This window comes from Balearica regulorum, chromosome 4 (assembly GCF_011004875.1).
Source record: "Balearica regulorum gibbericeps isolate bBalReg1 chromosome 4, bBalReg1.pri, whole genome shotgun sequence".
In the NCBI taxonomy this organism is placed as follows: Eukaryota; Metazoa; Chordata; class Aves; order Gruiformes; family Gruidae; genus Balearica; species Balearica regulorum.
The window spans coordinates 72,327,528-72,399,616 of NC_046187.1; the positions used below are offsets into that span (position 1 = coordinate 72,327,528).

General features: G+C 41.5%; 2 protein-coding genes and 1 long non-coding RNA gene across 7 annotated transcripts in view; 1 reads left to right on the forward strand and 2 right to left on the reverse strand.

Moving 5' to 3' along the window:
• The window catches only part of TNIP2 (TNFAIP3 interacting protein 2), an 8,121-nt gene extending 6,755 nt beyond the window's left edge, over positions 1-1,366 (forward strand). Inside the window, exon 6 of one of the 2 annotated variants that reach the window (XM_075752641.1) lies at positions 333-1,366. In XM_075752641.1, coding sequence (XP_075608756.1) covers positions 333-614 — 282 coding nt within the window. In that variant the 3' untranslated portion in view covers positions 615-1,366. The remainder of the gene's footprint in view (positions 1-332) is intronic. The other variant, XM_075752643.1, reaches the window with a different exon arrangement.
• A 2,573-nt stretch (positions 1,367-3,939) lies between these two features.
• On the reverse strand, positions 3,940-40,091 carry LOC142601786 (uncharacterized). 2 transcript variants are annotated; one of them, XR_012835428.1, is made up of 5 exons: positions 40,008-40,091; positions 39,146-39,370; positions 20,573-20,679; positions 13,813-13,906; positions 3,940-13,415 (listed from the first exon to the last, which is right to left on the reverse strand). It is a non-coding gene; the product is annotated as an uncharacterized LOC142601786 (long non-coding RNA). The 2 variants fall into 2 exon arrangements; XR_012835429.1 differs by lacking the exons at positions 39,146-39,370; positions 40,008-40,091 and adding an exon at positions 20,780-20,858.
• Positions 40,092-46,086: 5,995 nt separating this feature from the next.
• The window catches only part of FAM193A (family with sequence similarity 193 member A), an 81,827-nt gene continuing 55,824 nt past the window's right edge, over positions 46,087-72,089 (reverse strand). For all 3 annotated transcript variants that reach the window (XM_075752646.1, XM_075752644.1, XM_075752645.1), the window contains 12 exons: positions 72,026-72,089; positions 69,962-70,115; positions 69,697-69,876; positions 65,718-65,969; positions 63,100-63,298; positions 61,568-61,840; positions 60,901-61,183; positions 58,452-58,638; positions 56,362-56,592; positions 53,679-54,522; positions 50,525-50,606; positions 46,087-46,966 (listed from right to left, as the gene is read on the reverse strand). The exon at positions 72,026-72,089 is cut by the window's right edge and continues 179 nt beyond it. In XM_075752646.1, the coding sequence (XP_075608761.1) occupies positions 46,873-46,966; positions 50,525-50,606; positions 53,679-54,522; positions 56,362-56,592; positions 58,452-58,638; positions 60,901-61,183; positions 61,568-61,840; positions 63,100-63,298; positions 65,718-65,969; positions 69,697-69,876; positions 69,962-70,115; positions 72,026-72,089 (2,843 nt within the window). In that variant the 3' untranslated portion in view covers positions 46,087-46,872. The remainder of the gene's footprint in view (positions 46,967-50,524; positions 50,607-53,678; positions 54,523-56,361; positions 56,593-58,451; positions 58,639-60,900; positions 61,184-61,567; positions 61,841-63,099; positions 63,299-65,717; positions 65,970-69,696; positions 69,877-69,961; positions 70,116-72,025) is intronic.

A 72,089-nucleotide genomic window follows, 5' to 3' on the forward strand; every position in this document is an offset into this window, starting at 1 on the left:
ACTTAGCTTATTTCATAGTCAGTTCTAGTGGAGATGCTTCCCAGTCCATTTTCCTTCTGTTTTGGATCAACATAGTAAGGTTGAATTCTTAGAAGGACGGCCATGACTCTTGTAACAGTGGCATCTTTAAAGTAGCATACCAGCTATATTTTGTGTTTTCTACAAACCTTCTTTACAACTATATTAATAAACCTGCAAAAACTGATGCATATTTTATTTACAAATCTTCTGATAAAAACACGAGCAGTGTTTCAAATAAAGGTGATAAAATATTCTTTTAAAGAATATCTTTTTACTGCGTCTTTTTCAAGAGCTCTTCTTTCTCTTTTTAGGACTTAAAAGACACAAGTAGTCATTTCAGAGTTCACACCGGTAACCAAAATTGTATGTACGTACACACAAATGTTGAACATTTACGAGGCAATAGCCCACACCAGCCAGGCAAGAGAAGAACATCTTCACAATCTGAACAAGCTTCTCCTCCTGCAGACAATGGAAACTCAGGATCCGAGGGCAGGGCACAGGGTGAACTGAGATGCCCTCATTGTATGAGGTTTTTCAATGATGAACTCAGTGATGAATTCCTCAAGCATGTTACTGAATGTTGTCAGTGACCATGTGATGTGAGGCGTATAAGTCAATCACTACTTTATAGACAGTAAAACTTTGCTCTATGCATAACTCCTACAGTCCTAAACCAGAGTAATTCAAATGGACAGCTCTTAGGAATTAGGAGGATGAACAGTATCTACCTCTTACTTGATTTCATCTTCTCTTGGACTGTATGAAAGACTTCAAGATAAAGCAAAGTGTTTTTATGAAGAATTATTTTTGACAACTACAAAGGAGGCAATCATAATGCAAGTTCTGCTGCAAACTAAATTGAAACAGTGTTAGTTAGCTTCAGAGTGCAGCTTGACTCGTATTTGCATCTAATTCTTTACAGCAGTCTGAAGGCTTGTGAAAAAGAATTACTGAACTTGAAATTTTCCTCCTCTTCTGAAAATGTAGGCTGAAGAACGGGGGAGGAGCATTTTGGCAGAAGATAGGGAAAAGTCTAACTGTGCTTTATCTGGATTAAAAGTGAAAGTATTTTCTTGTTTATTGAGGCTGAACTTTCAGACATCTCATCTGAAAATCCTTGTGTTCAACTGAAATCAGGAGAAGAAAATAAAAGGGCTGGTTATTGACTAAAACTAGCCTGTCTTTTTGCACAGAAACAATGTACAGGGATATTTATTTTTTTCTGTGCTGTAAGCAACTATTTACACAGTAGTAAATGTGTATTTTTGTAATTATTGATTGTATTCCTATTTTGCCTAAGGATTATTTTTATAATAAAAGTGATTGTGTAGTTGCTTTACTATATTAGTAAAGTGGTCAAAAAAAAAAATCTCTTTCAGTGCAAGTATTTAAATGTGAAATAGTCCCGGTAACTATACTGAGGGCTAATTAGATGTCATGGTTTCAGATATGAGTTATTTCATTACTTCAGTGATAACCAGTGTCTCAGACTATTTTTCAAATACGTTGAAAAGTCACTCTTCATTTAGGAGAGGAAGACAGACCTTTCAAGATGCACAAGAACACATTTAACGCCCTACCCTACCCTGCCACACATCTGTGATGACACCAGTGCTAACAAATTTCTTCTTATCCCATCTACACTGGAGGTAGCTTCAACAAAGAACAGGGAGCTGTTTTGAGAAGTAGTATCAGAAGTTGAAGTGTACAAATGTAACGGCCCCAGGTTTTTCCAGCCCTGGCTCCAGGTGTTCCTCAGCATGTGAGAGCTGGAGTTAAGGATGGGGTTAAGGCCTAGTACAACCATGACCTTTCATAATTAAAGAAAACTTACATTGTATAACAACGCTCCTGTCTTCTCCTTTGCTTCCTTCCCAGTGCCACACTTGAGGAGGATTGTGGATATTTTCCTTGATAATCTCCTTTTTGTGATCCCATTACAGCCCCAAAGGAAGATGATGGTTTATACCTATGTTGCCTTAGGTGGGCTATTGCCAAAAAAAGATGCATTGCCAAAAAAAGATGCATTGCCAAAAAAAGATGCATTGCCAAAAAAAGATGCATTGCCAAAAAAAGATGCATTGCCAAAAAAAGATGCATTGCCAAAAAAAGATGCATTGCCTGCAGTGTGCAGGGGCAGTGATTCTTATTAATCTAATCTTTAACTGATTACCAACCTGTGATTGATTACTAGCTTGTTTTTACCAACACAACATGCACAGATTTTTATTTTTTCTTTTTTTTTTTTTTGTGTGACCATTTTATACATCGCCTTTTAAGGTCTTAGAGATCAGATGCAGCCCACAGAACATAGGCTGAGAAACATATGATTAAACTTCCTGTGGCATAAGCTAATCTTACTTTTTCTAACTGTTCTCATTAGACAAGCCTTGTTTACAGCTTCGATGTACACCAGTACTATATTGCCAGTGATTGATACAGCAGAATATGGACCATTTTTTAGTGATTCACATTACAAGATAGTTACAAAGACAAACAACAGTAAAGTAAGTTGGATCTTGGCAGTGCATTGTTCTTTACTGCATTGAGATGATCACTGCTTTAATATACATCAGTGAGAAGCTCAAGTCTGCTACAGGTTTCCACTCGTGTTAATCCCTGTGGGTATAGTTGGACAGACTGACCTACAACTGTTAGAAATAGATGCAAGAATTAGCTAAGAGTCTGCATCTGCAGTACACACAAATTATTAGTACATATTCTTGTGGTTTTAAGACCTGTGAATTAGTCCCCTTGCCAGAGCAGAGATTAGAGTCGGAATCCTGGGAAAGGAGGGCACTTCAGTGCTGGAAAACTGGAGGGATCTCCGTAGAGGGCCACACAGGACCAACAGACACGAACAGGTGAAGTTACAGGTCAAGCATGGATTACAGCTACCACCTAAAGCTATGCAATAAATGACTGGAATTTTAATACTTGTGGCAAAAATCTAGGACAGATCTGGTTTTCAGTATGAAAATACTTCACTTCAGAGCTATTTTATTTTACCATTTCCTACTGACTTTTTTTTCTTTCCGGCTGGTAAAAAGCCTTACCTATTTCTTTCTGGTTTTGTCTTAACCAAGAAACCAGTTACACACCATATAAAGAACTACCAGTGTCTTACATGCAAATGTTTGTTTCAGATTGTAGGCCATAACCTATTCCTCCTAAAAAACCTTGTCTACTACCCAGTGCTTTGACTTTTACACCAAAGTACCTGGTAGATCTCTTGAAGAAACAGTATAAATTCTTTTCTTGCCCTCTCCTCACCAGGCAGAGCACACATATCAAGGCATCCCAAGCAATTACCACCTACATTCACAATTGAGGTTCTTCAACCTGTAGACCAGAATGCATTAAAACTGTCAGCTCTGCTGCCCCAAGACTGAAGCGAAGGCAGCCACGAGTTCCCAGCATTTTTTTTGAACTCTCTAAATTAAGGGAAGCTCCTTCTGGCCTCACGCTTGGATGGCCATCCAAGTAGTGCGTGTCTTTGGTTAAATGGTAAAAGCAGCCCAGCTCCTTTCCCAAAAGAAAGCAATAAAGGTATAAGAAAGTAACTCCATGAAATGAGCTTCAGCAGCACAAACTTTATGAATTTGCAATATCCATTTGTACCACACTTGGTCACTGAGACACACAGCATCTGTAAAACTGCAGAAACAGGTCCTCACTCAAGAGACTCTTGAAACCATACAGAAAAACCACGTCACCATACGGGGCTCGGTTCCTTACTGGCTGTATTGGTAACTAAAGGTATCCAAGATAAATAACCAAAGCCTGTTCTCAGGCAAAGTTAACACCCATTTAGGCTTCTGTAAATCTCTCGTTGCTGGGGGGCAATGCCCATGCTGGAGAGGTGTGCCAATACAGGTACCTCTGTATGTCCAGGGAGGCTGGGAGGAGGCAGGATAACTGTCTCTTCCGGGACTTGTAGGAATGTGTCTTACCATATTAAGAGCTGCCAAGGTGTATTTGTCCAATTACCTTCGTGATCCCTTCTCCTAAAATTTCTCCTTCATTAAATTACTTTCCCTTGGTTTTGCTCTCCAAACCAGCCTGAGTTTGGACCCAGGATAAGCTCAGAGCTCCCGAGCAGCTGTCTCACCAACAATGAGGTTCTTGGACCATATATCTTCCAAGTGCTGGCAAGCTGGTTCTTCTTACTCCTGGACCTAATTATAATGTATTTTTACTTGGGATTTTAAAGTAAATGGTGTTTACTAATAACTACGCTGGTTGCCACGCAGAAGTAGGCCCTTAGCACACAATCACGATAGCAGCTGTAGGCAAGACTGACTCACGGAATCTCAGAAAATAGAACTGGGAGAAGCCTCAGAAGTTGGTCCCTACCCCAAAAACCCCAAGGGAGAGAAGCTCAACAACAATGCTGTCTTCTGCAGCAGAGGCTAAAAAGCTTCTCTGCAACTTTTAAGGCAAAGTCTGCTTCCCCCTCCAATGATTTAGGACATCATATCTTTTAAAACAAGCCTCAAATGATGCCTCAAGATTAAGTGCTCACTAATACTAAAACTGACTGAATAAAATTTGTTCGAGAAGCAAATACCTATGGTGTATGGTATTTTTTTTAAACTTCCATTTCCTGTGGCTACGCTGTGTGTGTATATATAGAAAGCAAGGGAAATTCCAAACAAGATGCCACACCGTTGTACTCAGAACAGCAGTGCTTCTCATTCTAAAAAAGGGAAGTCTCAAATTCTTTTTCTACAAAATCTATGTGAATTCAAAGTATGCTGTAGTAATATTTCCTAGTACCATGCTCCAGCAGCTATCAGCTGGGGGGGGGTATGTCAGCTAAAAACCTCAAACATAAGAAATACTTACAAAGTACTAGGTCAACCCAGCAGGACCTCAGCAGAGGGATGGAGTACCAGATTAAGCACTCCTGCCTTCTCACCTGATACCCCAAATTGCTCACTAAGGACCAAGCACAGCCCAGAACCCTCACTGAAGCTTTCCTTGCCAAGGGCCATCCTAGCCAGGGGATCAGAGCTCCAGCAAGGTCGGGTAGGGGTTTACAAGGTGCCGCAGTAACTGCTGAAATGGGGTCCTGAAAGGCACCAACCGTCCCAAGTGGCACAGCCTCCACTCCTGTGGTTGCTCAGTGCTTTCTTCCCCTTTCTCTTTAGTACATCCACTTTTTCCTCCTTTTTTACATTTACTGGTAAGAAGCTGTTGGTGCAGGAACTCTTCCCAACATGCACTAGATGTATGGTGTCTATACTGGCCAACAGCCTCCCTCAGGAGCTTGAGGTATTTTCCATAGCACATGGAGCTCCATTGTGAAGAGCACTGAACCAGGTAGTGGGTTATGAGACAGCTTATTTCTAGAAGACACCAAAAAACCCCAAACTCAACCATTTGAAGCGTGTACTTGGCTTAACCACACTTGTTCCCCTGACTGTCCTTCCCTGGGCCAGCCCTCCAGCACACCTTCTGGAGACCTGGTTGATGGATGGGCTGAGCACTCGTGAGCAGGGCAGCTCTGGCTGCTCGTGCTGATGCCCACCTTCCCGGTGTCATGTGAACTCACCTTGCCCGAGGTTTTCACACTCTCATTTCTCAAGGAGTGGGAGGAAGGAAAGAGCAGTGGGACCTTGTTCTGCAGCGCCTGCAGATCCACCTCCATCCCTTCTCCGTCACCACTGCAACCCCCTCTCCTCCCCGCCCCATACTGCACTCACCCAGTCTCTTTGTCAAATCTGTCTGCATACAAAAAGCATTTGATTTTGGGGGTTTTTTTTGTTTTGTTTTTGTTTTGTTTTTTTTAATCACCAATAGACACCTTCTTGGTTACATGCAAATACCACAGGCAGTTTTTACAGGAGGAGCACGAGCATCACCAGGCAAGCCTGGTGTCTGCCCTGCCAGCTCTAGCACACCCCATGCCTTGCTGAGCTTCTTGGTTCCTGCTGCAGCCAGACTTCCTCCTTCCACATCCCAAACCTCCCCTGCACAGCCCAAAATGGCATGGCTGAATGGGACAATGGGTTTCACCCCCCGATGTCCTGCTCCACAGCGGTCCAGGCTTGGGCGATGCCCAGGGTTCCCCTCTCTGCCAAGACAGGGGCCCATGCCAAGGGAGTAGCGGCTTGCTGGCACAGAGGGCAAGGTGCCAACCTGTGGTCCCCCTCCAGCTGTGCCCCCACAGCCCTCCCTGGGCCGGGCCAGCTGCAGCTCGTGTGAGCCAGCCACCTGCGCCCACCACCTGGGCCCTGGGCTGGGAGGAGAGCCACAGGCACACGTACCAGCTCTGGGAGCAGCCCCACTGTGACTAGTCCCACTCTCAAAGCCCTGGGGCTTTTCCTGCCTGGTGTGAAAGAGGAGGCAGGACTCAGACCATGCTACAGGGCAGGGTCTCCATCTCTCTTGCGACACACAGTGGGGGAGGCGAGAGGAACTCAGATCTCCTTGGACTAAGCAATCCCAGCTCATACAAGGGAGAAAAGGAGTAGAGAAAGGAGCTCAGACGCCCACAGAGGAATCAGCCCTCATTCTGATCATCACCACCACATCTCAAGGAAGCTCAGGTATCCAGAGAGGCAAAGGTCCACAGACATTCAAGGAAGAATATAATCTACCAAAAGAAAGGAGGACTCGGTGGGATGTGAAGTGACTCATGCACACCTCAGCTGAGCACAGTCTAGAAGAGCATCCTACTCCTTCCCACCATCTGAACTTGCCCTCAGTGATGCAGATCTAATTCAGTGGTTTCTCATCTCCTCTTCTGACAGCACTGAGCACCTGCTCCACCTTCTGCAAGGCCTGTTCTTACCTCCCCAGGTGGAAGGACAGAGCTTTCCCATGTGCCACCCCCAACAACAGCTGGCAGATGGGAACCAGACATCTCTGGAGGGAAAGGGGTCTTCCTTTGATCCTGGCTGCTGTGATAAGGGGCCTCTCTGCCCTCCACCAAAACCAGTCCTAATTTGAGACATCTGTCTCCCATGAGACGCACCGACCGGGTGCATTTTAGGAACTGCTCCTTGAGCATTGGCCACTCTGCGCTGCCAGAGCCACTGAGCAAGCTCCGTACCAGACCGGGTGTACGGTCCCATGAAGACAAGAACGAGAGCATTTCCCATCCCTAACGGCATCTGAGACTTGTCCAAGCACTTTGCAAAAGCCTACCTCTACCCCTCGCATGTCACAATGGGACGGTCAAAGCAAACAACCAGAGGAGCAACAGCAGCACAGACAGGCAAGTAGGGCACAACTTCACCAGCATCTTCCAGACCCCTCCTTACTCACAACATGGCATGACCCCCAAAACACACCGTATTTTCCAGGCAGTTAAGTGATGCACTGAAACAGCACCTGTTACACACACACACGTGCGCACACATGTAGTGGGCACAGGAAAGGATGTGTTGTTAAGGGGGACATCCTTCCCCATGTTTGGGCACCTCGGTGCAGGCCCACCTGGATGCAGCAGTGGGGAGGGTCTCCTTCCTAGCGACACCTCTCCAGCAACACACGTCCTCTGCCACGAGACCTTCACCTGGGAGGGACAAGTTGTACCTGTAGTTAAGGATCAAACAGATACCAACCGTGACTGTACATGAGATGATTCTTAGGATGAGGGACATTTCCCTGTCACAGCAGTAATGAAGCAGAGAGGTACAGGAAATCTGTCTGTGCTTCACTGTTGCACAACGCAGAGGAGGAGAATCACATCAAGTGCCTGGAGAGAGTGAGGTCTAAACGTTGTTAAAACTTAGATCTATCAATGGCAGGAGTGGGAAGATATACAAGTCTCTTCATTTACTGCAATTACAAAATTCATTAATGAGGTCCATGGCAATCTACTCTGATGCTCTTAACTGCTCTTAAACGAACAGCCTCCCAGTTACCAGTATTCATTTGTCTGGGATGCTCCTTGCTGGGTGAGCACATTGACAGAGGAAGAGATGCGGGAGTCCAGAGCATGGGAAGATCCTACAGAACGCTGGCTACAGCCTGTGGGAACAGCAAGCGAAATCCCGGAGATGAACCTCGGCACTACAGAGCTGAGTCCTGAGAGCAGCTTTTAAACAGGAAACTGAAGCTCACAGTACCAGGAATGGCAAGGTCAGGCCTACAATTAGCCATGTAAAGCAGCCCTCTGAAGAGGAGCTGAAGGGCTATAGACGAAGGTAACATGGCATCCCTGGGGAGCAATCGAGGAAGGCAGTGGTTTGCAGGGAGTTGGAAGTTTGGGAACAGTAGGCAATAAGCATGAACGTGCAGCTACACGCACTTCTGGTGCTGTAACAAGAAGGGATGTTAGCCTGTATTGGAGGGTGAATGATGCAAAATAAGCTCTGTCTGCCTCCGAGCTTGCACCTCTTGCTTTCTTACAAAGCAAAATTTTGACAGCTCCCCCATGACTCTAAAAGAGCTTTAAAACCACATGTAACAACTTTTACTAGGAGTGAGCAGCCCACTTACGGATCATCAGAGCCCACTTTTGCCCTATTGCAATCACACTCAAACACAAAACCAGTTCTGGGGGCAGGACCCAGGGCCTGTGACACCAAGACACACAGCTTGGCCCCAGAAGCACCATACAATTGCCCTTCTTGCTTCTTTGAGTACCTCTTGTATTATAGAGACGAGTGGTCATCAAAAGGCATTTCAGCTCCAGAGGTGACATCACCACCTTCCTCGTGGCACCCACGAGGTTTTAGACCTTTTCAGGGCCAGTCTTCTTGCAAGAGAGAGACTCTGAAATATACAGGACACAGATCGTGCCCGGTGGTGTGCTGCGACCTACGGGAGGCCTCTGCCAGCCCAGAAGATCTGTGCTACATGCAAGCCAGGAATTCATCTCCCAGCAGAGAGGACACCTCTGCAGCACTCGCCATCGAGCAGAGAGGGTGTGAGAAGGGGAGTAAGGTGGAATTTGTTTTAAAGAGACACTGAGGCAAAGAGGTGGACTAGACCAGGGTGTTTTAGAGACAGTTACGTGTACTAAGTCATCTTTTTAGATGAATCTCTGTGGCGGAGACAAAGAGCCAGTGTCGGGTTCAGGCAGGCTTTCCCCTCCCACACAAGATCCATCCTTTGATAACCAGACACGGAATCCCCTAAACTCTCTGCATAGTGACAACTCCTGGGGAGGGACAATGTACAGTGGAAAAAATTGATGAGCACAACCACTTCACCACCATCGCCCAAAGAACAGGTGACAACTTATTTTGTGAACTGTTTTGAGGCTTCTTTTTTTTGCACCTACACACACGGGTCACACAGCACCGCACCCCCTCCTACAAAATGTCAAAGTCTTCAACTCCTAAGAATAACTATTGGGGGGGAAAAACAGTGTGTGCAGTGGGGATTGCACTGGTCTTGCCTTTCTCCTCAACTCAGGGTTTGCGCTCACCTTGTCCTAAGTTTCCTCCTGGTGGCATCTCCTTTGACAGGTAGTGGGCAAATATTAATTTTTACCTCTGTGGTTTCCAGGTGACTCTCTCAGGGAAAGTTTACTGGAGCTTTATCCTTCCTGAAATGGCAGCAAAGCCGAAGAACCACTTCCTCTTAGCACAGCTGAGGAACTTCAAATGTGCAGCGTTGCAAAACAGTGTGAAGACACTCTCCCTCCTGCCTCTGCTGTACTCTTGCGTGCATTAGTATCAGTTGTTACACACACTGGGCAGTGACAAGGTTGGGAAATACTTGAGTAGTAAAAGCCAAAATGATGCCTCCACTAAACGTACTTGCAAGTATTTCTGTTTAGCTGTAATAATGCAAAAAAAAAATAAAATAGTGAGAACAGATAATAACTCCTACCAGATTTTCACAAAATTGATTCCTCTGGTTGCTTCCTTAACAAGAGGGGCACATGATGTCCCCAGCATCTACAGAAAAGGACCCCAATGTCTATAAGAAGCTGGGCTTGTGTAACTCTTCAGCAACTCTTCTGAATCTTTGAGCAGTTTGTCTAAAGCTGGTGTTAAGACTGTTATAAGGTTTGATATCAAAGTGGCTAATGTTTGACTGGACTTTAAAAGTCAAATTCCAGCTTTCAACTCAGGGAAGACAGAGACTGTGACTCATTTAAACGCTGAGTTTCGTAGCACTCTGCAAAACACAGGGACATCCCTGCAGTTTTTCTAGAGGTGGTGCTAACACAAACCAGAACAAGCATTTTGCAAGCAGTGCAACTGTTTTGACATCAGTTCAATGAGACAATCCTGTGATTTCATGGAGAAAGCCCTGGGCTGAGTACACTAAAAATCTCAGCCTCAGGTCACCTGCACAGCCACTTTGTGTGGTCACAGCTACAGGCTCCACCGAGGCTCTTCTTTCCATAGTTTTCCACATTATTTAAATGTTTTTCCTCCCCGTGGCTCACAAAGAACGAGGAAACAGGAAGGCCTGGTTTTGTACCCGAGTTGTCTCGGCTGGTTTTTGCCAGGATCAGCAAGTTGCATCAACCTTCACTTTTAGGCAGTCACCAATCCGACACGCCAGAGTTGAAGAGGCTAACCCCAAGGCCTGGTGCACTGCTACGGTTTAAGGCTGTGCCCACGTTTAGGGGTTATGTACTTAATTACAACAATCATGCAAATTTTTAAGTGCATTAAAAAACCCCCACAACTTTGAAAGCTATACGGACTAAAAATCCCAGCTATAGAACAAGTGAGTCTCCAGCACAGCCGCCCCATTCCATCACTTGATGTCCATGAACAGGCTGTGGTTCCAAACCTGCCTTACCCAATACACCAACATGTCATTAACACCTACTTCCAAACAGGCATGGTTTGAATAGTGAAAGTTTAGGGAGCACCTGCAGGAGCAACACAACCTGCCACAGCCTTTCAGGCCTTCAGTGTACCAAACCAGTACAACCTGTAGCTACACAGTTGTTTATAGTGGTGCAATTACTGCAATCACTGATGTAATTGCTCATGAGTCACTATGAGTCTGATCTACACAAGAGGCTGACAGCTGAGGCACGTAACAAACTCAGACCCCAGTGTAAGCCAGAATCTCTTGGAAGCAAGAGCTGTGGACCACAGGTTCAGGAAATGTCAGCTTGTGTTTCTGTGTCTGGAGTTGGGGACCTTCACTCCAGCTCTTTGCAAGTGAGTGGTCAAATATGAAAGAGGAGAATATAAACACATCAAAACCCCCTAAAAGCTTACTGATTTGGAAGCCAAGACTGACCAGGAAGCAAGGTATTTTTAGGAAATAAACAGTAGAATACCTTTTAAACATGTATTAAATAAAAAAATGGAAAATTCTGTATGCATGCAAGAGTACTGATAGGAATTAAGCTTCACAGAAAAGGACACAGGCACAGAGCCAGTACCTAAAGGAAATACAGAAAGAAACTTACTGGAACTTCTGAATGAAGACAGCGGGTCTAGGCATGAATTATTTTTGTCTATATCAAATTTATGACTGTCACAATCAATGGCAAGTTTGCAAAAATCACTGAATAGTTGAGCTTGTGGAGAGGAAGGTCTGAATATCATCTAGTCCAACCTCCTCCCGCTCAAAGCGGGGTCAGCTAGGGCAGGCTGCCTAGGGCTGTGGCCAGTCAGGTTTTGAACATCTCCAAGGATGAAGAGTCCACAACCTCCCTACACAACCTGCTCCTGGGCTCAATCACACTTGAAAAGTTTTTTATTATGTTGAAATGGAACTTCATTTATTTCAACTTGTGCCCATTGCCTCTTGTCCTGCCACTGGGCACCACTAAGAAAAGTCTGGATCAGTCTTCTGTACTGCCCCACATCAGGTGTTCATACACATTGGGAAGACCCCTCCGAGCCTTCTCTTCTCCAGGTTGGACAGTCCCAGCTCTCACCTCTCCTTGTTTGACGGATGCTCCAAGGTCTGAATCATCCTCGTGGCCCATTGCTGCACTCTCTCCAGTAAGTCCATGTCTCTCTTGTACTGGGGAGCCCAGAACTGAACTTGTCGCTCCAGATGTGTCTCACCGGTGCTGAGCAGAGGGGAAGGATCACCTCCCTCGACCTAACAGCAGCCACCTTTAGTACAAGGGACACACTGATGGCTTCCGTTCAACTTGCCTACCAGGATGCCCAGGTTAAACTCAGCTTGAGCTATTTGACACCAGTCAAGCAAAAAAACCCCAAACAAAAACAAAAACACTTGTTGATTTTGATGAATTATTATTGTTAAAAAATAGACCTGTTTCTCCCTTTCTCCTGCCTCCTCCTCACCCCCAATCCTGAGAGGGATTATATATATTTATTTATTAACTGTCACATTTGAAGTATTCAAGGTCTACAGGTAAATAAATACCCTATGGAAATACAGAGGAGACATCTAAAACACTAGACAAAGAAGTGACACACTTATCTCAGGAACCAGTGCTGGATATTCAGAAAAACGACGTATTTGGCATGGTCTCTAAAACAAACATTTCTTGAAGTGTTTATAAGAAAGATGACACAGTCCGTTGTTGGCAGGGATGGAAGGTGAAGAGGAAGGAAAGAAATCTTCAACATTTTTTTGGCAGACTCTAGAAATTCCTCAATTCAAACGCACAGGCTGGTTTTGAAAACTCGGCTAACAGCCTGATAGAAAGTGAGAGAGCCTTGAAAACCCAGGAGGTCTAATGCAGGTACCTCTTTTATAACTCTGTCCTCTAAATCACAGCAAGTTAAAATCCTGACAGTATGCGTTCACTATACGTACATTAGACCCTCTCCTGGCTGGCTATTGATCAGTTATCCCTTCTTTCCTGACTTCACAGTCCCTGACATTTGTATTTTTTTGCAACTTGTGAAGGTTTTACAGTAAGCCTGGGGTACAGCAACTGTTTCCGTTCTTTTGTTATGTCTGATTTCCTCACAGCTCAGTTGGATGAGATTTCTAAATTGCTTTCTTTGTAGCTGCTCTCCTGTTTTGTGAATACGATGAATCACATCAGGCCATCTGCAAACTAGTGGGTGATAACATAAAAATCCCTCTCACTTATTTTCAGCGCTTGTAGCATTCCCTCATCTGTATTACAACACTGATGCGGCTCCATTGCTCACAGAGGTGAGGAAACAGCAGCACTGACTAAAACCGGGCAGTCATTTTGGAAACTCTCCCATGAGTTTATGAGTGCATCACATATGTGACCTGCAACCTCTGCGCTTTCCTAGGCTGCACAAAAGCGGCCCGGAGATGTTGATCTACATCAGTGAAGAACTAGGAGCAAGACCAAGCACAAAACAGTTCTGTTTTCTAAGCCAGGACCTGAATTGCTGGTACTTACAGTGAAGGAGGGCGTTACTCACCACCAATGTTACTGAGTTTCTGATCTTTGTATGACAGTGCATCTATATATGATTACACCGACTCCAGCATGTCCATCTGAATCTCACTTGTGTGCATACCACATTCAGGACCCTGATATTAAACTGAAAGAGGAAGACGAAGGAAGGAGTTGGACTCTGACCAAAAGAAAAGGACTGAAATCTGACAGAAGCGCACAGCTCCTGCCGTCTGTACGAAAGTCAGCTATAATAGGGCAGTTAACACAACAAACATGAGTGATAACAAGGGAGCATGAACTTAAACTAGGGGTTTGTTGGATACATTACATTTTTCAAAGTGCATGGGCTGATGCTAATCATCACAAAGTTTATAATAAAAATAATTGGTTGAATTTTTTTAATTCCCAGAGATACTCAGTATCATTTGGGAAGTCACAGATGAAACTCCAGAAGCCCAGAAAGGATAAATGTCTTTAAAATGAAAACAAACTAACTTCAATCCCTCCTCAAAGGAACAAGCAGATAATTTTTAAGTGCCTACCTGACAACAAGGAGGTGATTTATTCTTGACAAATCCACGTTGGCTGCTACTCATGGTCAAACTGTTTGTTTCCTCCTTTTTCAGGATAACAGCTCTTGTGGACAGAAGAAAAACAGTAGCTGTCATGAGAGAGACAGAGTTTCAATGCCATTTTCACACGACATTTCAGTAAGCCAACTCTGAAAAACTATTTCAAGGGATGCAAAAATCAGTCTGGAGGGGAGAATCTATCAAAAAGGCTCCTCAAAGGTTGGTCCTGGACCTAATGGTCAAGTATTTTCATTACCACTTGGGGGTGGGACAGAACAGATGTATTAAATAGGCACGCAGATGCCAAACAAAAAGAAGGTGCCAGTGCATTGGTGAAAGAAATCAGAACAGATTTGGCAAATTGGGTAGGTGGTTTGGAAAACGCTGGCAATTCAGCATGGACAAACACAAAGTTCAGTAGTTTCAGGACTAACGAATTGCACAAATGCATGACAAGGAATCACTAACAGGGCAATTCCTCAAAAGGAGGCTGCATTGAATCACAGGCTGCTGTGAATCAGCCAGACACCAAAGTGCAGAGGATAAACAGGAGAGCTGTCAGCTGGATGTGAAGAAATCCCGCTGCTCTGCGTGGCGTCAGCATTAAGTGCAGCTGAAGTACTGCACCATGCTTTGTAAACTGTACATCACGAAAAACACAGGGGAAAAACAAAACGGACAAAAGACCTCAGGACTTTAACAAAAGATGATAAAATATGGTAACAGAGCAGAAGATTGAGGGAAGTCCTGCTGCATCCTTTGTCCTGGTTTTGGCTGATACAGAGTTAATTTTCTTTCTAGTAGCTGGTATAGTGCTCTGTTTTGGATTTAGTATGAGAATAAAGTTGATAACACACTGATGTTTTAGTTGTTGCTAGGCAGTTGCAATGTCTACACTAAGTCAGGGACTTTCCAGTTTCCCAGGCCGTGCCGGGTGCACAAAAAGCTGGGAGAGCACAGCCAGGACAGCTGACCCAGGCTGGCCAGAGGGATGTTCCATACCATAGCACGTCATGCTCTGTATGTAACTGGGGAAGCTAGCTGGCATTGCTGTGTGCAAACAGGCTGGGCATCGGGTTGGTTTTTTTCTGCATGTGGTGAACAACTGCATTTATGCATCACTTGTTTATTATTATTATTACTGTTACTACTGTTATTCTCTCCCTTTGTTATCCTATTAAATTGTCTTTCCCTCAGCCCATGAGTTTTTCTCCATTCTCCTCCCCATCCCCTTGTGGGGGTGGGCGAGCAGCTGCATGGTGCTGAGTTAGCAGCAGAAGGCAAGGAAACCATGCAGCCTGCCTTCCAGTCTTTCCAGTACAGCAAATTTCATTAGTTTCCCTGATTGGAAAACTCCATGCAGTGTCCACTTGGTCCCTACAAGAAGTTTACCCCCTTTTTCTACCACTGTGCTGTGTACTTCCCTCCTACAAGGAGATTTTGCAGCCTGCGTGAGTCTGCGGAGCAGGCTGCAGCTCTCTGCCAGCCAGCAGCCCTACCCTGCTCTGTGGGAGCATCTCCAGTCCCAGCACAGGCACTCCCAGGGATGGAGCAATCCCTCCCTCTACACCACTTCACTTGACCCCAAGCAGCCTCTCCTGCCATCCTACCCATTTCAGTCACATGCAGTATTTCTGCAACACCACGTACCACCTCCCACAGCTGCTCACTACGTTACCTGAAAAAAAAAAAAATCACCAAAATCCACGTATGCATATAAGAGAACAGTTTATATTTGATAAAATCACACACACACACGTGTGCGTCTGTGTCTGATGGCATGGCAGGAACCTTTCCTGTCACGGGGCAGTGCTCTAAGCAACAGGTTGTTCCGGGATGCCTCTTCCATTCTGTCCTGGTGAAGTTTTCCCACTACACGTGCAAATGCTGATGGGGCAGACAGACCGACTGGAAGGAGACTTGAACCTGACTTTCTCAACCTGCAGATGGGCTGACTCTTCACCTTGGCCTTCTGGTTCATAGGGCTTGCTCTTTCTGCATCTCCCTTGGAAGAGTTAACAGTTCAACTGAGGTTAAGTTTCAATAAAAGTTTTGACTCTGCTAAGGTAGCTTTCTCCAAAAATAGCTTTTCAAAACCTCCCAAGTATCTCCATACCTAGTATTTTCAATTCTTTCAAATATCTCACCCTGTTTTAATTGATTCCTCAAATACTGCAATTTGGAAATGACTTGGTTCCGTGCTCTGCAAAGTGCATGTCTGGAGCTGCATCACTTACATGCTTCCTCCAATCCAAGGACACCAAATAGAGACAAAAACTTTGCATCCCCATTGCACTAGTCAGGATTACAGAAATTATAAAAGAGATTTTTTTTTCTTCCAGCCTCCAAAAAACCTTCAGCTATGCAGACCCAAGTCTTCGTGAAGCTGCATGTTTACAAGAAGCTGAATCCCCTTTGCCAGGTCTTCAGTTCCTCCTTGCGCCCACCTCTTCCATTCTCCACTGTGGTGGGTTGACCCTGGCTGGGGGTCAGGTGCCCCCACAGCCCATCTACCACTCCTCCTCCTTAACATGACAGGGGAGAGAAAACGTAACGAAAGGCTCCTGGGTCAAGATAAGGACAGGGAGAGATCACTCACCAGTTACTGTCAGGGGCTAAACAGACTCAACTTGGGAAAATTAATTTATCACCAAGCAAAACAGAGTAGGATAATAAGAAATAAAACCAAATCTTAAAACATCTCCCTCCACCCCTCCCTTCTTCCCAGGCTCAACTTCAGTCCCAATTTCTCTCCCTCCTCCCTCCAGTGGCACAGGGGGACGGGAAATGGGGGTTGTGGGTCAGTTCATCACATGTCGTCTCTGCCTCTCCTTCCTCCTCAGGGGGAGGACTCCTCACACTCTTCCCCTGCTCCAGTGTGGGGTCCCTCCCACGGGAGACAGTCCTCCACCAACTTCTCCGACACGACTCCTCCCCACAGGCTGCAGTTCTTCATGAATTGTTCCAGTGTGGGTCTCTCCCACGGGGCGCAGACCTTCAGGAGCAGACTGCTCCAGCGTGGGTCCCCCACAGGGTCACAAGTCCTGCCAGCAAACCTGCTCTGGCGTGGGCTCCTCTCTCCATGGGGCCACAGGTCCTGCCAGGAGCTTGCTCCAGCGCGGGCTTCCCATGGGGTCACAGCCTCCTTTGGAGCATCCACCTGCTCCAGCATGGGGTCCTCCACAGGCTGCAGGTGGAATCTCTACACCCCCTCATCCTTCCTCCATGGGCTGCAGGGGGACAGCTTGCTTCACCATGGTCTTCACCACGGGCTGCAGGGGGATCTCTGCTCCGGCACCTGGAGCACCTCCTCCCCCTCCTTCTGCACTGACCTTGGTGTCTGCAGAGTTGTTCCTCTCAGATTCTCACTCCTCTCTCTGGCTGCAGTTGCTGTTGGTTTTTTTCCCCCTTCTTAACTCTCTTATCCCAGAGGCGCTACCACTGTCACTGATGGACTCAGCCTTGGCCAGCAGCAGGTCTATCTTGGAGCCGGCTGGCATTGGCTCTGTCAGATATGGGGGAAGCTTCTGGCACCCCCATAGCACCACCGCTACCAAAACCTTGCCACATAAACCCAATACATCCACCCTTCCAGGCTTAACCTTTTGTTCCTTTTTTCTTGGCTCTCCCACAAGCCTTTCTACTAACCACCACCACCTCAGGTGACTGACATAGAGACACCTATTGTATACGAACAATCGGACTCAGTGATTGCGTCTCTCTATCAGTTTATACCTTCCTGTTCCTTGACAGAGTGGAAATGGAGTCACCTTAATGTATTTAATCTGGGCTGGGCTTTAATCAGAACCGGTGACTAATGCAAAACAATTGGAGACTAGGAGGCAAAAAAAAGAAAAAAAAGAGTAAGTACACTCCCTGTGCCACCCCCTATCTCTAACAAAAAATCCCTGATCCCAGTAAACAGAGTTCCTGGATTTTTAATGCCTCACTCCAGTTTCTCAGGGTCCTCTTTCTAGATCTCACCCTCACAGCAGTGGGGCAGTCCTGCTCCTATTGACAGAAACTTGTGGTTAAAACTCCTACAGTTGCCTTAACACACAGCTGAGAGTGGAGTGACTTAACACCCAAGTGACTCCGAGAAGCCCTCACTGCCAGGGACTGCCCAGTGCCTGCGATGGGTAAGGAAGGCGCAGCAGAACGTAGGCCAGCTTCAGAGCTTCCCAGTAACCTTGACTTGTCCAGTTTGGTGCTGCTAAAGAAGTGCCCGGCATTGCTAAAAAAAAAAAAAATAAATAAATTTATGGACAAGATGATGATGAGTGGAAGGGCTGACATGGAAGAAATGCCAAGAAAGCAATCCTGTCTTCAGCAGCGCTGGTGAGAACTGCACATCTGGCTTCGCCTCCTGCTTCCCTGCAATGTCCCTGCACAGGTGGAGGGTGGCTGTCAGAGCAGGGAAGAGACAGGGTGCTGTGTGCACCCTGCTACAGCCGCCTCCCAGCTAAGGGGAGGTGTCTCTGGCTGCAGCTGGGTGCTCTGGCTTCGTAAGCAGAGGTACCTTGTATCCGAAACCGAGACACATCTGCCTCAAGGCTGTCTCTTTGGCTAGAAAGAAGAATGCTTGAGAGGGCTGAGAAAAGTAAATAAAAGGGGGCTGGGGATCAAAATAAAAGGCAGGAAAGCAAAGGAGATTTTTGCCTGATGAAGATGAGAGGAATGCCAGGCAAAATCATCCAGGAAAAGAATAAAAATCAAGTGTAACAGAAGAAAACACGATGCATACTTAATGCTGGCTTTGCATCGCAGCCCAAATACAACACGACTTCACACAGAGACGCAGCAGAGGGGCTGGAAGGTAACAGTCCTGCAGGAATGGAAGTTAAACACTGTAGACTAAGGTCTGATGTCATCTTCGATGTGCTTCTTATTTCAGGACAAGAGTTTGTAGAAAGACGGTATCTTTCACTAGACCAACTAATACCTTGGAAAAACAGCTAAGCCTCTATCTCAGCTTGGTCTGAAATAGCACTTCATCCTTTTCCACATAATGAACGCAGCCTGTCCCATCTTTCCGGGACAGCAGGGCCCCAGCATTGGCCTTACCACAAGTAAGGCTGAAAAATTAGTTAAATTTTTTCTCCAATTTTTGTAAGAAAGAAAAATATCAACAGTTTCAGAGTAAGACTAGTGTTTCAGAACTCATTAAGGTTCTCTAAAAAATTCATTAAAAACTGCAACAATAGTACTGCAGTTAATCTTCTCATAATATAATCTACCAGAGCTTTCCTGAACACCTACATTTCTTAGCGTACATTTGGACCTTCCAGTACACTCAAACATACATACAAAAGAGACTCGATACTTAAAGTTTCTGTAGGATCAAGGATGTATCAGCACATATCATTGGCATTTCAAGTTTCTTTATGCTTCTACTCTCCCACAAAAATGAGAGTAGTTCACATCAGTAAAGCCAATGACAAAATTCCACAGTTGCTGCAAAACTCACAGCACTTTCCCTCCCTTAAGTGCAAGTTTGAGAAGGTTTTTGAAATTTAACTCCTCACATGCAACACAGATCAGACTGTCAGGATCAGCTTCCTGTTTTCTTCTCAGCTCCTCTTCTTACAATCAAAAGAAGAAAGTGATTTGCTTTTGTAATCCTGCGAGTTGTTGGTATTCTGAAGCACCACTGGGTTGTTTTCCTTTGGAATCAGAAAAGGAACCAAAACAGTCTTAGGGAAGATTTCTCCTTTCTGTTTCTCAGAGCTGTGTCATTTGGAAGGGGAGAGAGAAGTGGAGGGAAACAGGCATGGAACTTGGAGAGGCCCAACGACTATAACTTAACAACATCGAGCCATCCTCCTCTTCCTTTCTAGCAAGTTAGCTTTTAAAAAAATCACAAATCCCTGTCTTAACTGATATGTATTGGCATGTCCTTCCACAGAAAGTCTGAACTAGCGCTTACAGGCAGAGCATCTTTTGTGAGTCATTCAGGAAACGTACATCCCTTGCCATTTCTATGTTAGTTTTAAGGTCTCTGAACATACCAGGTTCCACGACAAAGACAAAAAGAAGTTGGGAATTAGAGACAGAAACCAAAGACATTGTGCTAACTTCTAAATCCCTTTCTCATCACCACTGTACAGCTTGGGTTGCCTTCTAATAAACAACAACATACAAAATATATAGAAAGGGAACCAGATAGAGAGATACAGAAAGGCTTCTGCACAAGGAAAGATTAAATAAGCTCAAACCTCTTACGTAGGAAGAGAGATGACTGATGTCTGAGGCTTATAAAGTCATGAGTGAACAAGGTGGTGAACAGTGGATTAGTACTTGCTGGTTTTCATAATGCAAGAATTCAGTACGAAGTGGGGAAAAAACCCAACCAAAGAAAAGACAAAACAAAGAGTTACTGAGTAAAAAAAGGTATGATCAGATTTGGGAACTCACTGCCATGAGATGTTTTGGATGGCAAAAGGATAAATGATTTCAAAAAGGATCAGAAGAACTGAAGGAAGAGAGGTCTGTTGGCTTTAAGCACAAGTGTGGATGCAGCATCTGGCTCAGGAAGTCCCTAAATCACTGGCTGATGAAAGCCAGCAGGGAATCCTCAAGGAAATAACATTAGAAACAGAGCAAATATACGGTCATCACTATATTATTCACTACTGGCCTCTGTCAGAGGCTGATCCTAGACCCTTTATCAAGGACTGCAGTTTTCACATTCTTGCATTAGCACGTAGAGGAAGGGAACAAAGCTCTGTACCTCTTCTTGTTTCTGGGAGATTCCTACAGAAAGTCCATCTTGGTCTGGGGGATTGTACAATTGATTGTAGTCTTGTTCATTCTAGCTGTCTCTGAAGATCTGGAAAGCTGACAGAGAAAAGAAATCAGATTAGTAGATGATGTAATTAATTTCCACGACTGTAAATTACCTGCTGGTGCACATGTAACACCATTGCAACATAACTACCTGTAGACATACTGAAATTACTGTCTGACATTGCATGATGCTCTTCTGGATCCAGATACCATTTACCCAATTTATTTCTGTAAAACACACCAAAAAGAAAATCCAGGTAGCAATCCAACTGAAAGGACAGACTTCCCTATGGTACAAAGCAAGCAGAAATAGTTTCTGGCTATTCACCTACCTTGCCTCCTTCCCTTAAAATCCCTGTAAGAATTCTAATTTTTTATTTAAAAAACCCCCTAAGCCATCACCAGTTGGATTTTATTTTCAGGCCACCTTCAGCTAGTGTGTTCAACAGAAGCAACAACATTTTGCTTAGTGTTCGCCATTCAGTAAGAGTGGACCCCAGTTTATCAGCACAAAGCAAATAGTCCAAACCCTCCAGTTTTCCATTGTTTCTTTTAAAAGGGACCTTTTTGAGGCATCCATTTTAATAGCCTTACTATAAATGCATCATGTGGTGAAGGTACTTGGAATTAGTGCCCTTTACAACAGATATACTTGACTACAGTCTGATTACACATCTTGATGCTGCTAACAAGACAGGGGAGCTCTTAAAGGTATCTGTTGCACAACACATCCCTCTCCACCCGCCTCATAGATTTGTTACAGAGTCTCTGAATGGACTAAAGGAACCTAAACTTGAAATTTTTAGTATCTTCCCCACATCCTCCACCCCCAGGATTTTTTCTCTGAATGCCCACTGAATAACCTGGAGGAAGACAAATGTATTGTGGTTTCCCATCTCTGCAGCAAAGTGAAATTCCCTTTGGTTAACCACCTGCTAGCTGTATAACATGGCATTTGCTTCAGAGTTAACCTTAACCAAAAGGCACGCAGACACCACAGCTGTGTCAGGTTCGCAAAACTCCACCGCTGGAGATTTTTACTTTTGAAAATCCAGACACTTTGCATCTATCTGCTGAAGAAAAAGCGTCGTTTCCCACAGTTTTTTGAACAACCTCACCCCCCCCCAATTTTACCCGGGTACTTTTGACCACGGCCACGCAGGAGGACAGTATGTTCACTTCCTTCTCCGGCTCACTGAAATTCCCTGATTTCACCACGCGCAGCATGCTGCGGCGCCCGAGGACGCGGCACAGGAAGCTGAGAATCTTGCTTATTAAAGAGAGCCAGAGGACAACACAGCTGCCTGGGAAAGCATAATAGACACTGCACTAATTTATTCAAACAAGTTTTGCAAGTAGCCATGACCGGGGGCACGTGCATACACATAGGAACACCGATTTATCATGAAACCTGGAGTGACAGCTAGAAGAAGTGTTTACTGCCACAGCTGCAAATTTTTCCTAGAACATTGTGTTTTTAAACTTTTCATGTCACAAAAACTTGTGGCAATAGGGAACACTCATCACGTCCTGCTTAACTTTTGTTTGACCAGGGGCTTTCAAACCATCCCGGGAATGAAGGAGCAACATTAGAGTCCCATTAGTCACTGCAATACCATAATGCCTTTATGTCACTTAAATTGGGACATATTTTATGCCTGTAATAAATAGGTTAAAAAATCCTCCTAGAAGTTAGAAGAAGAGTTACCTCAGGTGACCTATTTCAGTATTGACCTGGTGAAACCACCAATAACACGAGGAACTGAAATCCTGAAATTAGGGCTGAGGAAACCTACTTTTTTCATTTAAACAACTTTAAACACATCCGCCGAGTGCATCAGAAGAGCAGGAGTGAGTCTTGAGGTCTTCACTTTCAAAGCAAACTACCAGCCACATGGACCTCTTACAGAAATGACAGCTGCTTTTGTTATTACCCTGCTACCGACCGCTGGGCAGCTCTGCTCATGTCTGCTCAGAGCAATTAGAAGCAAAATCACAGCAGCATTACTGGGAAATGCAAACACAGAGAGTGATACACAGCTCTTCATTCCTGGAAGATAAAGCCCATCTCTGGAAGTGCTCCAAAGAGCATCTCTAAACACAGCGGGTAATGTGACATTGCAGGGGCGGTTTCATTCATTCATTCCTTCAGAGAGCTAACCAAGCCCTCTCCTCTCCCCAGCCTCCTCTGACCATACAGGAACAGGAGAGGATTTCTCATGTTTTCTGGACAGGAACGTGGAAACGTCATTCAAATCCACTCCCGAGATAGCAGCGCTGATGTCCAAAATAAAATCCCTGCACGTTAAAGGCTGTTACAAAACCATCAGCGTTCAAGTAACCTCAAAGGGCTGGCGTCACTCTGCATAACCAAGAGGACCCAGAAGCAATGTGGAAATTCCATCCTTAAGTCATCGACTGCGACATCCTCCGGCAGTTTTCATCACTGGTAGCTCATGTCAAAAGAAAAAAAAAATCTTTCATCTCAGTGTGGCCTCTTTTATAGCTTGTTACTTGAACTATTACGTGTGCAGGTTTTTTCTGGTTCAGTGTGCAGCCAGAGGGCCAAGAGCTTTTTCTTTTTTTTTCAAGCAGATTTTAAAATTCTTCTGGGTTTTCCCCCCTGTCTCCCCACATCCAGCAACTGAATTATGTACCTGCGGTCAGAGCTGCCGTGTGCCAGACGTTATCTCGCAGTGATGCAGCCAGTCTGATATCATACAGCCATGTGGGTTGTGTCACCCCTCCCGAACAGGTTCCTGGTGCTGCTTGTCCCCCTCCATGACCAGGGGACTGTTTGTCCAAAAATGGCAGAGGTATGAACCATAAACAGGCTTCAGGTGTTACCACAAACCATGGTATGAGCCATGAACAAAGACAAATCTTCAGATCATCTTTCTGAGATCATCTTCCTGAGCCCCAGGGACAGAGGTGTGAAGGCTTTGGAGATGCAGGACAGCGTTGAAGCAGTGCATGGACAAAAGAAAGACCACAGTTGCTATGTTCACTACACCAAATCACCCTTGTCCTACACAAATCTCTCCGTTCCCCTGCCCTAGGAGGCTCCTCATACTTCTAAACTGTTTTCTTTTTCACTCTGGCACAAGCCACCAGTCCAAGACAGAGATGTTCATGGTAACAATGAGCAACCCTGCAAAAACTCAAGGGGAAGGATGAGGGAAGAGAAAAATAGGAAAGACAATATGTTATCTCTCCATACATGCATCGTTGGGTTTCTCTGCTCTGAAGTGTTAAATCCAACTGGTTTTGGTCCTTTTCCTTGCCAGCAGAAGAGAGGACAAAGACTTTGGAGCTTGTGGAAGATGCTGACTGCTAACTGCGGTGGAGACTACAGAGCAGGTATTACACACAGGTGAGCTCCCACTTGCAGCCATGATCACACAAGGGAAAGGGGAGGCTGCAGTCACAGCGTGTAGAGAACGTCCATCTCCAAACCTGCCCCAGCCCCCAAATGGTGAGGGCTGAGAAGGGTTCTCCAGGTCAGCAAGGTCTGCCCATGGGCTCGCCTCTTATTCCTGCTCACTACTGCCCTGTGAAGGCAAACTGAATAACCACCCCATCTGAGATCCTGCCCGCAACAAGCACCAGCAGGGCATCTGCAGGAAAGGCAGCTGTGCCATACCCACACACAGCTTCTTTCCAAGGTCTTGGAAAGAGCGAGAGAGAGAAGTTTACCTTCAAGGAAGGTATAGACAAACACAGAAAAGACACTGGAGGAGAGAAAAAAAAAAAACAAACCAAACCCTTAATGCAAATATAATTTGTTCAGCATGCTACAAAAAAAAAAAAAAAGCAGTATAGCGAAAAGACCTAAAGAGATTATAAGAAAGATATTATTTATTATAGGAAATAAATACTAATTTAAAAAGGGTAGGAAAAGTAATTTCTTATGTGGTCAAGCAACACGAGAAGCAGAATTCGGCCTTCTGCTAACTTGTTACAGATCTTGAGAACAAAGGAGAGAGGTGGAATTAGTCCAGACAATGAACTCCAAAAGCTGGATAAATAAGAGGAAAGTTGGAAAATTCAGATAAACTTGAGAATTCTGAGGAGACCAAATTAAACAAAAGGAATCGCAAAGGAAGAAAGCCTTCCAACGGATGAGCTGGAGTGTCATGCAAACCCACAGTTTCTTATTTTATCTAAAAGGCCTCATTGTTTTATCAGAAAAAGTTATGTTATTGTTCTATGAGGATGTTGTAATTTCTGTGCAAATGTTCCTGGATGTGAGAGAGAAAACAGGAACAGCTTCAGGTGCTCGTTAACTTCTGGACAAGACGGGGTCAAGACTTTTCAACATAAATTCCAAGTTCCTGTTCTGACTTGGTGTTACTATGGTACCTCTTTTGTGTTTTGTTCAAATGATTCCTTGGTACCATGAAATGGAGCTAATGATTGACTACCATCCTTTAACAGCCCAAAAAGTGAATACAACACAACTTATGATGTCTTTCATGCACATAAAATAGGCTACGGCACAGGGAAAACATAGACTTTTGTTTCTCCTGATCCCATGGAGAGTTACCACTTAAACAGCAGTGATACACATTTTTTGCTAAAAAGTGGTTTTTAAAACTAGAGAGCTCAATCAAATATGAAACTCTCACCATTATTGAGAAGGATATTTTCAGTGATCTTCTGTTTGTGTTCAGTACGTTACTAGCCAATATAACAGCATTATCTAAAATCAGAAATAGCATGTTAAAGTGGCTGACAGGTAGCATTACCTTTTAGCAGAAAAAACCCAAACCCAACCATAAAGACTTGTGGAGGACAAAGATGAATAGAGAATACAACTACAAATAACCAGCACACACTAGTGATGCCCTGTTTTGGGAGTAAGTGAAGGAATCCCTGACTCTGTACTGATGCTAAGTGAGCTTACATCTTAGTAAAAATAGAAAGCCACAGACACAGGAAAGAAAAGGATCATGACGGCAGGCAGCAAACGGCAACTTCAAAAAGGTTCCAGCTAGCGTCTGAATTTGTCCTCTCTAGGCAAAACCCAGCATGACCTTGAAGTGCAACATCTTCAGCACATGCACAACCTGAAAAAGAGCTCCTGCTGTTTTGAAGTTCACTGTGATGAAGGTAGAAGCAATGTCCCTCCTCCCCTCAGCCAGCAAAAAACCCCACCCCAAAACCCCAAGAGGAATTGATGTGAGCCTAACAAGTGTTGGCCCTTTGAGGCAGAGACAGTGGAACATCTTGGGATTTCCTACCCAGTGTGTGCATTCCCATTGCAAAGCAGCGAAATTCTTAGGGTTGTAAAACTGTGCCACCTATGTGATCTCTCAGACAGTTTTGGGGAGGGGGGTAAATGTGATAATTCTGCTGCTGTGGTTTGGTTAAAGATGGTTTCCTGTGAGGCTGGGCCTTCAGCATATAAGTTTCAAAAGAGAGGGAAAAAAAAAATAAAAAAGACTGACAAGCAAGCTAGACACAAGCTTAGACTCTCCAGGAAACCACAAAATAACCCCTCTGAAGACTGCAGAAGGTGCTATTTCTGGGCCTCTATCATCTTTTAAGGAGACAAGAGTGGAGGAGGAAGAGAAGAGAGCTGAACATGAAACCAGAGCTGAATACATGCTGAATGAACGTAGGCATGAAGAAAAGAACAACTGGGGAATGCCAAAACCTACTGAAGTCAACGGGAATTTCATCAGCAACTTTATGGAGCTGGGGCTGCACCCAAAGATGAAAATCCTTCTAGACAGGAACAAAGACAGACACCTGCTGTCAGCATGGGAGCCATGCATGGGAATGCCCCCGTCGAGATGAGCAAGCTATGCATGAACGGTGGGCTGGAATTACCAAGCTGGCTAGAGCTATTGCAAGGTTAAGCCACCACAACCAGACTGTGGTTGAAGGATGCTGATATTTTAAGCAGGTCTTCTGCATAGCAGGGAAGACAAATGAGGTGTGGAAATTGTTAGTGGGATACCCTTTGTGCCTCATTAGCAGTACTAGCCTTAACCACGAGGGTTTAGAAATCTCATGGTCAAGAGCAGAGGTTAGCCTCAACGCTGCCTGTAGCAGAGGTGTTCTGTATTTGCTCCGGCTCAAAAGCCGTAATTGAGAAATGTGTAGCTTGCAGAAATAACACAGGCATATGGTTTGTCTGCTTCAGTCGGTTTTGACACTTAGAACTACGCAACATTTCAAAGAGATCAGCTAGAAGACGAAAAGCGTTTATATCAGATTAATGGCTCTTAAATGACAACGAACTGATCTTCCCCTCTGCCATGCCTCATGGCTCAAATTCATTTTCTAGCAGTGAAAAAACACAGAACGCTGCATCCATTAGGCTGAACTCCAGCTTTACATTACATTTGCACCACTGGAAACCACAGGCACCTAACAAGCTTCAAATTATGATTGCTCTGCTAAGAACTAGAGCAGAATCAAACACTAAAAATGGAGAAATATCAGCTGGTTGAAAGACCTTCATCTGACCAGTGTTTTGCAGGAAAGTTGCAGGAGAAAGCTTTTCCCCATGCTGTCATTTTTCAAAACGTTAAGTCAGAAAAGCTTACTTAAATATTAAAATCAAAATATTAAATGAGAAAGTCTTCTGTAGCAGGTGATAGATTTATCCTGTAAGAAATGAAGTACAGAGCATTTTTCAACATAATCAGCACATTTCTTAAACATGTTTCAAACATTACAGTCTTTCAACCAAGTGACAGACCCTGTTTGACTGTAGTTCCAAATACATTCACATTTAGCATTCAAATTGCATGAAGTTTTTTTTAAACTTGTATTTGCAACTACATTACAGTAGCAAGGTAAAGTTTTCTTTTAAAAAAATCTCTTGTTCCGAATGAAACAAGTATCTCTTCTTCTCATAACAGGAAAACCCTTCTTAGGAATAATGATTAGCCCATACTAACACAGACAGGCGCCGCTAGCTTGACAGATGAGCAACTTCTGTGTTTCACTATTGCTACAAAATTATTTAGTCTGTATTTAAATACGTCTCTGGTTTGAACACGAAAAGGATCCCATGGAGAAGATAGGGATGCTCCATGATCTAACAGTGACTTTTTGTATTGCTTTCAGTGAGTCATTTAACTCCACAGTTTACCCTCCTGTTGACCTTACGAATGTCATGCATGCCCTCAGCATGAATGGGTATACAAAAAGTGCAATCCAAGTGCAAAATAATCTTATCAGAGCACTTTTTTTTTTTGGTACTTGTTTACTAGCATGAGCTACAGTGAAAGGTTATTAAGGTTGCACATATAAGAGCACTCAAAGTTAAGAAATGACTCTCTCCAGCAAATCATCAGTTCAGCTGCCTCACATACATGCTATGGCTGCATATTTATAACAGTATCATCACTAGGAGACTGTTCCTTTACTGAAAGTGTAGGTGGACTTAGCTGGGGCCAAGATTGCTGCAGTGAAGGAGATATCAGTACACCAGGCACTCTCTACATGGAGGTACGCTGCAGAGATAAGAAAGCCTAAGAAAAACCCTTCCTCCTTTGCTGGAGCTCCCAACCATTCATTTCCTCTAATACAGGAGCTCTGTATTTGCTTCAACTGAGGATGAGCTGAGCCAAGGCTGAAGCTCAGGCGTATTGTGCCTGCAGCAGAGAGGCTGTCTGGGTTCAGGGTCTCTCTTTATTCCTTTGGCCTCCCACTGTGGCTCAGGTCTACTTTCCACAGCACAGATATGCTCTCTGGTAGCTGCGTTTCCTTCCTGCTGAATGGCAGTCATCAGACAGGACAAAGCAGCAGCACGCTGAGAAGCAAGGCCCTTCCTCTGTGCACCTCTGCAGAACGTGATGCTCCAGGAGCGGAGGTATGCAGCTGATGCACTGGGAGCTCAGAGAGCACAGGCTAGCTCACAGGGTGAAGCTGGCTTGGCAGGGGAGGGGGATAAAGCTTAACATAACAGTGGGTGCGGAAAGGTAAGTGTGCACATGAGACTGAATGGAGTCAGACCTGGGTATTTAAAAGTTACTTCGGACCAAACACTCTGTTACTGCAGCATACCACCATTAATGTACACGGTGACTTGTTAGATTATGTTTTAAGGAGCTGACAGGCAGGAAGAAGTCAGAGGTTTGATAAAACGGATGAAAAAGTATTAATTAAAGAAGAGGAAAGGAATCTACAATTGGCATGTGAAGTCTTGGCACCTGTATTGAACATGGGACAAATAGGCAAGGACAGAGTGGCCATTACACTGCAGATCAGAAAGTGAAGTTACCAAAAAAACCTGACTCTGGTAATCTTTAACAACAGAAACAAGAAAAATGTGATTTCATCACGACATACATGCTCTCAGATAAGCGGTAGCTGAGGAAGTTACAGTAAGATATTCCTGTACTGTAAAAGCATGTGAAAAGGTCTACTCTTATTTAAAGTGATTCCACTAATAACGGACTGTTTCCATATTCACGTCTGCCTAGTAACAGGCTGCATGCAATAAAATGACACAGCAAGGCACTCCATCCCAAGGTTTTACAGCTGCCATCAGTCTCCAGTCTATTTTATTGCAATGTTTTCACCACAGCCAAGCCTTGCAAGACACACTCTCCCAGCTACAGGCAGATACAGTAAAGGAGAGCACAAAACTGAGCAATCTGGTCACAGCAGCTGTATAGCGCAGAGAACACAGCACAGCTATAGGTGTGACAAAGTAAACAATTACTGTGCTATAGAAGCACACAGTTCACAATGTGTTACAGAACACAGAGACATCTCTTGAGTTTTAACCAGCATAAGAGAAATCCATTTGACAGGGGATAGAATATTTTTTTAGGGGGACGGACAGACATAAGATGCCACAATGACTGGCTAGTTTCTCTTTTGAAAGGATGTCTTGAACTGTGTACAGCAGAACTCCCTCAAAGAGAAAGGCCAAAGAGAAGTTACTGAGATACTAGAGCCATTGAGCACATAGTAACTTGCACAGCTATGGAGAAGTACTCAGGGGAAGTGTGCACTGAGCTCCTAGCAATTGTTCTAGGATGGTTCCTCTTCAGATAGTCAGGGCACAGTTTAGGAGCTATCACAGCCTGGGTGGAATTCACCTGAAGAACCCTGGACGTGAAAAAAAAAGACTTATAATCATCAATAGCTGCACACATCTGAGTAGAGATGAGGATGTGGGAGGAGGGAACTGCAGTCTTCCAGCTTCTGAGAAGTGGAGAAGGAAGTACGGAACCAATGCCAGCTGATTCTGCTCGCTTACACTGGAGAGAGGAAGAAAAAAAATTTTCCACCATTCTTCCTCATAATTCTCAAATCCACTGTGGGACAGTTAGTGTCCACCATATGGAAAAATACTGAAGAAAAGCACAATCTGCTTTAAGAAGGCTGAACAGAAGTTCTGAGAGACAGAATACACACATATGTTTGTACAACTGTGTTAAGTAGGTGAAAGAATGTATTAGAAGTAAAGCATCTGGAATTTAGCATATTTGGAAACTGTCTTAAACAATGACCAAACCATAAAAGGTAGACCAGCATCATTCTACAGGTACACAAACCCGCCCGATGTCATAGAAGTTGCATATGAAAGAGCCAGATTAGAAATGCCTGTATCTCTGTGTGCTCGTTCACTTGGTCCTAGAAAGGGGTTACAAAAAGTCTTTTCCCAGGATATAACAATACTTGGGAGCAATATTCCTGACATTTCCTACAGCAGTGGGGTAGCTCCTTTCCTTCACAAAAATATTCACGCTGTCACATCAGGACCAGTTCCATGGAAAAGTAAAATTAAGGAACAAATAGCACCAGCGACCCTAATCTTTTCCCAACACTCTCCCGCTCCTGCTCTCAAGGGGTATCACACGGGGTCACTCTGAAGGGCCGGCACACAAACAAATGCTGCAGAACAGAAAAAATCGGAAGTGCAGACACAAAGCTACGATATCTCCAGGACTAGAGATGCAGTGGGATAGTTTATGTGACTGCAGGGCTGTGATGGATGATGGCTCTTCAGGAAGGAAAAAAAAGAAAACAGAGCTTGGGGCTGTGCTCTCTGCAAAGAAGTGACCTGAACGTGCAGAGATCTGCAAAGAAATAGGTGAGAAACTAGTCAAAAACTTATGGGTGAGGATAAGAGCAGGCCAACAAGCATAATAGTGTGATAGGTGTCTGCTACAGGCCATCAAAACCAAGAGAAAGTGGATGAAATCAGCTGTAATCAGCTGGGAGAAGCCTGTTGATTACAGGCGCTGTTTCTTTCTCTGGTGGTTTTCACCATCCTGGTATCTGCTGGGAGGGCAACAAGGAAGGGTGCAAGCAATCCAAGAGAGTAATCCTGGAGGACAATGTTTTGAGAAAACCTGATAGACAAGTCAGTTAGGAGAGGCACTCTGCTCAATCTGCTACTCATTAATCAAGATGAACTAGTTAAAGCTGTGAAGCAATCATAAGATGGTGATACAAAAATCCTGAAAGAAGTGAGGTAGGCAGGTAACAGAATAAAGATCTTGAACTTTGGAAAAAGCAAATCTGGGCTTGTTCAGGGAACTGGTAGGCAGGATCCCATCTGAGGCAAAGGGACCTACGAGGGCCGGTTGATCTCCAAGGACAAACACTCACAGCAGAACAGCCTGCTCTGATACGCAGGAAGTCAAGTTAACATGGCAGGGGGCCAGCTCTGCCCGAGGGGGAACTCCTGACTGAGCTCAAACTGAGCTCGAACACTAAAAGGAAGTGGACAGGAGGTGGAAGTGGGGACAGGCTGTTTAGAAGGAATATGGAGGCAATGCCTGAGTACATAGGAGGACAGGAAAGCAAAAGCTTGGCTGGAGTTGAATCATGGAAGGGGTGCAAAAGGCAACAAGAAGTATCTCAGCAGCAAGGAAAATGTTGGTCCACGGACAAAGGGCACTAAAAAAGGCCAAGGTATAAAACGTTTACGTGGTTGGGAAGGTCTGCTCTTAGACCTCCCTGAAGGCAGTGGCAGAGGCCGTGCAAGTGAAGCATGACCCAGAGTAGAGAATGATCAGACATCACAGAAGACAGCAGGAAGCTGGACTAGATGACCTGCAAAAGGTCCCTTCTAACCTGAACTAGTCTTGATTATACATTCCCATGGATCACCATACTCTTTTGCTATCTAAAGAAAAATCAAGGTGGAAGTGTCATCTCAGCCTATCATCTTAGCCACAGCTGTGACAAAGCTGAAAAGCTGCTATATTTAAAGACAGAAGACATAACAATGCGTACTAGAAGTGGTCATTTGAAGCCCACTAACAGTTCTTATACATATACACTATACTGTCAGATGCTGACATCCCTAGAGTTATGTTTTCAGATACCAATACCTCAGGTGAGAACAAGATGAGGCCAAACATAGTGCTGCCCTCTAAACCATATCAGAAAAGCTGTTAAGATCATTGCTTCCCTCTATTACCAAGCGGTCAACATGAGAGATTGGGTGGGTGAATATTTAATCTTATAGTAGTCTAATATTAAAAAGCCTCCAAGCCCTTACAGTAAGCATGTCCATTGTTTCAGCAGTACAGTAAACTCATTGAGGATGGAAAAGGCTGTAACAACTTCCAAGTGGAAGACACCCTATCCTGCTGTTTGTGTTTGCTAACTTTTCCAAGAACATCTGAGCTCCTTTTAAGTATGGTCTGTAGGATGCAATTGCTAATGTATTAAGAAACCTTTTCTAGAGGTCATCATTATCCTGCTGCATTGTCAAGTGGCATTGTTTTGATGTAATGTCAAAGCAACCATTAGAACAAAATAGGGGAAAAAAAGCTCCTACAGGGCACCTTCCAGAACTGCTTGCATCACAGTAATAACTAATTTGAAACAGCTAGCCTGCAAACACAGAGATATTAGCTCTGCAAAGAGAACAAACCAGACAAATGTTAGGAAAATGAGTAAAACATGAGTCTATCATCAGTTCTCTCTAAAGGCCACTTCACTGAACCATCACGCAGATAACTTTTTATGTGTTCCAAACTCATCATTATCTTGCAAACACATAAAGCAACAGTTTTAATTATTATTTTTAAATAAAGCAAGGTCAAGCAATAAAGCAAGGCTGCTGCAACCGTCAAATAGCAACTACAGACTTAGTCCCAGTGCTAGAGCAGGAGGGAACTAAGCTGGAACAGCCTGTGCCTTCAGACAATGGAAGCTTTTAAAGTTCAAGTCTTTTTCAGAGCCTCCTTAGAGGCTGAGACATTCTCAGCTGAGTACATACACTCATAGATGCTCGCTTTAATGAACTGAAAGTGTTGACTTCCCATTGGTGCGTCAGATGGACTTTTTCTCAAGCAGTGGAAACAATTGTCTAGGCAGCACTTGCGTGGGGCTACAGACACCACGGAGCTGCTAAAGTACCTTTTATAATAAAATTGAAACTATGAGGACAGACCATTCATTCTTTACCTCTGAATCAGGAAGTCCACTCATTCAAGCAATCATCAGCTCGTGTAGCAAAACACATAACATTCACACCATCCTCGCTACTCCTCCTCCAAACACTAACTCACAAAAAGCTGCTCAGAGGCTTCCTCAAGCCCACCAGGAAAATCAGCGGGGGCTTTTTGTAGATGTAGCTCATGGTAGTCTAAGGTCAACAACTAATTTCAGCCAGGGAAAGCCCATTGCCATTTATTTATTATTTCCTTAATGTAACTTACACAAGTTAAAAAGGGAAAGGCCTGAGACAGCCATGATGTAGCCAAAATGAAACAAGGCTCCTCATCAACAAAACCAGCCTGAGACAATATTAACAGACATATCACTCCACATGCAGAGTTAATACACTATTTCACCACGAATAAACACTACAATGCTCACAACCCTGTTGTCACAAAGTGGAACGACCTGCCGCAAGAACATAATGTCTACCTCAAGGCTGATGTAAGCCAGGCGTGTCACCATCCAGCGTTCAACATCTGAAATACGTTATATGAATACAAATTGTCAGGAAAAGCTGCTTACTGCAGTACGTAGAAACAGGAGATATGGATCCTCTTCTCATCGCCCCTATCCTTCAGTTCCTCAGGATTTGAGGTAATATCTAGCTTACTAGAAGAAGCATCAAATGGTTTGAGATATCTACAGGTCCTGCAAAGTTTCTAACAGCAGCCCAAGATACATGAAAAACACAGTTCTCCATCCTCTACCACTGCCACAGGAGTGAGTGGGGAACCATGTAAGGAGAAAGAAGCAGGAAAAGACAGTGGGAGTTTTAAACAAAGGGATGGAACATACTTAAAGAAATTGCTGTTCCTAATTTTCCATGCTGTTTCACTTGCAAATTCTTGAAGAGAATGACTTGATCCCCACTGTTCCCCCAGAACTGGCTTAGAAGCCATGAGATTGCTTCTACCAATACAGGGAGAAAGCACAGAGACATGAAAAATGAGCCTAAAGGCTAGAAAATAAATGAACAATAATAATAATTATTAATAACATGCCAATTTATTACAACCAATAAATCAATGAACAGATTGCCCAGAGAGGTTGCATTCTCCATCCTAAAAGATTTAAGGCCAAATGGGATAAAGACCCAAGTAACCCAATCTGATCTCAGAGCTGACCCTGCTTAGAGCAGGAGGTTGAACTGGAGACTTCCATACTGTCCGGCATTCCTGCTCTGCAGCCTTCCTCAGTTCAGCCTCTGACTAAAGAGACTATCAAACTTTTCAAGCCTGGCAATGCAGACATGTTCATGTGCAGCCTTCAGAACTAAAATTCCCCTTGCAGGCTTTCCAGCCTTACAATACTAAAATGAGGAAGTCATTAACCCTCCTGCCCAATAAAATAGAAACATCAACTCTGTCATCATCTATTGCCAAGTAGTGCAGCAGCTCTGAGAGAGCACCGGAGAGCCGGCCACAACCCTGGAGGTGGTACAGGGAAGATGCTAGAGAGCATCTAAAAGGATGCCGAGGCTGTAACGTGTGTTAGACTTCACTACCCTACCAGATTTCAGGGCTCACTAGAAACCACAATCACCAAGAAAATCGTAGCCCACACTTCATGTCTGCAACTGGGCTGGCATACGAACGCAGCAGGCAGGGTGGCAGGGAGGTGGCATCTTGCAAGAGGCATGGCCCGAGTCTGTCTCCTTGAAGCATCAGACCAGACTAAGTCATACAGAATTGAGTCAAGTTCAAAATTTGAAGGGGAAGCCAAAACCCCTGCAAAATGCCCATTTCCTGATTATCAGTGCTGGGTGCAGACTTCCCCGATCGCCACCTCGTGTCTCCCAAAAGCACTGCCAGCAGTGGCAGGAAGCTGCACCAGGAGCCCTGTCTAGAGCATGCTACCAGTCTTCATTGGTCTGTGTTAAACATTCATTTTCTTAATTAACACAGGGAGAAATGCAATTAAAGTTCCAGCCAAACTCATAAAATGACTGTTTGTCATCTGTTTTTCTCATCTGTTCCTGGCTAGCAGCACCACTGGTTAATTGCCTTAAGGAACCAGATAGAATTTGTAGCATTCTTTTTGATGCCTTCTTGGTTGTACCATTTATTTTGACAGGAATAGCATCAAACTGCATTTGCAGCTTTATTGTTACCTGAAAATTCACCACTTTTTTCTCCCAGAGAGTGCAGCTGCTAAGTACTGCTCAAAGAACTTACTTGTCCTTTGAGATATGACCACTGAGACACCATGCATGGTGTAACAGGGACAAAGAACTGGAAATTATTTAAAATTTGGATAAAATTTAAGACATTCCTGATCCTGATCCCTAAACATGAGAAAGCATCTAGTGTTGGCAATGGAAAACAGCAGGGGAAGATGATAGCAAACATAAAAAAGGAAGCTCACTTGGCCAAGAAGCACATGAACTTCTGTACTGGCCACACCACTCTCACTATGGCCAGAGCATTTCCTTTCCTGGACGGCTTCAACAAGCGACTGCCAGAACACCACTACAAAATGGAGCAGAAGTATTTCAGCAATTTATCCTAGAGGAAAAGCAGGACATAACTTTCACACTCCAGAAGGACAGGATCCACACAAATTAGCTTTGTGTTTTCAACAGGTGAAATTCATATCTAGTATATTTTGAAACCCAGGTTTTCAATGTAACCAAGCATCTGCCTTGGTTACACAGACAAAAAGGCAAACCAAATTGCACCTAAGTGAACAAAGGTTTCAGGTTAACCTTTGAGTCTCATCACCACTAAAAAAGTTACAGCTTTTGCGATACTAGCAAGTCCACTTTGGCCAAAACACAGCAACTGATATGTTTTCATCTTCTGCACAGATTATGGCAGCTCATAAGTGATCTAAAAGCATCACACACTCCTGACAGAAATGTAGCATCCAGTATCCTGTCTTGGTGGTATAAAGGGAAGATTATTTTCTCACCTGAAGGCCAAGACACTGGAAGACTTTTTTTTTTTTTTTAAAGTGTCAAATTTCATAGTGAATTCTCAATAAAAAGCTTTAAAAGGAAACTTTTCATTCTATTGGAATAAAGCTATCCCACCAGACCAAGATGCTTAAACACACTTGGCCAAGCCCTTCGCATATACCTGGTCTCCTTCACTTGTGTTTGCACAGAAGTAGATGATTTCAACTCTCTCTACACTTCTCAGCGGGAAAGGGCAGATTTAGCAGCTGAGTTAGATGAACTCATTCTGAGTTGATCATTGGAAATTAGCTCACTCCCATGCAAATGAGTACATCTGCTATGAGACAAGGATCCTCACTCAATGCAAAACTTTCTGCTGCTGCTGAAAGCTCTCAGTTTCTTTCTATTAAGCAAAAGTAAAGCAAACAAAGTAAGTCACATGCTTTCCTGGAAATTCATTTTTTGTGGGTAAAAACCATTGCCATTCTACATAGTAGACAATTTATACCATAGCTGAACTACATGAGGTCCTGCACCTTTAGACTTTCTTAAGCATTAAACACATAAGCCAGCTGATTCACTTCTTCACACATAGGATGGTAATACTGCACCAGGTAGCCAGTCCGTGCAATACTGATCTCAGAATGTAACCTACACCATTAATTAGCATTTAATGTTCCCATCACCTCACTTAATAGTTACTGCTAAACTTCTGCATGACACCTTTCAGAGGTAAATTCTCCCCATAGGCCTGTTCCATGCTCTAAAGACCAAGCACCCTTCAGGGGTATAAAAGGAGTACTTAATAATGGCTAAGCTGTCTTTCAGAAGTACAAAAGTGATGCTTGGTTTTAGGGTAACTTGACAATTCCTATTCCTGCAAGGAAATGTGGTCATGTGTGATGGAAAACAGCAACCAGATTAACCTGATACCCCGACATGGTAAGACAAAAGACAAAGCTACTACAGCCAGGAGCAAGAGTTGAAAACAACCCATAGAAAACTGAGCACTAAGGGTCTGGATTGCAATCTGGCCACAGCTGTGAGGTACATGTTTCCTGATTTATGAGAATCTACCAAGAGAGATTACAACAGATTAGGAAATCCGTAGCGCCTATCCATCCCAGCAATCTCCTCCTCCAGCACAGGATATGCCATTACTATGCCAGGAATGCATGAGCTAAGAAACACCAGACCTCTCCTCCTCCTCTCATCCAATGCTGTTTAGAGAACTAGGAGGTTTACTTCATTCTGACCCCACCGAGCTTACTCACAACATGGTCTGACTACAGCATGGGGGCACTCCATCCATTTTCATCCACGCAGCTGTCCACACACGATAAGAAACACTGTGGTGCGATGGTGGCATTTCAGGCACCCATGAGGTAACAGTTGAACTGAACAAACCAAAACCCAGAGTATTAATTCATAAGTTCTGCTGTCAAAAAGCCTCTGGAGCACATTACCACTTACACAACCCAATCGCTCCTCAGGTATTTCCAGAGAATCTCAGCCAGAAGGTCTGTAGGAGCAAGAAGGATCAATGAGATGCTCTGGGAGGTGGTAAGAGTAAACAGACAAGGAATAGAACATTTAGTGCCAAAAATCACCATGATGCAAGAGTCTAATGTTTCACAGTGCTTCTCCTCTTTTATCCAGTGATAGTTCTTGCATAAATCCTCACAACGTAAAAGACAGGCTTGTAATTCAGTCACTGACTCAGGCCTCTGGAAAATAGGGTTCAATTTCCAACCCCATTTCAGACTTGCGCTGTAGCTGGGGCAAAGCTGCTTCATCTCCGTGCTGATGCTTCTTCTGTAAAATGGAGTAAAGTCTTAGTTCCCTCACGTCTTTCCTGCCTCATTTGTTCCAGTTGTACACCAGTGTCAGCTTGGAGATAGCTTTACCACAGTTCAGATATACATTAATAATCTTTCTAAGGAAAGACTAATTCTCAGTGCAGTGATGAGCTACTGAATTGTAACAATAAAGCCAACATACTGTCAGCAGGTTAAAGCAAAAGCTACTTAAGAAATTAAGTGGATTAAATCAAAGTCTGTTACCAAAAGAAAGCAATACATTTCCAGAGAGTTGTAGGCCCCAAAAGCTTGCATTGAAGATTTACAACAATCATCTTTTACATGCTTTACAAATGAAGTTAAAACACAAAAAGAAATTGCTAAAGACCTTAGGATGAAGAACCCACTGCCCCACCTTTTCTTTTTTTTTTTTTAAAGAACTTAAAAATAGCTATTTTTTTCCTTTCATTTACCCACAGCTACCTAATTTTGGTTACCATACAAGATACGACTGAAGTTGTCCAGAGCGCATTTGCTCACCATGGCCATGAAATCATACTTCTTATGAAGTTTAGGCCTATAAAAGTGTTACCACAATAAAAAAAGAAATAAAGAGGAAGTAGAATTTTAAGAAGTCATCTCTGTGCAATGTTAAGCCTTGCACATTTGAAATAATGTTACCTTTTAAGACCAATACCATTTTAGATCATTACACATTAAAACAGAGCATCCATATTTACACACATAACTAAGTAAAATACTTGTTTTTCCACACTTATGCTGCATTATCTCCTCCAATCTAACACACAAAACGCATTCCAGGCAATACCCCAAAAGAATTAGGTTTTGTGTTGTTTTTTTTTTTTTTTTTCTCCCAGTCATTTCAAAACATTATCACTTCCACAATTTCTCAACCAGCTGCACTGTTTCCGCACTGGGCTACTTTTGTTTGGGTGATTCTGTATTACAGCAACATTCAAGATTGCTTAAGTCACCAACGGTTAAACATTACAAAGTGTCAACTGGCATCAAAACCAAATCCAGCATATAGATGATAATCTCCCAGTTTAAATATGTGGGTTTGCTTGGTGTGGGGTTTTTTTGTTTGTTTGTTTCAGTTTGGTTTTTGTTTTGTTTTGTTTTTTTGTTTTTTTTTTTAAAAAGAACCTGGGCAAGAAGGAAAATCAGCCAGCCAGTCTGGAGATTGTGATCTAAAACTATTTGGGTTCCAGCTGTTTTTAATAAATGCTTCTCCTGTAATATCATACCATGTCATACTGACATATTGCTGGTATGAGAAAAGAGAACTGGTAGCAAGGTTATGCCAGACCTTATCAGTTCCTACACCACATCATTTAAAGGATTCCAACCCAAAGGAGAAACATACCTTTGTATGGGTAATGACTTCAACATTTTAAGACTCCTCTTCCATGTTTAGTCTACTTGCATGCATCATAGATTACCACGTCCTTGCTCAAGGCATTGCCAAGATCTACGTCTCTGCCAATGCCTAATCCATTCAAGCCCCTGACTCCTACGCTTAAGATGTTCCAAGGCATGTAGAGATGATGCTCCTATTACACAAGTGTAGATTAGTGTCCAAAAAAGGCATCTGCACAAAGAAAGAGAAAAACAATTAGGCTATACTGGCTAACACTGACACAAGTGAGAGACTGAAAGTTCAGACCTCATGAGAACATGCCAACTCTCTCCAGTAACTCAGCTGTGACCAGGTTTTGACTGCCCAATTGTTAAGACAGGTTAAAAATGGATTTCAGACAAGCAGTTCCATAACTATCACAGTTGGTGGTCTTTGAATGAATTGAAATAAGGAATATTTTGAATAGACAGTAACAGTTCTGATGTGGCAAGATTATTTCTCACACCGTGTAATCAGTACACTGACCTGCTTAATTCTTGCATTTCCACTCATTCACCTCGCTATCTAGCATTATGTCCCCAGTTGTAGCTCAGCAGAGAATTTCAGAAACATCTGAAACCTCTTATGACTTCACATGTGCATTTACATAACTCTTTCACCAGCACTCAACTACCATTTATGTTTCTGTACCACTTTACAAAGCAGCAAAACACAGTACGGAGAAGTTGAGTGATGTACTTACAACTTTATCTGGCAGTTGCTCAATTAACTGCTTTTCTAGGTGTTAAACAAAAGCCCTGTAGTATCGATAAGGAGCAACATATCATGTAACAGACTTAAGCCTTTTGCTTTACAATTCTGTTCCTACCCACTCAGTATATCTTCACAGACTTTATGCCAGCTCTTCCCAGGATTATACTTGAAGACTACAGGCAGTCCCAGAAGTTTGTTGTTTGGGGGGTGGGGGGGCGTGGGTTTGATTAAAAAAAAAAAAAAAGAAAAAAACGAAAAAAAAGAAGTCAATACACAACTTCATGCCTCTTGACTCAAAGATCATAACTCATAATACAGAAAGGATAGGACTTTCTGCAAGACAGTCTTCAGAAAGTTTCCCCACCCGGTGAAATATGTAAAGTATGACCAATGTAAATGACACAAAGGCTCAGAGGCAGCTGAGGAGAATGAATGACTGAAACAATTTCACTGCAGACCACAAAATGGCTTGGGCAAGTGACATGAACCACAGTCACATTACTGAAAAGGTTCATTAATTCTTTAAATGGACTTTTCAGACATGTACACAGTCTAGGAAGGAAAGAGACAATACTGTTTAAAGCTTATAAGATAGATTGATAGGACAAAGGAATAAGTAGAAGCCTCATATAAGATAAAAGGTAGCAAACTGCACTTTCATTACTCTCTTCAAATGAAAAGTTTGTTTACTTGTTAACTAGAAGACAAAGACTTTATCTGCAGACTGTTATAGAAAGTAAGAGTACACCCATTAAGAAATTTAAGAGGGGACCTTGCATGAAAGGATAAAGGCAACAGTATTGTTGCTAGTTAGATACTAGTGTACTAGGGCCCTCTCTTCTCCTCCCACTTTCAAGAAACAGTTCCAGTAATCACATCTTTCACAGTCAGCAAGACTATATAACTGTGGTCTTGCTTCCAGCCTCGAGAATTCACTCACTAGAGCAAAGAGCTCATACCCAGATATAGTCAATATATGTAAGTGAAGAGGCTGATGTAATGTTACTTAAAACTTGTCTTTCCCTGTTAGTCTGTTAAGATTGTCCCAAGAGGACCTCTCACAAACTGACTGCTTCCAATTTTCCCTTAACTTAAAACAAACCAACCAAAAAACCCTGAAAACCTCAACTTAAATGCCTTTAGCAATACTGTAGAATCCATTTAGCGGCCAAGCAATAGATAGACAAAATCTTGTATAAGGTCTTGCAGACAGAACGTATGAGACAAGGTATCTAAGTTCAAATATCTGACTTCAAGTTACTTGATTCCTGCTTTTTTCCCCTTTTGGAGGAAGAGGGCTTTGTTAATTATGTATTTCCAGTTAATATGGAACCACCCTCCCATAAGCTGATGCAGATGAGTGCTTTGCAGCATGAAGTCTACTGAAGCAACAGCAGGCAGCAATACACTCGTCTGGTCTGATGAGTTCAGCATTCCAGCTTTTCCACTGCAGAGCCCTGGATTCAAATCTTGTATTTCAGTCACAAGCATAACAATCTTAGACAACATCATGCTGCTTGCATGCAAGAAAAAACAACCCCAAAATGAGCACAAACTATTGCACTAACTTGATTTGAGTAAACAGCCTGTTTAAAGGAAACCAGAATGGGAAAACAAGTCTAGACATCTTTCCCTCAGAAAAATCAAACTTGTATAAGCTGGTTGAGTGACATACTTGGTGTAGAATGCATGCTAGTTTATGCAATGTGACATGATCATTTGTGAGTACATCAGTATAGATTTTTATTTATTCTTCCATTTAATAGTAGGCACAACTTTTTCTTCCTAGATACTACATCTGCCCACCACCTCCTCTCTTTATAGTACTTATGTCCAGCTTGCCATCTATTTGCAGCAAAAACATTACCTTTTCATATATTCCTTGCCAGTTAACAAATCTGAAATTGTCAGCTTATGGGTATTACAGCATTGCCACAGAGATGTTGTTTTTACTTTCCTGTTCAACTTCCAGAAAAACTGGTGAAGAAAATGGAGGTTAAGAGTGGACACGAGATTCCTGAACGCTCATCACTGGTGGAGGTTTACCTTTGGGTGATTTCCAGAAAACAACAGTCCAGTAGATCCCTTAACACATTGCATCTATGCATACCTGTGGATTGCTGTACTTCTGCAACACAGACATACTGGAAGGAAAACTTAGGTTAAACAAACATCTGGACTACACACAGTCTGCTCTCCTGGCAACTCTGCCTAAAGAGCCACTAACAACACAATGAAACTACGTATTTCTGATCAAATAATACCCAGTGAAACAGCAAAAAACATCACCAAGACAAATATATCAGAGAAGACACAATCAATATACACCTTCTCCCCTTTTGTTTTATGTTTTCCACAGAGATAGAAATTAGACACCATCCACTTTAAAATCCCATTTCTACCTATCACCTTTATAAGCAAACCAGTAAAACCCCAAGAGTACAATTATAGGATAACATAGGTTTACCTGGCATGTTTTTCAACAGTTTATGAAGATCTAGAGTGCATTAATAGGTAGTTTCTTCCACATCTCTAAGCACTGAGCTGGGAGAGGCCCAATTGCACAGCTAAAAGCAGCAGCAAAGCCCAAACTAAACACATAAACCTGTGAAGAATAGAAATGAGGCCCACAGGTTTGGTATTGTTACTTCTTTGTTCAGTGGGGAAAATAGAAGAGAAGAGAAAAACAACCTCCTTTCAACAACACTTATCAGCTGCCTGTAGCAGCAGTACAAGATACAACATTTTTATGATTCTTTAACATTTGCAGTTAATGATGAATGTGGTAACAGAAGACAGACAAGTTGTTGGCGATTAGGAAGGCATTTACAACTTGGAAAACTGGAATTTTTTGGAAAAGTTCTGATGGACAGGAAGAGGAAGGCAGACATCCCAAATCAACACTTCTGTGACTTCAGAGAATTCCCCTACCAAAGGTTTCAGTCTTCAGATTTCCTGGAGGTTTAAATACAGAGAAAGAGCCAAAGACAACAAAGATACTGCACACCTAATCCTGCTCAGCTGTACGTTACAACATAGCAAGCAGAGTTGGCAGTTTGGTGGTTTTTTTTTTATTTGGTTGGGTTTTTTTAATAATAGCTTCTTCAATTATAAGTTGCACACCTTCATTTGTACTGGGAGATGTTTGAAATTGTGAATATTAGTGTAAACTTTTACCCCAATAAACATTAAGCACAAATTTCTCCATCATGATACATGAGGATCCACACTAAAGGCTAACCTTTCACCGAAACAGAAAGCAACTTGCAAAACCTTTTTGAGTAGCAGTGAGCACACTGAACGCCCACGCACCCAACAGTCACTATGGGAATTAATTTTCAAACACAGCAATCTTCTTCTCAGGGTCTGGTGAGATTTGTGTTGCCAGCTTGCTGAACCTCAACTACACAGTTTTAAGTACCAATGATGCCACACCAAAAAAGCGTGCTGAAGACTTTTGAACAGTCACATTACCTCAGAAAGCAGCAATAGTGAACGTCAAGCAGAGATGAGACATCCCTGTCTAAGAGCTGTCTTAGAGCATCCAGTATCAACAATGTTCAAGATACAAACATTTTGTGCAATTAATTTCCTCTTCCATTAAGGAAATGTCTGAAAAAGTACTGCAGCCTCAGATTCAGCAACACTGATATCAGCAGACAGGCCTAAAACAGATGTATCACCAGTCACCTCCACAGCTTAGATATTCATCTTTCATACAGATTGAGTAAGGAATAGGGGAACAAGTTACACTGCAGTTATCAAAGTAGCCTACGTTCAAAGGTGGAACTGTTCCCCCTTCCAACTCTCATGAACAACTCAAATTTACTCAGTCATGGAGTATTGTTTATAGAGGTCACCTCTACTCAAAGTTACCTTTGAATGTATTTTATCTGGATTGAACCCATCTGAATGCCACAAATACCAGTGCAGAACACTGTGCTTCCAATAGGAGGTTGTAGTGTTGCACCTAAACAGACTTCACATAGCTACTTATTTAGGCATTGAGCAACATGCTTCTAATTCAGAAAAGCCTTAATAAAACCATTTAATGAATGGAGTAACAGTAACTAACTCATTTGCCCAAGGCCACAAAAGTGGTAGAACTGAAGCCAGTACTTTCAAATCTCCTGGGTCCCAGACTTGTCTATGCTTGTCTTCACTTAATTACAAATTTAGAAAAACACGACTTGCCTTTAAGTTCTCATGAAGGTGCAACAACAGCAGATCCATGGAGACCCATTCTTCATACTTTCTGTGTAATGTGTATCATGTCAGTTGTATTGATATACCATGATGGAGCATAAGACATATCTTTGAAGGATATTACAAATACATACATACATTCCTCAAACGCAAAAGGACTTCTTCTGTTCTCTTAACCCAGAATTTAAAAATAAAGAGAAGCACGTCATTCACGTATCACTCTTTGAACAGCTTTGTTAGTAGAGAATAAAGCTTACTTTCTTCCCCATCTACTAGTGAAAGCAAATGCTATAAAATTAGTTTTCTCGCACCATTAAAAATCTCAGTACTTCAAAGCGTCCCTACTCTACAGAAGCTGGGATGTGCACCAATATTTGCCAATGTGACATCAACTAGTTTTTCCATCCTGTGCCTCAGTTTCTTGAGAGCACTGCCATAGAAATTACTAATGATGACATACACTGCCACCTTGTGTTACAATTTAGAACTGAAAAAGCCTGAAAAGTTGGATTTCACACAAACATCCAGCTTCAGCTGTTTTAACAGCATTTTTTTTTCCCCCCAGCCACTGTCCCCCACCTGAGCAGCCTCTCCACTTTTACATAACTAAGATCTAACTCAGGCTGCAAGAGATGTAAGCCCTCCATGATCTCAAGAAAAAGTTCATTCGTTTCCACTAACTGATGCAGGTACTTTCAATAGTCCATAGTTTTGCAGAGACAGTTGGTGCTCAGTGGCATAGATATTACCTTTTAGGTTTGAGATGCTATTCCTCCAGCATAAGAAAATAAATACATATGTTACAATACTACATTGACAAAAAAGTGAGGCTAAGCTATTAATCCCCTCTTCAACCTGAATCTGATGAAGAATAACAGGACTTTATGTCCCTGGACTATATTTTGAGAACAGGTATTGTGTCATTTCCTCCTTTATGAGAGAAGAGCGAGGGCTCATTTACCTACAATGGCTGGGTACAAGCTGAGCAACTATATTCCATATCAGCAGCACACACTGATCCGCCCAGGAGCTCCAGGATCAACAAGAGGGATGTGAAGTTGCAGATATCCCAGTGGTCTGTAGCCAACCCAATCCTCCTGCTACATCTGGGCCTCATAGAGGACATAAAAGCAACCATCCATTAAAACTTCTCAAGTCCAAAGCCAAGTATAATTACAAACTGGGCCTTGCAAAGCAGTCCCAAGACAAGTGGGTGTATCACAGAAAAATATGTGTTAACAAGTAGAAGAAAGAAAAATGTGGAATGGTTCTGGAAAAGGATGTCAGTTGCCTTTGAAGCTGTATTGTCCTTTTAAAAAAACGCTGAGTGGAAGTCCTATTTTCTTAAAAAAAACCCAACAAAAAACAAACAAAACAAACCCCAAACAACCAAAAACCAACCAAACAAAAACCCCACAAACCAAGACTGCCCTATAATTTGGGTAAGCATGGTCATCTAAAGGTAAAAAGAAAGCTTCTGTTGACTCTATTCTGAATAAATAGCACAGTATCAGAAAAACTTGCACAGGTGCAATATTTTTTACACAGACTGAAGTGCTAAATTACCAGTTTTCTTCATGCAGGGCAAAATTATGCAACCTGTAAAATATTACTATAATGTTAACTATTTACATGATAGTAGCATTGAGCCTACCTATTTAATTTCTGCACCGACATTAAATTGGAAATTTTTGCATTACCTTGTTTCTCACAAGTTATCTATTGGAATAGAAGCATTATCGTAATTCACAGAATTCACAAACTTAATTCTAGCATTCAGCAAGAGTCTTTCTTGCGCTAGCAGACAGCAGCTTTTCCCATCAGGTGAGCTGGCAAACAAGTGTTTGTAGAGGAATATGCTAAAGTAGCATTCACCGACCAATTCTTACACAAGATGAAATTGAGTTTAGAAGACCTTTTTTTTTCTTTTCTGGTATGTTTCTTCCTTCCCTTCCCCCACCCAAGCAGAAAAAAGCAAGACACAAGTCTTCTGCCATACTAATGTATTCCATCTTTCAAAAAGAAAGACATGATTTTAATATTACTTAACAATATGTTAAAAAAGTAGCCAGTTAGGCTTCAGTGTTAATACAATTATACACTCTATAACAGATTTGATAGTGTGAGTACTGTTCTTTTTTAAATTTTCTCATTCTGCAAGTATTCTTACACAAGCTGGCTACAAGTCAGGAAAAAAAATCAAAACACAAATAGCGTAACTTGTACACTCTTAAACAGTAGATTGTGAAAGAACTGAGGAAATACTTGTCCCATAAGAGCCTCTTTTTTCATGAAGTCATGTCAGGAGAATTCCGGAGCAGATGAAAGCACAACTGACTAGGTCCATTCCTTTGTCAGGAGTCAGAATGACAAAACATAGCTAGATGCAGAAGTGACAGGAGCCACTGCAGATGATGCAAACTAGTATTTTGGCCTCCACCCAAGCCTAAGCAATTTAAAGTCTTTGAGGCCAAGGCATTCAGAAGGAGATGGAAAAGAGCTATTGTTCCAACTCCAACGGCATACAGCTACAATCAAGTAAGTCTCACTCACAGACTACAAGCACACAAGCTAACAAATTCAGGTAGAAAGTGGCAATTTTTCAGTCCGCAAGAATTATCAGGCCAAAGGGTTCAGTGCAGATCCACACAGCACTGGGGACAAGGCAAGGCAGCACTGGCTCAAGACCAGATAAGCTCTCAGCACAGCAGGACAGATAAGTGGAGTTGTCGTTCATTAATTCCTGCAGGGTTCCCTCCCCATATTGTATCATTTCAATGTGCAGCAAAGGTGGTTTTTTTCAAGCTAAAATTGGACCAGTTGATGGAAAGTCTCTGCCTTGTTTGTCTGGCAGAATCCAAGCAGAATCTGAAAAAAAAAAGTGATAAAGTGAAACCAATATACTTAAAATCAAACCACAGGTGTTATCCCTCTTTTGAAGAGCAGCTCTCATTCAGAAAGACAAAACCTCTTAAAAAAAATTAGACCTAAAAAAATAAATCACTTGTCTATCACTCAAATACATAATAAACCAATTACTTTAAACACCACTGCATTATCAAGAGTAATGTGAATGAAGTAGCGTAGAACACCGCATATTTAGCAGCACAGAAGCTAGCTGAATGTTAACTAGAAACACAGGTGACATTGCTGTATTTACCAAAAACCTTGTAACAGTAAGAATGACTGGTAGGTAATGTGTAAAGCAAAAGCACCACTGCTGTGGTTCACTGTGGCTTTTCTGAATACAGCAAACTTATGTTTCAGACAAAGACCTAGGGAAAGGAGTTTGTTTATAATACAGCAGATGAGTAGCCCACATGCCTGGTGGATTGGGTTTGCATGGCAAGGTTTTGGTAGCAGGTGGACTACAGGGGTGGCTTCTGTGAGGAGCTGCTAGAAGCTTCCCCCCCTATCTGACAGAGCCAATGCCAGCCGGCTCGAAGACAGACCTGCTGCTGGCCAAGGCTGAGTCCATCAGTGACAGTGGTAGCGCCTCTGGGATAAGAGAGTTAAGAAGGTGGGAAAAAAACCAACAGCAACTGCAGCCAGAGAGAGGAGTGAGAATCGTGAGAGGAACAACTCTGCAGACACCAAGGTCAGTGCAGAAGGAGGGGCAGGAGGTGCTCCAGGCACCGGAGCAGAGATCCCCCTGCAGCCCGTGGTGAAGACCATGGTGAAGCAGGCTGTCCCCCTGCAGCCCATGGAGGAAGGATGAGGGGGTGTAGAGATTCCACCTGCAGTCTGTGGAGGACCCCATGCTGGAGCAGGTGGAGACACCTGAAGGAGGCTGTGACCCCATAGGAAGCCCACGCTGGAGCAAGCTCCTGGCAGGACCTGTGGCCCCATGGAGAGAGGAGCCCACGCCAGAGCAGGTTTGCTGGCAGGACTTGTGACCCCACTGGGGACTCACACTGGAGCAGTCTGCTCCTGAAGGTCTGCACCCCATGGAAGGGACCCACTGGAACAATTCGTGAAGAACTGCAGCCTGTGGAAAGGAGTCATGTTGAAGTTGGTGGAGGACTGTCTCCCGTGGGAGGGACCCCACACTGGAGCAGGGGAAGAGTGTGAGGAGTCCTCCCACTGAGGAGGAAGGAGAGGCAGAGACGACATGCGATGAATTAACCACAACCCCCATTTCCCGTCCCCCCCTGTGCCACTGGAGGGAGGAGGAAGAAAAACTGGGACTGAAGTTGAGCCTGGGAAGAAGGGAGGGGTGGAGGGAGATGTTTTTAAGATTTGGGTTTATTTCTTATTGCTCTACTCTGTTTTCTTGGTAATAAATTAGATGATTTTTTTTTCTTCTAAGTTGAGTCTGTTTTGCCCCTGACAGTAATTGGTGAGTGATCTCTCCCTGTCCTTATCTCAACTCATGAGCCTCTTGTTATATTTTGTCTCCCCTGTCCAGGAGAGAAGGGGGAGTGATAGAGCCGCTTTGGTGGGCACCTGCCCTCCAGCCAAGGTCGACCCACCACACTTGGAAAAAGCACCTTTAGAGAACAAAAATCCACTTATTCGCTTTCACTGAACGCAATTTACAGAAAAAGTTTTGAAAAAGGTTGGTATGTGCAGGTATTTCAATGACAGTTAATTCATGCTGAAGAACTTTTATCGAGGCAAGGTTTAGCTTGTTTAGGCTAAAGGCTGCATGACAGCATCAAGGTAGTGCATAGCCCTCTCTAGAAGGCTATACAGCTTCTCTAACAACTGAAAGCCAAAAAAAGGGGGGCAGACAGAAGGAGTGAAATAGAAAGGTACAGTGGAAGGCTAGAAGAACTAAACTTACTTTCTTCTTTCTATGCTAAAGTTAGAAGTAGCTTGCAAAATTAATTCTGAAGTCAGGGTATAATTAATGTATCTATTACGCCACTACAAAACAGGAAGAAAAGATGATGAATTAACGAACAGTAAAAAGTCTGAATTCAATAGGCCTGGGCAGCTCATTGCCATGGAGGGTTATTATAACAAGCAATGGAAGGCTAGCCTTCCAAGTATTATGTTGGAAATTTTCAAATTATAGAAAAAACACTTGCATTGAAGGTGTCTTCACATCATTGAGTAGCTAGTTTTCTCCCCTAGAACAGCACCTTTCAGGGCATTTAAGACACCTTTTCTAAACAGGTATACATAAAAAATTGGATGGCTACACACACGTCCTAACAGATGACAGTAAAGGAGTAGATTAGAGCAATTACTGAAATGTTATATAGGACACTGCTTCATTCGTCCCATTGAGAGTAGAGAATTGGTGAAAAGAACTTCTCTGTTTTCTTCTTACAGATACTGCAAACTTGAATGAAGCTAAGAATATTCCATGAAACCCATAACAAAGGCTTATGCTGTACCAACACTGGCACTATCTAGTATATGCCACATCTCACCAATAGAGCCTACATTTTGATTTAAAAAAATACTTTAACTGGCACCACTCAAAAATAATTTTTAAAAATAGCAAGTATATACTTTTGAAAGTTTCACCTTCTAGTACACTGTAACTCCATAAATAATCACAGACCCATGCATTTTGCATAGTAATAATATGCAACACAGAGAAGCTGTTGTACTCTGCTCTGACCCAGACATGCATTACATCTCAGGCACAGACTATCAAAACTATATAAATTTAGAAAAGAACTTGAAATCCATACTGAAAGCCCTTCCTTAAAAATCCTACCCTTTAAACAAATGGCTTCAGTTGTTTTGTGAAATGCTACTGTTGATTCCTAAATTATTCAATTGCAGGAAACATTTATTTGTAACATTCCAGATTTGGCTATCATGATAAAAGCCTTACTTGATAGGAACTAGCACACCCAGCCATCATTAAAGAACACAAATTTGAGTAGATTTCAGTATTATGGAAGAACATGTGCTACATTATTTAAATATGAGCTGTCTGCTCATATTTGAGGAATTTAAAGGTAATGAATGTGATGCATAAATATCAAAAGCAACCAAAATGCATAGAAGAAAAGTTTCACAAGCACAGGTTCATATTATTCTTTTACTGTCACTGCACTAGCATAAGCATCCCCCCCTTTTTAAAAAACATTAATCAGTACTATTCTGCATGGATAATAAAAGAAATATTTGCCCAAACTTTGCTTATAGAAAAAAAAATGTTAACTGAGGATATTCTGAAAGCCTTATGAGAACTTGGGGGATACATAGATGATTCTGGCACTCATTTCTGTATTTATGTTCTGTGCCCACAAATCTACAGCTTTGGTGATTGTTTATAGTATTCAGAATGTCAGCTGTAACACGATTTGCTATGTTACAACACAGTACAACACAGGCTTTTCTGCTAGGAGTTGGTTATGAAGTTGTGGGGTTTTTTTGTTTTGTTTTTTTATTGGTGTTTTAAAACCACAGTATATAGGAAGAAGCACAACAGCTTTATATGTAAGGATTAAAGCACTTTACCTTTTAAAATACTCCACTTCTCGCTCCGTTTCATCCATTTCCACGCTGTCTAGATCAATGTCTTTGGGTAGAAACACATCATCTACACAGGAAAAAGGATAATACTAGGTTAGATTCCATAGGGAGGAGGGAAGGAGAGGGGAAGAAGCTTGAAGAAGCTGCATTAAAGACATTTTTGGAGAACTGCCTGAACTTTGTAGACTATTGATTATTCATGTTTAGACTGAATTAATACAAACTTATAATTAGAAAGACACTTCTTAAAAACCCTGTACTAGTACCTCTGCTCAGACTTTAAGGAGTTACACTGGGAACAAGGAAGAGATGAATCAACAGTAAATTTAGTGGTCGCATGGGTTGCAAAAGATGCCAGAAATCTGGAATACACATGAGAATGGTCAAATACAAAGGGCTCCATGAATCAGATAGCTAATGAATAGCATTAGACTGCCTGAAATTTGTTGGCCTTACTACTAAAAAGGTAGCTTTAGAAACATTTTTAAAATGGCATTTATAAAGAAAATTATTTCAAAAATTCTGGGTTTGTAGAGCTGCTGTACTCCATCTGGGACATGATCATCAGGCTGTGTCTGCAAGAGTCTAAGTCATGCTACCTACAATTAGGAATTTTTTTAAAAATGGTTTTTAACATATTTTAATATTAACATTTTAACATATTCTAATATGGCCTGAATTTAGGCCTCAGCTATAGCAACAAAGTCTCTTTAAATTCTGTTGGTATATCATACTGTCTCAGTGTGTGGTTCTCTTTTATACTTTTTAATTAGAAAAAAAAATGCTTCAGAAAGTGTAAATTTTTGCAGATACCAATTTGAGCATTTTCCTCTTAAAGTCTCTTTTTCTACTATATACATACTCCAATCTCATTCTTGAAGCAGCTTCAGAACCTGTTCTAAAAAGGGGGAGACAAAGAAACTAACTGAGAACACTGAGTACACGTGAGGACTCTCTAGAATCCTTAAGATTATGAGAACAAACATCTCTCTTCTAAAGGCATTACTGGTAGTTCAAAAGTTGCACATCTTTGCCATACAACTTACTTCTGAAGAACCAGCAAGCCCTAGAAAGACAGGGCTTCCCTGTAGTCCTAGTTTTTTTCAGCCTCTTCATAACAAGGAGTTAAAATACCCTGCCAGAATAAATTTCTTTAAGAAACAGATATCACACCAAAAGCAATAATGTTCACTGCCTTAACACTTCATGTTAAAACTCAGTTAAAAAAACCCCAAACTTTGTAACCCTCTTTTCATGTTCTTTCAGTTACCCTAGTTCCAATTTCTTTTCTTAGTTCATTTTTTTGTGCCTTCGCTAATTTGGTACATCAGCCCTATGTCTTTACGAAATTACAGCTAAATGAAAAATTGTGTATTGCAGTATCTTTCCTGTGGTTCTAAAGTCAGAAGTATTCAAAGTGGTGATCCAGTTCTGACTCTTCAGAGAGCAGCACAATTACCTCTTTATAAATTCAGAAACATGTCCCTATGTTTTTTCACATTTAAATATCAGGTTTCAGAAATTGTAACTACACTTGATTTAAGCAGCAGAAAACAGTGAGGGGCAGGGAGGAGGAAAAGATGCAGGCAGCTACCTAAATTCTCCTACAGCAGACACCCTACATGCCTCCCTTCAACAGTTTCTCTTTCAAACGTCTCCAGTTGTCTCTCTCTGCTCCTGATTCTAGAGTTTTGTCTTACTTCAATGATTGGAGTACATTCTTCTCAGGAAATTTAAAAAAAAAAAACCACAACAAACCAGAATCTAACAAAACCCCTTAAAAAACCCCAACCACACCACAATATGCACAAGAACCAACGTATTAGAGAAAAGGGTTCAATGCTGTATCGCTGCTCGATTGACACAGAATGGAAACATGGAACGTAAGAAGATTTAAGAAGAAAGACTGGTGGGCTGACTCAACCCAACCACGAAACCACAAAACCAAAGTTGGGCTCTACACCTAGCACTGGCAACAACCAGGAATTTGGTTTACATTTTTGTAATACAGTTTAATAAACATAAGCATTCCGAAACACTGGCAGAGACTGCCAAGGGATTAAGTAAGGTCTCTTATCTTGATGTGCCTACCAGACAGAATGGCAGCGAGACCTGCAATGTGAAGTCGTTCTGGTGAACAGACATTTAATTTATGCACCGTTACCACTCAGCTACTGGGTGATCCCAGGGGAATGACCGGGTGCTCTGAGCAGACAGATGTCCCTACCGCAAAACTGCCAACCCAACTGGTGGTCCCAGTAGGGACCAAGCACATGCAGGAATAAACTCGTGCCCGAGAACAGCAGTTAGATTAGTGTGTTGACAAAGCCAACCAGCTAGCACTGCCTGCTCTTCTCAGCTCTGGCATTAGCTGTTAGATGCTTTCAGGAAAACAAAAAAAACAGGTTGGGAAGAAAATTATGCAAGTGCAACTTGTTTGAGTCAACTCAATCTTCTATGGTTTTATTATTTCTATCAGATAAATAAAAAAACCCTAATCTGTTTACTAACACAAACTGATATTCACATGGAGAAAACACTTAATATTATCAACTAATTAACATCCCACTGTAAGTTTTCACTCTGGCAAATAAAAAAAAAAGTCAATTATTTTTTGCATTTATTTAACCTGTTAATGAAATTAATAGATTAAAGGAATTACTTCCACTGAGAAAATGCACATTTATGCATGAATGATCATTCTTTGGCTGCAGAAACCCCTTATTTCCCTTGCTTGAAGAGTAAGGCTAACTCTATACTATACTCTTAAAGTTGTATGAGAAACAACCTTGCTTTAAAAGAAGTTCAAAATGGATTTCAGCATACTATTGAATTATTTTAAATATTTATTTTAAGCAAGGTAGGCTTTACAGAAGAGACTGGCTTTCTTAACTAACAAAAACCCCATACAAAACCAGCAGCATATGCTAGTTTACTCATTCTTTAAAGTATTCTACACCTCTTTACTAAAATTATGATCTCCTAATTGTTATAATTACAAGGACTTGAGTGTTCCTGACACCACTTTTTCTGTTACTCTAATTTACATTGGCAGGAAGGACTAAAGATTTCAAACTTCTGGACTTAAATGGTAACAATAAAAACCAACCCAAATTCTTCAACTTTCTTATACACTCACCAATGGAATTGTTGACTTTGTCCCCTTTTTTCTTCTTGTTTTTCTTGTTCTTGCCTTTTGGTTGAGGAGAATCTGCAAGTATTAGCTTATTATTTTGTTGCTGTTCACTTGGTGAAGGGGATTCACTTGTTACGGGTGCTTTCTCTTCCTTTACATGGTTCAACTGCTTTTTGTTGTTACTGTTTAATTTCTTCTCCTCTTTTTTAGGTTCTGCAAGTGTTGGGAGCTCTGCTGCTTTTGCTTTGGATTCTATTTGGTTTCTGGTTTTAGTCTGAATCTCAGCTGCTTTGGGGGATTCAACAGGCTTTTTCACTTGTTCAGCACATGGTTTGTTTATCTGCTTTAGTTTCTGTTTGCTGTTTCCTTCTTTATGTTGATGCATAATATCAAGCAGAAAAGAGAGGGGCTCATGCTGCTTTACACTCCCCTCTTTCTGATAAAGCAGCTTTGAGTCTCTAGTGTTTACAGGATTGGATAGTTCACAGCCTGTCTCTGAACCTGGCCTCTGTTCTGTGTGATTCACGTGTCTTGACAGTGAACCGGAGGAGGTTTCTATCTTTTCTGATTGCTCAAGTGTACCATTCTGAATGTCTTCGGGTGTGTTTGGGACAGATTCCTTCACTGCCTGGCAGTTTCGAGTAAGCATGTCCACCTTCTGACAGTCTTTACTTGTTCGTTCTTTCTTCTTTTTCTTTACAGCCCGCAACTGCTGAAGTTCTTGAAGCCTTTGTAATTCTTGTTTCAGCCTCTCCTCCTCTTCTTCCTCTCGCCGCCTCTGTTCCTCAAGCAACTGGTGATGCTCCCTCTCCCTGGCTTCTGCTTCAAGTCGAGCTTTTTCTTCAAGCTACAAAATAACAATAGGTTTATTGAAAGCAACAAATATTTTGGAACCTACAGTTTTAGGGATTATTACTACTTTTCTCTAGGAACATTATAAATCCTAGGACGTTAACATATGAGCATACTTAATCCAGAAGCCTGCGCAGCAAGCAAATAACTATACAAAAGCTGCCCTTTAAAGTATATTAAAATCTTTTCTACATTTCTATTTTCTATGTTTCTGTAATGCATTTGACTGTTGTTAATACCAACTGTTGATCTTGTCTTTGCTACTGCTAAGCCTAACTCCCATATCAAAAAGTTATCTACAACCACAAAAACCTGCTGAAAACAAAACATTCAGCTTCATTCTCAACAACTGCATGTATTACTAAAGGTAACTCAGGTTTGCATCTTGTTACATCATTTACCCATTCTCTTGCTATGGTAGCAGAGTTGCTCTGTTTCAGCGTTCATGAACATTAGGAAGAGCAATCATTAAAAACATTTTACAGCAAAACACTAAGCACGTTAAAGCTACATTAAAAGTTGTAAAAAATAATAAGGATGGTAAAGTTTTCTGTTGTCAGCCATAAGTTCATTAACCACACGAAAAAGATGCACAGGATTTCTCCCAGCCATTACTGCAAATGCCTAAAACTCTGTGGTGCAGCATTCATTTTGCATCATTAGCAAAATGAAAGAAAGTTGGACACTGAGAACAATCATGTCCATTTATTTTCTTGCACATTTAGAAGTGCCTGTATGGGATTACTTTTTGCACAGTTACAGAAGTCACGCAAAAAACCCTACGAGAATCTTCCACTTCTCATGCTCAAACTGCATCACAAGAGCAAAGTGAATTTTGCAAAGTGAATTTTATTTATAACTAAATCACTAAGCCCCTCAAGTTGCTGACTAGTGCTACAACATGAACATAAAGAATATAATTTGTGAACATCAGGTCTTCCAAACCCATGGAAGCATTTAAAGAATGCAGACTTAGTGCCAGCAAGCAAATCCACAAACAAGAAATATTTACAGTGTGGCCACACAACATGCTTACCAAAATTCAAAAACATTCAGCAATCTCATTGCACCTTGAACTTTATACTTAAGACTGATACTTGAATTCAATAACAAAAGCCAATTTCCTGCTTGTTCAACTTAAAAAAAATATACTTCCTCTATTAACTCAGCAATTATTGTTTTCAAAAAATAATTTCACTGTTAAACTTTACAGTTTTTTAGAAATGTTTTTGCCATTTTCCATTTGAAAGCAACTTGTAATTTTTTCTTCCCTGCCCCCTCTCTGCAGCTTGCCACTTCATTCCAGCTTGGGATATCCCTTTGTGTCATCATGTGGCACAGTGCTTAAACTCTTTCAATCAGGACAGCAAGGTGCCCAGTGCAATCATTCTAAAAATATGAAATCTTGACTTTTCCACTCTCATAAAAGCACTTACCTTATGCTTCCCGGCTTCCTACAGACACTTTATCATAACCATTACCCCAATAAAGAAACTCTAGTTTTCTAACTTCCGCCACCTTTAAACATCAATTCTAAAAAGCAATCAAATTCATAGCATTTCTGGCACCTAGAAACAACTTTCTAAAGTGTGGAAAATTCCAATATAAAGCTGACTTGCAACAAAACACATGACAGTGACATTGTGAGGAATCTTACTCTTCAGGTAGCATCAGAACAGGTAAGCTAGCTGTGTATACACAAACAGGCAGGCTGCCACAAACTATGCAGAAAACAATTATACCATTATTATAAAGTCAGTATACAGTGGTATACTTAGAGAGTGCACAGATTCAAAAACATGAGGCACAGGATAAACATACTTTTATGTCTTACCTTTCTTTGCTTATGTCTGGCTCGCTTGGCTGCCCGAGAACTGCTTACTGGTTTGGTTTCAGAGCTGTTTATAAATTGTAGCAAGTCTTCCACCTTTCGGTGGTCAACAACACTTTCTCTTTCAGAGATCTGATCTGGTTTCTTCGGCTGTTCCTCTTTTCTTTTTGTTAGACGTAAACGAAGCTTTTCTCGCATCTCTGCATAATTTCTACTGGTTGGTGCAGCTGGAGGCTGAAGGACATGAGACAAATATTTAGTGACTAAATGTACAAATTTCGCTGACCTAATACTTTTGAGATTCTGAAATTTTAGAGACCTTCAAATAACTTGGCAGGTCCAAAGCTGAATAGCAAATTCCTTATTGTTTGTATGTGTATCTAAAGGTGTATTTAGCAGGCAAGAGACTTATCAGACTTTGTACTAGCTTGTGAACTGTATTTTCCAACTGAAAGAATGACTGATCTTGTGGAAGAATGCACAAGTGAGAAGATAAAGAAATACCTTTAAAAGTGAGAAAGGACATTTCCATATTCTCTTGTGATCAGTATACCACATTTTAAAATTTGAGAGAAGCAGACATTTGCTGCTGTTTCCATTTTCTATGAAGTCTGTTTCAGAGTTTGGGCTATGTGGGCCTCTGGGCTGTAACTGTGAAGGTCTGATTACCCTGCACTGAAGCATGCCAGCATACCTCCAGCGGAGTCACATCAATAACTTGTTAACACTACTGCAAGTTGAATCCTTGCATCATGTTTCATATCTGTATTCCCATGCACCGCTCCTGCCTCTCAATTCCTCATTCCTCCACCCCTCCTGCACCAGACTTGGTGCCCATCTGTTTGGGGCTACACCAGTTCAACTCATTAAACTAGTAAAACAAAGCCTATTAACTTAAAAGTCCTGTAGCATTCTGCCACTTCTGCAAAATGAGTAACTTACTGTGCAATCAGATGACTATCAAAGACAGATCAATCACGCACATGGTAGAAACATGCAACGAGAAATGGGAACCCCTCCCTGTCTTTCAGCCACACGGCAGGGGCTTTTAATTCCTTTCAAGCCCTAAGATGAAACTGGATCTGATCAAATACATGGCCAATAAACCGAGCTTTTACTTCAAGTAAGAAAAAAATGCCAGAGACTCAAATTCTACTAGTTAATAGATTATTAAAACAGGCTATACACAGATTTACAAATGAGGCCAGCAGGAAAAAGAAATTTTAAGTTAAAAAAAATAATGTAATGGGGCAACTTAACAGCTTTTAGCATTTCATTTGTGCAAATGAAAGTTATGATTACAAGAACTCACTAGACATTACTGCTATGAAGTTAACTTAAGGATGCTTCAAACAAAGTGTTAAGTATTAAAATAAAGAACATAAGGGAAAAGATTTTGTATAAACTGCATGCTTTAGAACTTCATAATTTCTTCAAAACACTCTCTAAAGACAAATACAAGTCAGCACCTATTAAAATGTACCAGTAAAAAAAAGTTTGTTATATTGAAAAAAGGGATTTCTTTTGATAGAAGTATAATTTAAACTTACACTGCCAAACTTTTAGGTAAGAATGTTGGGGTTTTTTTTGTAGGTTCCCCCCCTTTTAAAAAAAAAAAAAATCAAGTTAAAGTGAATACTTGGAGGATTGGTACTTTTACAGATGGGAGAATGGCTCAAATTGCCACAAACATTTTAAAAAAATATCCTCTGTTAAGCATACTTTTAACCAAACTGATCACATTATTTATAATTACACTACTACAAATGAGCATGTGAATTTTGTAAAGTTATTTAAATGACTCAATACCCCTGTTTGCAGTTTCAGTCAAACATGGTATCTATTATCCAAGTCAGTTACTTCCTAAATATTTTAGTCATTGTTACTGCTCTTGAATGGCTTTCAATTGGAAAGGTTTGTTTCAATTCTTCATTTCAAAGAGGAAAATTACTTTCTAACCATGCTCCTTTTACTACTTCTCTTGAGTCAGCTCCAATGCCACCCCCTCAGTTGCAGTCTGATAAATCACATGCAATCAATGATGAGTAAGTGACAAAAAAGGGAAAAAATCAATTTAAAATCCAACAACTTACTCCTCCATGGCCGAAGAACTCACAGTAACAGCAGTCACAGTATTTTCCTTCCTTCTGATTTGTGGATGTTGAGGTACTGGAGCTATGCTCTGAACAGCTGTCTTCATCTTGGCTCTCCTCTCCATCATACTGTTGATGATCGTACGTGTTACTGTTCTCACAGCGATGGCCCTCGCAATCAGGATCACTATGTTAAATTAAGAAAGTGTTTATAAAAAAACCCTCTAGATTATAATAAATAAGGTACTTGAAAAAAAAACATATAGAGTTGTGTGCACATCTACGAGGAACAATGACTCTCAAACTGGGACATCAGCCACTAGTGATGCATCAAATCCTAAAGCCTTCATCCAGTGGCCTGCAAATGGAGATGCTCAAAAAAAAGCAGCAAGATAAGACGACACATGGGAAAGTGATTTATAAAAACTCATTTAGCGACTCACTGAATGAGCAGCCTAGAGAATGAGTTTTGGAACTGCTCCTCCTGGCTTTGAACAGGTAAAATAGTTTCAGTAGTAGTGATTCTAGCTTTTTTATGGAATAGTTTTGATACTGCTGCTGATCTTATCACGCATGATCCAAGGAGAGCTCTGCAGTAGCAAAATACTCAACTTATTTCTAAAATCCTCTGGTTTTAGATAGATTTTCAAGCTCTTGACTTAAATAAAAAATTCAAGGTCAGCTAAAACCCAAATGTTCCCATTACTCCATTTGCACCTTTATTTTCAAGGGGAAATACTAGCAAGTCTCTTCAAGAAGCAGGTACATAGCAGTTTATTCCCTCCAGAGCTCTGCATAACTATGCACGCAACATACCTACTGACCAGTTCTTCAACGACTGAAGTGATCTTGCTTCGAAAGTAACAAGCATTTTAAAAAAATCCACTCATCTAGCATTAGTATTTCTTTATTCTTATGTTAGAAAGATGAAAACAGGACATAATCTGTCTTATCTGCAAAATATAGGTGAATATTCTTTCTAACTTCACTTCTCCCTCCCCTCCACCCCCTTGCAACTTTTTCAAGAATTAGTGACCAGGACAGAATGAAAAATTGTTCAACTTCAGTACCCTAGGTAGGGAAAAGGCGCGCAAAACTGTTGCACGTAACAGCAGACACTGCCAGTCAGTGCAAACATTCTGACCAGTCGGTTTGAGCAGCCTTGGCATCGCTGTTTCTTCCCTATTGAGAGTTAGCATCACAGCGCCCAACAGCACTGTGGGACAGCACGTGCTAGGGGTAACAGACACATTTCCATAGAAATCAAGGCTTCATTAGTTCTGTCGCTCAGTCGCTAGATTGAAAGGCTAGAGCATAAAGCAGTTTTTCCCATTATAGCACATCACTGATTCATATAGACTGCAATAATTGTTTCTAGGTTCTCTCCCAGTTCATTCCTTATGAACTAAAATTACTTTATCATGTTAGCATCTGGAGATGATGATAAAAGTTGGATTTGTATTGCAGTAAATAGCCTACATTCAATCCTCCCTCTGCACTAGCTAAGAAAGTTTGTTTACAAAATTGCAATAATTTCTCAAAAGCATGAAAGAACAATTACCTATTTTGTGATGTCATCAATAAAATCAGACGATAACATAAAGGCAGGCATTTTTAGAAGCACTTCAGGTATACTGTTATCTAACTCCGCCTAAATCTCACGTCATCTTCTGAAAACTACTGCAGTAGCCAAGGGACTACATTCATAGCAACCACGTCCACAGCCCTACAGGTCACAAAGTACTTCGAGCAATGACTCAACTGCTTTTCTGTTATGCCTGCGCTCTTCAGACATATCAAAGAGTTGGCACCATTGTCAGCCTGCCACAATACATAACACTACCCAAAGAGCTCCACCAAACTCCTCCCAACCTCCAAGACCTTTGAAAACCTTTGGAAATCACAAAATCCTTCCACACTACAACCACTGTACCAGTGGTGGGACTTAACACCTAAGAAGTTTTAACTGCAATCAGGAAAATCTGTTATTATGTGGCAGGTTTCAAGACCATGTATGACCCTTTTATAGTTTGAGCTAAAACTGTCTACAGACTCCGTAATTTTTCACAGCTTTTCATTCCTGCTTGCCACATAATGCCAAAATGACAGAAAACAGATACATTATACAACAGGTTTGCATCTCAGCAGCAGTAATCACTACAGTAGAAAAGAATAGAGCTTGACTTATTTATCTCAGGTCACATTTCTAAAAGGGAGCAAACATTTGGTTTTAAGCCTCTAAACTCAGTAACCAGATTCTGCAATAGAAATCATATTTGTAAAGTCTCACACCAAGTTACACACTAAGTACCTGAACTCGGTCTTGTTTGCTGAACACAGAAGCAGCTCTTTTTTCACACTACAACCACTGGCAAAGGAGAAAAGGTATCTGTATTTTAATTCTCCTTTTATTCTAAAAAAGAATAACAATAACACCACCAAAACTTACCTGCAGACACTTGGTGGGGCACTTACAGAGCTGTCTGTAGTTGAAGTAGGAGGTGCAACTGTAGTAGGACAAAGACCTGAATGAGGATCCACAAATCCAGGGGCTGTTGCAGCAGTTTTGGGGAAAGAAGGAGCAGCAAGATTTGGAAGATGTGGTGTAGAAGCTGGAGACAGTGCAGCAGGAGACAGTGAAGGAAGGGATGCTAAACTGGTAGGACTATTTCGTGGTGCAACTGGTGCAGAATGTCTATGGTCCTCTTTATTAATATTGTGGAACACTTCACCTAAATTGGGGAAAAAAGAAACTGCTTAGAATTAAAAATAATTAGTCTCCATTAACTACCCAATCAATCATGCAAAGTGTTGGATGTTCTCAGCTTCTGTACAAAAAAAAAAAACAAAAAACCAAAACCAAAAAAAAACCCAACAAAAAAACCCCAGCAGTATCTCAACACCTTTCTATTACCCGTTCCAAACCCTAACATCAAGGTCTTTTACAAAGTTCTTTAATCCAGGAGTACAGAGACTGTAACACAAGAGTAAGAACAACAGCAATTAACAAAAATGATCAAGATAAATATTACTAAAATAAACACATATAAATCTTTATGGTTAGCTAACTGGACTTGAGTCAGTTACTAAGCTGTATGTGAATTACAAATCCTTACCTATCGATGAAGGTCTCTTGGATGATACTTTGAATTGGTTGCTGCTTGACTGCACTGTAGTTGCTGTGCAGGAGACAGAAGAAGTGGCAGAAGAGGTTGCCATGACAACTTTATTAGCTTCCATAAAGGCATCCTGGAAATTGTACAGGCATTTCTTCTTTGCAGCATTTTTTTTCTCTTTGCTGTCAGTAACTGCTGTTGCTTCATTGCTAGATGTAGTAGGAAGTGCTTCGGGTCTTATTTCTGAGAGTGCTGGTGCTAATATATCACTCCCTTTAATTGAAACACACAGTAATTAAGAATCACAGAATTACAGAATTGTCGTTATGGCATTTAGAATTAAACATTCCATAATTTAGATGCAGATGAGCAAGTATATATCGGTAGTGTTGGTTTGGTAGGATTAGTGAAGCAATCCTCCCTTCTCCCTCCCTCCCCCCCAAATAATATAGCTGTAACAAAAAGTGCTAAGCCTCAGAGCAGAAGTCACAAGAACACTACTAAATGTGTGTTAACAAGTAGCAAAGATGCTACAGAAACCTTTATCCATTTGTAATTTAAAAATTAAAACTGGACACCATTTTACATGCCATGCGAAGTATATTAGCTTCAATATCTGAAGCTAATATACAGGTTACCCATGCAACAATTGTAAGCAAGAACAACATATCCTGCTATCAATATAATATCATAAATCTTATCTTTACTTATTGGAAATTCCAGCTAACTACAGTAACACCTTTCTGATTGATCTTCCACACAAGCTTGCCACCAACCATCTGTTGGAACAGCTACCCGTAACTACATTTGAAAATGGATGAGCCATCCTAGTGGGGAAGTTTTCTGGAGGTTTTTAATGCCTTTCCTTTTAAACATCATTGTAGTAGCTTCAGACAAGTTAGTAGCAGATCAGACTGGCAAAAAGCCAATGCATGAAACCAAGCTTCCTTTTTCATACAAGTCAAATAAAATAAAAAATGGCTTAATATTTGCTATGATGCAAATGGAAAGATCTCTGTTTATTTCTCTTCTATTCTCTTTCACTTTAACCATTAGTATTTCCAAGGGCTTCCTGGCTTAAATTAATATTTTGCTTGATTTATGACTCTCTGTTTTTGAATGACAATGCAGTTATCTCTGCACGTTCTAAGGATGTAGTACCATGTTACCAGTGTTCTTACAACCCTGTAGAAAAAAAGCAGGCCTCTGTGGCAGAAGACCAAAAGTTATTTAGATTTCCCCTTAATTCCCACTTCTTTGCAACCCTAAACTTCTAAAGACAAAAATACTTGTACTGCAGGTGAAAAATAGTGTAATGTTCTTTTGCCTTTAGCATCCTCTCCCCAATACAGAAGAATTTATTTTTCAATTTTCAGCCCCACTGGAGTAGATATGGTAGCAAATCTCTGCCAGAATCATGTCTTATAAAAACGATGATGATGAAACCTACCACTCCTAGAAAAAAGTGCCACACTCCATTTCAAAACATAAGGCTTTTAACTAGTCAGCGTGAAGTAGCAACAAACCCTCACCAGGAATTGTATCAGGCAAAAATGTAGCAGGATTCCAGTTCTTGTCATTCATCATCTCTGATCCCCAAAGACTTATAAATTTAGAGCTATTCCAATCTGGAGTGCTCCCAAAACAGCTTGGATAAATATGATCTTGGAGAGATGCATTGAATACTTGATGCTTGTTTGTATGATTCTGAACTGGAGCTGGCGGTAATGCCTACAAAAATAAAGAGTATTTTCCTCATTAATATTCTGTTTGCTTACACAGTCACTCAAACAGCAATATTCAAATCATAGTGTTTCAATTGTGAAAGGCATTATAAAAAGTGTAATAAACAATATTTCCCAGAATGATAAAGAGACTGGTTTGTTGATTTTAATGCAGATAATATATTACAGAGATTGTATGTACATGTATATATTTTATAATCACAAACATTGCTTTTAGATTCAACCAACTGATGAATACCAAAAAAACCCCCCATTCTCCAAAAATACTTGGGTTAACATAAATTGGTAGGCCCTCATTTTTAATTAAAACTAGTATTTGTATGAACGTAGAACTTGTTAGGAATTATTACCTTTCAAAGCCCAAGCTGCCAAAACCAATCCTCTGTGACATGATAATCATTACCACATAAGACAATTGTGATAAAGGGATTACAAACACTTCAGGATTGAAAATAAGAGCAGTAGAAAAAGAAATAAAACACTTATTATTTGAAAACATAACTTTAAAAGTTGATTATACTCTTCTGCTTTTTTCATCTCAAACTATTAACAGGTTCCTGACTTAAAACTTAACAGGCAAGGAGTACACCCTTTCATTTTAAGAAGCAACTGGAAAAAAAAAGGAACATACACTTTTTTTGTTTTATAGAGGCAAGTTGTTCTGGCTCACCCCATTTCTTCTGGCTGAAATTGTTTATTCACATTCTACAACGTAACTTTCTCCCAGAGACCTTGTGCAATGCAAGCATTATATTCAATTACTGCCACCTTTAAAAAAGCCAAGGAAAAGTGAGTTTGTTCTATTTTTGCACTAGATTTGATGCCATGAAAAGCTACGCAGAAGTAGATATAGATATTAAAAATATCGGCTGAGTCCAACGACATTTCAGACATGAAAGTCTAAACACTCATGGCCAAGCAAACTACTTATCTCCCCAGTCTCCTTTTTTGATACAGAAGGATTTCTATTATCTGACTAATGGTGAAGGTGGGAGGGGCTGGAATACCCTACATTAAAGAAAACTCATATATGTGGGTACAAAGAAACACCTCACAGGGCAGAACGGCCTATCCGTGATGAACCAAGTCTGATCCAACAGGGCTTATTAGCTCATTGACTACCAGCTCTGCTGAATTAGCTGGCCTTTCAAAAGCAAAAAACCCCTAAAGCTTCATCTTCCACATATGTCTTTCCAGCTCCAGCACAACACAAATATGTGGAGCCCAGCTGGTTCAGGTGCTGTGCCAGAGCTAATAGATCTGGCCTGCATGACAAAGCCACTCAGTGCTAGCAGCCTGCTACTCTACGTGGGACTTCTGGTGCAGCCTTGGCAGTGTGCTGCAGATGTTCTTCTGAAATGAAAGACAGCGGAGATCAAGGACAGGAGCTCGAGTAGATGGATGGGAGCCTGAGTAGACTGCTGTAAGGGATGTCAAAAGAGCTCTGGAAGGATGGCATAAGGTGGGGCACAACAATTAGGGGTTTCAGAAGAATGGCAGTGGGCTGTTGAGAAATGGCAGGTTGGCACACTGCAGTTACGGAATTCGTGCAATGCAACAGAAATAAGGAAGGGACACTGGTAAGACAGGAAAAAACAAAGTGGATGTTAAGAAGGATGTTAAGAGTAAGTAATAGTCATCTCAGTGAACTAATCTAATCTCCTTGGATCTCTCCAGGATCACTGGACCAGAGGAAAGGGAGACACCAGTAATATGTACCTAATGACAAAGGCTTTGCCCCTTTCGGCAACACCCACAGTTCAACTGATTTACATAGTATGTGAAATAACACCACAGTAATAGTAATTCTTGCTTTTGACTCATACTTCTGAAAAGCTGTCACCTGGTCCCAATCTTTACTCCACATCTTTCTCTTGTCTATTACTTACAAGTTTTGGGTCAAAAGAACTTGCTTTTTTGCAGGTTTTGCAAAATTCGCTCAAAGCACAAAAAAGAATTACAAATAGACTCCTATGCCTCAATTTTCTCAAAAAAAAAAATCACTAACATTTTAAACTAGAAACCTCGGGATATTACTGCCAAAATGGAACGTTAAAATTTGACCTTCAACATATATGAAAAAAAAGATTTAATTAGTCCTATCACACTGACTGAAGTCCCATCACTGTTTCTACCATTCAAGACTCATTTGACTCCATGTGCTTTTTAATCACAGTAAGGAAATTATCAGTCTTCCTGACAAAAGCGACCTTAGCCCTACTGCATGAACCTTCCATCAGCCCTATTCCCTACCCCTCACTATTCCCTCCAAAAGGACTACTATAAACAGACCACAATTTAAAGCAGCTTTCATTGTTTCAATGATACTCAGCCATGCTGGTTTATACAGATGTACCGTATTTTTCCTGGGACAAGGATGCATCCATCTCCTTCATCAGGCTTACCTTATTGTGTGTAAAGGGAGAAGCTGTATATAAGGTGGGATGGATAAGTGGACGAGGCAGATGAGGAATTGTATGCAATGGTATATGTCCATGGATGTGAGGATAAAGATGAAGTGCAGGATGTGCAGGTTTTTCAGGATTCATAAACTGGTGGCCAGCAGGCAGGCGTCCAGTTGCAAGTGCAGAGGCCGTTAGACCTGAGGCTTCTTGTTTGCAAACGTGACATTCACAAGCATTTGGACCTTGGTCAGCCTGTAAGAAAATAAATAAGTTTTTTTTTCAATCTACTCAGACAGTAAAATCACTATTTCCCCCATGCTTTTTTCTTAGCAATCATTAGCATTATTTCATTTTGCATACATCAATTAATATTTTCAGAACATCCACAGAATTCTTTCATCTAATACCAATGGAAAAACCCTGTAGTGAAGTAAAAGCACCTGTGGAGGATCTTTATCTTAGTTAAGAAAAGAACACCCTAAAAATTGACAGCATTTCATATTATACAGATATTTCACGTCTGCTATCAGTGACAACAAGCGAGATGCTGATTCAAAGAATCAGGAACAAATAGGAATAAGAACCTTGACAGCATTTGATCATTACTAGGCAATTATTTACCTCACTATAAAAAAAATCAAATTGGATGATTATTTTCCACAATTTTCCAAGCATATGGAAAAACAGTCTGCTTAGAAAGTAACAATAAGGGTTGATTAGCTGATAAAATTGGAAGTAGTCCTGAGTTGCCTTAAGCAGAGCACTGCCAGCATGTGAAGGGAGATGATCTTTCCACTCTGCTTAGCACTGGTGAGACATCTGGAGCACTGGGTCCAGCTCTGGGCTCCCCAGTACAAGACAGACATGGACATACTGCAGTGAGTCCACTGAAGGACCACAGGGATGATTTAGGCCTTGGAGCATCTGTCATACATACAAGGAGTGGCTAAGACAGCTAAGACTTCAGCCTCAAGAGAGAAGACTCAGAGGGATCTGTGTCCTGGGCTGCATCAAAAGAGGGGTGACCAGCAGGTCAAGGGAGGTGATCCTGCCCCTCTACTCCGCTCTTGTGAGACCCCACCTGGAGTATTGCGTCCAGCTCTGGGGGCCCCAGTACAGGAGAGACATTGAGCTGTGGGAGCGAGTCCAGAGGAGGGCCATGAAGATGATCAGACAGCTGGAGCACCTCTCCTGTGAGGACAGGCTGAGAGAGTTGGGGTTGTTCAGCCTGGAGAAAAGGCGGCTCCGGGGAGATCTAATTGCGGCTTACCAGTACCTGAAGGGGCCTACAGGAAAGATGGTGAGGGACTGTTTGTCAGGGAGTGGAGTGACAGGACAAGGGGTAATGGGTTCAAGCTGAAGGAGGGTCGATTTAGATTAGATGTTAGAAAGAAATTATTTACTGTGAGAGTGGTGAGGCACTGGAACAGGTTGCCCAGAGAGGCTGTGGAGGCCCCATCCCTGGAAGTGTTCAAGGCCAGGTTGGATAAGGCTTTGGGTAACGTGGTCTAGTGGAGGGTGTCCCTGCCCATGGCAGGGGGGTTGGAACTAGATGATCTTTAAGGTCCCTTCCAGCCCAAACCATTCTGTGATTCTATGATCCTATCAGAGTGGCTGGGTGACGAAGAGGAGAGTAAAGAGGACAGAGCCAGACTCCTCTCAGTGGTAACCCATGAAAGGGCAACAGGAAATGAGCACAGATTGAAATACAGGAAAATCCACTCAAACTTAAAGCCTTTATTTGTCAGAGTGGTTGAACACTGGAATGTGTTACCCACAGCAATTCTGGAGCCTCCGTCCTTGGTGATACTTAAAACCCGACTGGACACAATGCTGACCAACCCTCTCTGGATGCTTTGAACAGGACTAGACTATCTTGCAGATGTCCCTTCCAAACTCAACTATTCTGTTATTGCGTGAAGCAGACATTTCTCATGAAGAACTTCATAATCACATCAACCACGATAAATCCATGCCTTATTAGAACCTTTTACTGATCTCAAGGTATGTATCATTAGCCTCTGCTGTCTCTAAAGGATTCAAGACTTGGAAGAAAAGCAGCCCAGGAAAGAGCAGCTCCACCTTCCTTTCTCAGCTCAGTACTTTTTCCTGCCACTGTCACGTGACATTTCACTGGAAAGTAATTTTACCAGAAGCAATACTGGGAACACTTCCCAATTGCTATTTTTCCCAGCAATGTGGCAGTACACATTTTTCGAAAAAGCAACACTAGTTAACTTAGACTTCTCGAAAAGAACTGACAGGTGGTATTCTTCTTAAATATGCCTTCCTCTCAGAAGCAAGTAACTCTTCATTATCACTTAAAAGCATTACAGCATTTGACACAAGGTATATTTTAACAACCAAAGATTTCATAAACCAAATACAATGATTGAATTAATCAGGTGTATAGAGAAGAAAAATTAACTTTTATTAAAAAATTGGTATTATCAAGAAACAAATATTACTCTACTAACAACTGAAAATGGAAGAAAATGTCAAAGAGTATGGTGAGATTCAAAATCCAATCCTGACAAACCTTTGGTGTACTGAACATGAAAAGTTATCCAAAGAGAAATAAAGATACTGAGTCAATGAGCAACCCTGACAGATAATGCCAAAAAACCTCAAATGCATATGACGTGTACCAGCGAAATCAATCACCTAAATGCAGCATTACAAGGTAGATACTCAGCTCTGATTAGAAAGTTAGGCTAAAAAAGAAAGTAATTAAGAGTTGCTCAGAATAATTCTGAGAAAACTCTTTTTCCTCAGAAAAAGACAGAAAGGTTAAATCTGCCTTTTTATCTTGCATTTTAGTTTGCTTCCCTAAATGAAGTAGGCTTACATAATCTCATTTGTTTTTCCACAACAAGTGCTGAATCTGTTCACCAGTTTCAAACTAGTTTGACAGAGACCTCAGCCCATATAGGTATGATGCCAGTGGTCAGCCATTAAAAAAAAAACCTCAGAAAAAAAAAATCTCAACATACTCACTGAAAGCAAAGTAGCTTAATACTCTTAACACATGAGAAAATACTTCCAGTGGAAGGCCTTACAAACATCCTAACCACAGGGGAACATCTAATGGGAGTTCCCACCTGACTGTTGCCTAAGCTCTCAAAGGTGCCCCCTCCGATGTGGATTCTTTTGTACAATAAGCAAAAAAAGCGACTGGTACGTTCTCTTTCAAAGCAGGGAGCCTGTGTTGTAGCTGCAGGGTAACTCAGATTGAAAGGCACACAGTCAAAGACAAGTCCATCGGATGGTTTCTTCTGGTGTTCAGCTGTGTGGTGGGTTGACCTTGCCTAGAGGCCAGATGCCCACCAGAGCCACTCTATCACTCCCCCTCCTCAACTAGACAGGGGAGAAAAGGTACAATGAAAGGCCAAACACCACTACCTGCTAAGCAGATAATCTAGGCATGGTTCTTTGGTTGGTTTGGTGACCTTACAGTAAAGAGCTTAATAACATTAAACCATTAAAAAAAAAAATAAATCAAACACCCCAAGACCCAAGCAAGAAGTCATGCAATGGATTTAACTACACAAGGTTTCAACAGGGAAAGTTAGTCCTCAGATATAATATTAAAAATGCCCATTAACTAAGTACTCATGTCCTCCCTCCCATCGCAGTTAATTTCAAATAACTTAATATTTAACAAAGACCAAGCTCAAACTTCCAAGCAGAAATGCTTCTTAGTTTCTGTTTGTCATTCATACAGGCAGGAACAATTTTTTTCCCCTTGTACTGAAGCCACCTTCAATACAACAAACATATTTCAGGTTTTGACTAAAGGAAGGTATTAGTGATGACAATATAAAATCAACTGAAAAATATTTTAGATATTACACTTACTTACTGATAACTTAAGATATTAAAAGTTAATTATTTAATTGAAGATGTAAATGTATTATCATTCAAACAGCCACATTTCAAAAATTAATTTACTAAAAGAGTTGGTTTTAGATTACTATACCTGCTGACTGGGGTAAGAAGGTGGTGGGCTATCCATTTTTGCCTCATCTTTCCTTAATGCCCTTTTTCCTAGAGATATTTCTTCCTTTTGAGTCCCTGGTGGTTCACCACTGCTCTCCCCATCTGCTTCTTCATCATCTGCTTCTGAGGAACTGCTGCTAGTACTGCTCACCTGAGGAGACTGGAGAACATTAACTCATTAATTAACACAGGGGTGAAGGACAGGCCTTTCTCTAGAAAAAGATATGACACTGTATATGCTGTACCTCATCTTTCAATGCCATGTTTTCACCTCCGCCATTTAGCTCACTGTGAATTCCATTCATGTTGGCTACCACCTCTGCATCGTCGTAATTATTCAGTGGGTAGATATCAGCAAATTTTGCTGATAATGGTGCAACATCTTCATCATCACTACCACTGAGGGGAAAAGAGGCTTAGATAAATCACAGTGCTCAGTAACCTCAGGTATTGTGAAAGCAGGCAGAACACCAGAACAAAACGAAGCTGAGGGCATCCCCTGTGTAAATGTTCCACTTGGAAGACAATCCTTTGACTCCTAAGTTGTTTAACTAAACTTAATTTTTCAAGCAAGTAAAAATCAAGCAACATGCTGTATAATCCTACTGAATATAGCAGTTGCATGCCCAAAGGACAGACTGGATTGAAAATAAGATTCTCTGCTATTTCTGTGTAAAATACTTTTCCACCACTCTTCTCTGACCAAGAATCTAGGGAATTAATAATGACAGGATATGGATGACCTTAATTTGGTGAAAAAAGCCTTATGCTAATGACTTCCTTTACAGAAAACATGAAGTGGAAAAAAGTACAATATAAAATTCAAGTTTTTCCATACATTAAACGTCAAACCAGTAACAGCAAGTAGGGAACATTGAACATATCACAGTAACTCTTGAATTTCTCTGTAGCAATTAGTTCCTAGACAACCCCACATCTACATGCTTTTCCGAATCTGCTCTAAAATACTTAATGGATTTTTTTTTCCATACAGACAGCTAGTAAAGGAACATGTATGTTTAATTACCTGCTCCAGGGAAGCATTGCAAAGATGGGTTAGTTCATGTTTCTACAGCAATCCAGAGCTCTTAAAAGAGCTCTTAAACTGTGCACTTTATCTTTTTGCATTCCATGAGATACTGCGCCAAAATTTAATTACATGATGGCACCATTAGGCATATTTCAAATGTGCAATGAGGAAATAAAACACAGCAGATATGAGACATAAAATGGCCCTTCCCCAAGGAGCAGTGGTATTTCCCTAAAAATAGACTTCTTACAGTAAATAATACTTGGATTCTACTGAACTAGCTTCTGAAGAGACAAATTGAACAATTTTGGACATTTCAGCCCCAAAACTAATGAGAGTTTATAGAAATTGCAAACCACACATTTAAGAATATGTAGCTAAACATACCGCCACATAATCTGTTGTCAAGCACTCCCCAAATGAGTTCAGAAACTAAAGTCCTGTTATGGAAGATTAAGCCATTGATGGCAGCAGATATAAAGGAAAACATTTAAAGGAAATTGAACTTAGTGAAGTGATATTTATCAGAAACACCCCACATATCTGCACTGTCCTTGTAGCATTCCACCAGTACTGAAGTCCTGTTTGGTTTTGGTTTTTTTTTTTTAAATATTCTTTTAGAATATTACATGACAGAAGAGACTGCTGGTTAGCTGTACCCTAAACACATACAGAAGCCAGCCTAGCAAGCAGTTTTAACCTTTCAGAATTACAAAAGGAGCAGAAGTTTACTGTTAGATTAACGCCTCAAACCTGACAGTCATTGTGACCTGAATAAAAGAGAGGGTGGCAGATACTTCTGATAGGAGCAATAATTTCTGGAGCAAGACTTGAGTTAACACAACTTCAACAATCCTAAAAGCCTCCTAATAAAGGCTTTTTTGGAACTAAGCTGATTCATATATAATGACCATCCCTCAAAGAAAAGATCATCAGTTCCCTTGCTCAGTCTAAGAAAATGTGACATAATTTTAAAATTATGCTCTAAAGTAGATCAGTATCTGATGTCCTTGTAATCTCAAAGGAGGAAAGTACATACTACACACACTTCTAGCAACACTGTTAAGTCAATATCTTCAGAAACATTGAAGAACTTTACAGGAATGTTTTTTATTTTATTTATGTTTGCACAACATATAGCACTGGAGTTGTAGTCTGCTGAATATACTACCATTATTAAATAATTTTCTGAGGCAAAACTATCATTACATAATGATAGGCAACTTGCCTGCTTAAGCTGAATTCAATACAAAATTTTAAAACAGAAAAAAGAACTTACAAAGTTGGCGCAGAACCGTTATCTGCGAGTATCAGTCTGGGATGTTGCTGAATTGTAATAGGTG